Raw genomic sequence first — 72,089 nt, 5'->3', positions numbered from 1 at the left:
AAAAATAAGATACAACAAACTAACCGAGCATGAATTTCTCAGCCCTATAGTGAGGCGCTGTCAGGGTATATTCAGGAGTTGCAAATCTGGCGTCCAAGTGTGACTGCTCCAATTCTTTTGGTTTTAGAGAAATTGCATTTTTTGTGATTTTTTAGTTTTTTTTCCAAAAAATTTAGATGTAAAAAAACTAAGCGAACTTGAATTTCCCCACCCTATATTGGGATGCTATGAGGGTACATTCAAGGATTGCAAATCTGGCGTCCAAGTGTGACTGCTCAAATCCTTTTATTTTTCGAGATATGGCGTTTTTATATTTTTTTAGTTTTTTTTCAAAAAACGTAGATATTAAAAGACTAACCGATTTTGAATTTCTCAACACAATAGTGAGGTGCTGTCAGGGTAGATTCAGGGGTTGCAAATCTGGCATCCAAGTATGACTGCTCAAATCTTTTTGGTTTTCGAGAAATTGCGTTTTTTATGATTTTTTCTTTTTTTTTCAAAAAAACTTAAATATAAAAAAAATTAACCGAACTTCAATTTCTCAACCCTATAGTGGGTCGCTGTCAGGGTATATTCAGAAGTTGCAAATCTTGAGTCCAACTATGACTGCTCAAATACTTTTGATTTTCGAGATATGGAGTTTTTTATGATTTTTCATGTTTTTTTATTCAAAAAAATTTAGATATAAAAAAATAAGATACAACAAACTAACCGAGCTTGAATTTCTCAGCCCTATAGTGAGGCGCTGTCAGGGTATATTCAGGAGTTGCAAATCTGGCGTCCAAGTGTGACTGCTCCAATTTTTTTGGTTTTAGAGAAATTGCATTTTTTGTGATTTTTTAGTTTTTTTTTTCCAAAAAATTTAGATGTAAAAAAATTAACCAAACTTGAATTTCCCCACCCTATATTGGAATGCTCTCAGGGTACATTCAGGGATTGCAAATCTGGCGTCCAAGTGTGACTGCTCAACTCCTTTTATTTTTCGAGATATGGCGTTTTTATATTTTTTAAGTTTTTTTTTCAAAAAACTTAGATATTAAAAAACTAACCGATTTTGAATTTCTCAACACAATAGTGAGGTGCTCTCAGGGTAGATTCAGGGGTTGCAAATCTGGCGTCCAAGTATGACTGCTCAAATCTTTTTGGTTTTCGATAAATTGCGTTTTTTATGATTTTTTCTTTTTTTTTCAAAAAAACTTAAATATAAAAAAAATTAACCGAACTTCAATTTCTCAACCCCATAGTGGGGTGCTGTCAGGGTACATTCAGAAGTTGCAAATCTGGAGTCCAACTATGACTGCTCAAATCCTTTTGATTTTCGAGATATGGAGTTTTTTATGATTTTTCATGTTTTTTTATTCAAAAAAATTTAGATATAAAAAAATAAGATACAAAATAACCGAGCATGAATTTCTCAGCCCTATAGTGAGGCGCTGTCAGGGTATATTCAGGAGTTGCAAATCTGGCGTCCAAGTGTGACTGCTCCAATTTTTTTGGTTTTAGAGAAATTGCATTTTTTGTGATTTTTTAGTTTTTTTTCCAAAAAATTTAGATGTAAAAAAATTAACCGAACTTGAATTTCCCCACCCTATATTGGGATGCTATCAGGGTACATTCAGGGATTGCAAATCTGGCGTACAAGTGTGACTGCTCAAATCCTTTTATTTTTCGAGATATGGCGTTTTTATATTTTTTTAGTTTTTTTTTTCAAAAAACTTAGATATTAAAAAACTAACCGATTTTGAATTTCTCAACACAATAGTGAGGTGCTCTCAGGGTAGATTCAGGGGTTGCAAATCTGGCGTCCAAGTATGACTGCTCAAATCTTTTTGGTTTTCGATAAATTGCGTTTTTTATGATTTTTTCTTTTTTTTTCAAAAAAACTTAAATATAAAAAAAATTAACCGAACTTCAATTTCTCAACCCCATAGTGGGGTGCTGTCAGGGTACATTCAGAAGTTGCAAATCTGGAGTCCAACTATGACTGCTCAAATCCTTTTGATTTTCGAGATATGGAGTTTTTTATGATTTTTCATGTTTTTTTATTCAAAAAAATTTAGATATAAAAAAATAAGATACAAAATAACCGAGCATGAATTTCTCAGCCCTATAGTGAGGCGCTGTCAGGGTATATTCAGGAGTTGCAAATCTGGCGTCCAAGTGTGACTGCTCCAATTTTTTTGGTTTTAGAGAAATTGCATTTTTTGTGATTTTTTAGTTTTTTTTCCAAAAAATTTAGATGTAAAAAAATTAACCGAACTTGAATTTCCCCACCCTATATTGGGATGCTATCAGGGTACATTCAGGGATTGCAAATCTGGCGTACAAGTGTGACTGCTCAAATCCTTTTATTTTTCGAGATATGGCGTTTTTATATTTTTTTAGTTTTTTTTTTCAAAAAACTTAGATATTAAAAAACTAACCGATTTTGAATTTCTCAACACAATAGTGAGGTGCTGTCAGGGTAGATTCAGGGGTTGCAAATCTGGCGTCCAAGTATGACTGCTCAAATCTTTTTGGTTTTCGATAAATTGCGTTTTTTATGATTTTTTCTTTTTTTTTCAAAAAAACTTAAATATAAAAAAAATTAACCGAACTTCAATTTCTCAACCCCATAGTGGGGTGCTGTCAGGGTACATTCAGAAGTTGCAAATCTGGAGTCCAACTATGACTGCTCAAATCCTTTTGATTTTCGAGATACGGAGTTTTTTATGATTTTTCATGTTTTTTTATTCAAAAAAATTTAGATATAAAAAAATAAGATACAAAATAACCGAGCATGAATTTCTCAGCCCTATAGTGAGGCGCTGTCAGGGTATATTCAGGAGTTGCAAATCTGGCGTCCAAGTGTGACTGCTCCAATTTTTTTGGTTTTAGAGAAATTGCATTTTTTGTGATTTTTTAGTTTTTTTTCCAAAAAATTTAGATGTAAAAAAATTAACCGAACTTGAATTTCCCCACCCTATATTGGGATGCTATCAGGGTACATTCAGGGATTGCAAATCTGGCGTACAAGTGTGACTGCTCAAATCCTTTTATTTTTCGAGATATGGCGTTTTTATATTTTTTTAGTTTTTTTTTTCAAAAAACTTAGATATTAAAAAACTAACCGATTTTGAATTTCTCAACACAATAGTGAGGTGCTGTCAGGGTAGATTCAGGGGTTGCAAATCTGGCGTCCAAGTATGACTGCTCAAATCTTTTTGGTTTTCGATAAATTGCGTTTTTTATGATTTTTTCATTTTTTTTTTCAAAAAAATTTAAATATAAAAAAAAATAACCGAACTTCAAATTCTCAACCCTATAGTGAGGCGCTGTCAGGGTATATTCAGGAGTTGCAAATCTGGCGTCCAAGTGTGACTGCTCCAATTTTTTTGGTTTTAGAGAAATTGCATTTTTTGTGATTTTTTAGTTTTTTTTCCAAAAAATTTAGATGTAAAAAAATTAACCGAACTTGAATTTCCCCACCCTATATTGGGATGCTATCAGGGTACATTCAGGGATTGCAAATCTGGCGTACAAGTGTGACTGCTCAAATCCTTTTATTTTTCGAGATATGGCGTTTTTATATTTTTTTAGTTTTTTTTTTCAAAAAACTTAGATATTAAAAAACTAACCGATTTTGAATTTCTCAACACAATAGTGAGGTGCTCTCAGGGTAGATTCAGGGGTTGCAAATCTGGCGTCCAAGTATGACTGCTCAAATCTTTTTGGTTTTCGATAAATTGCGTTTTTTATGATTTTTTCTTTTTTTTTCAAAAAAACTTAAATATAAAAAAAATTAACCGAACTTCAATTTCTCAACCCCATAGTGGGGTGCTGTCAGGGTACATTCAGAAGTTGCAAATCTGGAGTCCAACTATGACTGCTCAAATCCTTTTGATTTTCGAGATATGGAGTTTTTTATGATTTTTCATGTTTTTTTATTCAAAAAAATTTAGATATAAAAAAATAAGATACAAAATAACCGAGCATGAATTTCTCAGCCCTATAGTGAGGCGCTGTCAGGGTATATTCAGGAGTTGCAAATCTGGCGTCCAAGTTTGACTGCTCCAATTTTTTTGGTTTTAGAGAAATTGCATTTTTTGTGATTTTTTAGTTTTTTTTCCAAAAAATTTAGATGTAAAAAAATTAACCGAACTTGAATTTCCCCACCCTATATTGGGATGCTATCAGGGTACATTCAGGGATTGCAAATCTGGCGTACAAGTGTGACTGCTCAAATCCTTTTATTTTTCGAGATATGGCGTTTTTATATTTTTTTAGTTTTTTTTTTCAAAAAACTTAGATATTAAAAAACTAACCGATTTTGAATTTCTCAACACAATAGTGAGGTGCTGTCAGGGTAGATTCAGGGGTTGCAAATCTGGCGTCCAAGTATGACTGCTCAAATCTTTTTGGTTTTCGATAAATTGCGTTTTTTATGATTTTTTCTTTTTTTTTCAAAAAAACTTAAATATAAAAAAAATTAACCGAACTTCAATTTCTCAACCCCATAGTGGGGTGCTGTCAGGGTACATTCAGAAGTTGCAAATCTGGAGTCCAACTATGACTGCTCAAATCCTTTTGATTTTCGAGATATGGAGTTTTTTATGATTTTTCATGTTTTTTTATTCAAAAAAATTTAGATATAAAAAAATAAGATACAAAATAACCGAGCATGAATTTCTCAGCCCTATAGTGAGGCGCTGTCAGGGTATATTCAGGAGTTGCAAATCTGGCGTCCAAGTGTGACTGCTCCAATTTTTTTGGTTTTAGAGAAATTGCATTTTTTGTGATTTTTTAGTTTTTTTTCCAAAAAATTTAGATGTAAAAAAATTAACCGAACTTGAATTTCCCCACCCTATATTGGGATGCTATCAGGGTACATTCAGGGATTGCAAATCTGGCGTACAAGTGTGACTGCTCAAATCCTTTTATTTTTCGAGATATGGCGTTTTTATATTTTTTTAGTTTTTTTTTTTCAAAAAACTTAGATATTAAAAAACTAACCGATTTTGAATTTCTCAACACAATAGTGAGGTGCTGTCAGGGTAGATTCAGGGGTTGCAAATCTGGCGTCCAAGTATGACTGCTCAAATCTTTTTGGTTTTCGATAAATTGCGTTTTTTATGATTTTTTCATTTTTTTTTTCAAAAAAATTTAAATATAAAAAAAAATAACCGAACTTCAAATTCTCAACCCTATAGTGGGGTGCTGTCAGGGTACATTCAGAAGTTGCAAATCTGGAGTCCAACTATGACTGCTCAAATCCTTTTGATTTTCGAGATATGGAGTTTTTTATGATTTTTCATGTTTATTCAAAAAAATTTAGATAAAAAATAAGATACAACGAACTAACCGAGCTTGAATTTCTCAGCCCTATAGTGAGGCGCTGTCAGGATATATTCAGGAGTTGCAAATCTGTTGTCCAAGTGTGACTGCTCCAATTCTTTTGGTTTTAGAGAAATTGCATTTTTTGTGATTTTTTTTTCCAAAAAATTTAGATGTAAAAAAACTAACCGAACTTGAATTTCCCCACCCTATATTGGAATGCTATCAGGGTACATTCAGGGATTGCAAATCTGGCATCCAAGTGTGATTGCTCAAATCCTTTTATTTTTCGAGATATGGCGTTTTTATGTTTTTTTAGTTTTTTTTTTTCAAAAAACTTAGATTTTAAAAAACTAACCGATTTTGAATTTCTCAACACAATAGTGAGGTGCTCTCAGGGTAGATTCAGGGGTTGCAAATCTGGCGTCCAAGTATGACTGCTCAAATCTTTTTGGTTTTCGATAAATTGCGTTTTTTATGATTTTTTCTTTTTTTTTCAAAAAAACTTAAATATAAAAAAAATTAACCGAACTTCAATTTCTCAACCCCATAGTGGGGTGCTGTCAGGGTAGATTCAGGAGTTGCAAATCTGGCGTCCAAGTATGACTGCTCAAATCTTTTTGGTTTTCGAGAAATTGCGTTTTTTATGATTTTTTCTTTTTTTTTCAAAAAAACTTAAATTTAAAAAAAATTAACCGAACTTCAATTTCTCAACCCTATAGTGGGATGCTGTCAGGGTACATTCAGAAGTTGCAAATCCGGCCGGAGTCCAACTATGACTGCTCAAATCCTTTTGGTTTTGGAGATATGGAGTTTTTTATGATTTTTCATGTTTTTTTATTCAAAAAAATTTAGATATAAAAAAGCAAGATACAACAAACTAACCGAGCTTGAATTTCTCAGCCCTATAGTGAGGCGCTGTCAGGGTATATTCAGGAGTTGCGAATCTGGCGTCCAAGTGTGACTGCTCAAATTCTTTTGGTTTTAGAGAAATTGCATTTTTTGTGATTTTTTAGTTTTTTTTCCAAAAAATTTAAATGTAAAAAAAACTAACCGAACTTGTATTTCCCCACCCTATATTGGGATGCTATCAGGGTACATTCAAGGATTGCAAATCTAGCGTCCAAGTATGACTGCTCAAATCCTTTTGATTTTCGAGAAATTGCGTTTTTTATGATTTTTTCATTTTTTTTCAAAAAAACTTGAATGTAAAAAAAAATTAACCGAACTTCAATTTCTCAACCCTATAGTGGGGTGCTGTCAGGGTACATTCAGAAGTTGCAAATCTGGAGTCCAACTATGACTGCTCAAATCCTTTTGAGTTTCGAGATATGGAGTTTTTTATGATTTTTCATGTTTTTTTATTCAAAAAAATTTAGATATAAAAAAATAAGATACAACGAACTAACCGAGCTTGAATTTCTCAGCCCTATAGTGAGGCGCTGTCAGGGTATATTCAGGAGTTGCAAATCTGGCGTCCAAGTGTGACTGCTCCAATTCTTTTGGTTTTAGAGAAATTGCATTTTTTGTGATTTTTTATTTTTTTTCCAAAAAATTTAGATGTAAAAAAACTAACCGAACTTGACTTTTTCCCCACCCTATATTGGAATGCTATCAGGGTACATTCAAGGATTGCAAATCTGGCATCCAAGTGTGATTGCTCAAATCCTTTTGTTTTTCGAGATATGGCGTTTTTATGTTTTTTTAGTTTTTTTTTTTCAAAAAACTTAGATATTAAAAAACTAACCGATTTTGAATTTCTCAACACAATAGTGAGGTGCTGTCAGGGTAGATTCAGGAGTTGCAAATCTGGCGTCCAAGTATGACTGCTCAAATCTTTTTGTTTTTCGAGAAATTGCGTTTTTTATGATTTTTTCTTTTTTTTTCAAAAAAACTTAAATATAAAAAAAATTAACCGAACTTCAATTTCTCAACCCTATAGTGGGATGCTGTCAGGGTACATTCAGAAGTTGCAAATCCGGAGTCCAACTATGATGCTCAAATCCTTCTGGTTTTGGAGATATGGAGTTTTTTATGATTTTTCATGTTTTTTTATTCAAAAAAATTTAGATATAAAAAAATAAGATACAACAAACTAACCGAGCTTGAATTTCTCAGCCCTATAGTGAGGCGCTGTCAGGGTATATTCAGGAGTTGCGAATCTGGCGTCCAAGTGTGACTGCTCAAATTCTTTTAGTTTTAGAGAAATTGCATTTTTTGTGATTTTTTAGTTTTTTTTCCAAAAAATTTAAATGTAAAAAAAACTAACCGAACTTGAATTTCCCCACCCTATATTGGGATGCTATCAGGGTACATTCAGGGATTGCAAATCTAGCGTCCAAGTATGACTGCTCAAATCCTTTTGGTTTTCGAGAAATTGCGTTTTTTATGATTTTTTCATTTTTTTTTAAAAAAAACTTGAATGTAAAAAAAAATTAACCGAACTTCAATTTCTCAACCCTGACTGTATGACTGCTCAAACTCTTTTCGTTTTCGAGAAATGGCGTTTTTTATGATTTTTTCATGTTTTTTTTTCAAAAAAAAATAGATATAGAAAAAACTAGATAAAAAACACTCCGAACTTCAATTTATCAACCTTATAATGGGTTGCTGTCAGGGTACATTCAGGTGTGACAAATGTGGTGTCCAAGAATGACTGCTCAAATCCTTCTGGTTTTCGAGACATGGCGTTTTAATGATTTTTTTTTTCATTTTTTTTGTCAAAAAATTAAGATATAAAAAAACATACCGATTTTGAATTTCTCAACCCTATAGTGGGGGTTTGTCAGGGTTCATTTAGGGGTTGCAAATCTGGCGTCCCTAAATGTTGAGCGTCCCTAAAAAATTCTGGCGTCCCTAAAAAATTCTAGAAAAATAAAAGGATTTGAGCAGTCAAATTTGACTGCTCAAATCCTTTTATTTTTCTAGAATTTTGGTTTGTCTGTTTTCTGAAGACTTGGTTTTGTAGCACCGGAGGTGCGATTGACGCGCTAGTTAGTATTATTTTATGGGGACTATTAGGTGTAAAATAATACATGGTGACAGATTTTTAGATGGTGACCATTGGTTGTCATATAATGCAGGGTGACTATTTTGATCTATACCTAATGGTCATCTATGGATGACAACCTCCCCCACCCCCCTCGGATCCTAGTGTACTTGCTCGTTCCGTGTTTACGATTTATGGGCTTAATCAAATTCAGTTCCTGGACATATCTCATGTGGCATACGCCACAAATGAAAGCTTTTGCCGGGCTTGGAAGTGAAGCAACCAAGGTTCCGTTTCGTTGACGTCTTTTCATAATTTCTGAAAGCGAACGGAAGAATATTTTCAACTCAGATATGGCAATTTTATCAATGTTCTGACCATTGAAAATGGGGAACAACTTTGTATTCGGGTATTTTTTTTTCTTTTTTAACTTTTTAGTGTTTTCCACACAAAATCAAGTATCACAATTTTTACCAATTTTACCAATTTTTACCAAGTACCAATTTTTACTTGAGTTCTACAAAGTCTCGATTGTGCCATGTGTCTCAATTTCAATTCAACTTTTAATGGTCCGAAATAAATAATTGGGACATTGCTAGAAAGCCAGTCAGCAGAAGAGTGAATAAAAGCTGCTAAACAGCCTGAAAAGTTGGTTTATCGTTCTAACTGAAGAAGGCCTCGAATTGAGAAGAACCAAAAATTACAGAAAACTACAACCAAAAAATGAGATTGTCTGAAAGTACGCTTTAGGTTTTCCAAACTGAGCACAGAGAAATTAAGACAGAAGTGTGTGAAAAAAAAATTGTAAAAAAATTACTCATATTATGGTACGAGTGTTCCTTATGGACAAATTATGATGTTGCGTAGAATTTTTAAATAATTTTTTTTACTGCTGCTCATCATCAATGAGTTTCTAGTTACTTTATAAACATCTATTTTGCTATCTTTTAATCTTGTGAGATCTTATATTCTTTTTGACTGGAGACAGTTTTAGGGTGAGAATGATTAGGTATTTCCAAATTGTTGGCATTTTTGATAACATGGGGTAAATTCGACATTCAATAGGCATCAAGTTAAGGTATTGAAAAATGTTCCTTTATTACAGCTAATTCTACTTAAGTATAGATAAAAATGAGGTTAAAAGTGAATTAATCTCAAAGTTAAAACATTAAAAAGTGAAAGAGAATTCTCTCCGCTGGAGAGAATGAACGTATCAAGGTCATAACTAAGTACCAGTCATGATGACTAACAAATTGATTATAAAAAACGATTAAGATAATGCAGTTCACAACATTCCTCTTAATAGGAAAAAAAATTAAACTAAATTGAAGGCAACTGACTCTTTTCTTCCTCTAAAGGAAGCTAACGAAGTTTTAATAATACCGCAAAAATAATACAGTAAAAATTAATACTCCGTAGGATCGACTTTTTGATATAAAGGCAGTTAAACTAATTAATAATAAACTTAATAAGGTCAAATCAGCATGATAAGCATGTTTAATCCGGCTGAATACGTCCCAAAAGAAAGAAAAATACGTTAACTGTTAAAAATAACTAATTCTAACTGCACCAGATTTGGTTACTGGCACTGAATGATTTTAAAATTAAAGCACGATAATAGCACTAGGAGTTACACTGGATACTACATTCGGTAATCACGATTTGAGTTTTAAAAAAAAAGTTTTCAGTCCACAATTAGTCTTCTTCAATGAATTTTTCTAATTCTGCATTAAAGAGTTCGCTATCGAGATCAACAAGCTCATTAAAACTGTTTTTAGCCTCTCTTAATGACTGGTCGATGGAAGAAAAAGAAATTGTGTTCGATGATAAGGAATCTGATGCACTTGCTGTAGTTTCCGCCGAATGAATGCTGAAGATCGTAGTTTTCTTATCCGAAGGAATTTGTGTAGTGGTAGTTGTGGTATTGCCGTCTAGTGAGATTGGGCTTAGGGCTGATCCAGGTTGGTTGTCTCTGTCGTCTATAATATCTATATAGAACCTTTTTCCATAGAATTGAGGAGGTCCTACGTTACGACTCGAGCGTCTTAGTTTAAGATCATTACCGGTGGTACTGATTTCCTCCGGACGTGTTCCCTGAATGGTAGCGTTGTCGTCTGAAGAATCCACAATCTCATAGATTGGGAAGTCAACCGATTTGTCCCCCTCCACTTTCTTCCACGGCTCCCTTGGAGTGTTTGAGGGTTTGGTCTCTAAGTCGGAAGGGAAGTGAGTGGTTTGATGATATTGAGTTGAGCTCTGTCCTGCAGGGGTTATACTAATCGGGCAGCCCAGATCAAGCTAAATCGTCATGCTATCACGAGAGTTATTGACTTTTGGGAATTAATTATGAAAACAAAAATTGTTGACAATGAATAATTCACATCAAAACAATTTAATCTTTATCATATGATGTGTGAGTCAACCTTAACAAGCTACATCTTCATGTTATCTGGAAACTATTCAATTTTGGGACTTATTTTCAAAGACATAAGTTGTTCTAAAAGAATAAAAAAAACAACCTTTAAAACTTCCTAATTGTCACAATAGAGTGTATCATTTGGGATTTTGGCTTCTGGGATTTTGGGAATTAACTATGAAGACTGATATTGTTGAAAATCAATAATTCTCAAAAAAATTTAATCTTACTTGTTTGGTTCTTTTTGTATTTATTTTGCACATTTGTTTTTTAGTATAATTTTCAATAGTGATGCTTCTGATTTTTTATACATTGTTGAGGATGTTTTGAAACGTTTCTTGAATCATATGTTTTCTCATTAATTAATTTTTATATGGTTTAATTTTATATAGATTTCAATTTATAAATTATTGTCTCCTAGTTAGTTTTTGTGTTCAATTTTTGTGTTAGATAGGAAGTAAAAGTTGAAAAAGTGCAGAGAGCGCAACGCTTATTAAGCCAAACTGCATGGTGACTCTTTTGATCTATACCTAATGGTCATCCATGGATGACAACCCCCCCTCACCCCCGGATCATAGTGTACCATATTTTTACTACTACTATGCTTTCACTACTTTTTTTGCTCTTTCTTGTCATCAAATTTTTTTGCTTCCAATTTTTACTTGAGTTCTACAAAGTCCCAAACCCTTCTATATAAAACACTCTCGAGGTACGTCGGCAGCCGACAGTAAATGGTCTTTTTTACGCAATTGTAAAAACACCATATGCGATTTGAAAATTCTGTTTAGTCGCTAAGTCCAAAAACAATCTTTGAACTAGTAGTCATTCTCAGGAAATTTTCGAATAAAATACCGTTATTCTATCAGAAGATTGAATCAATGACTTTTGTCCAGGCCATTTTAGTTTTAGTTTAATTTCAGTTTGGGAGCAACGTAGCTTATTTTTAGCTTACTATGTTGAGCAACAAATTATCTTCGAGCAACGGTTTGGAAACTATAAATAGTGAGATCAACCTTTTGCAGATTGATATCAATTATCACAGGCACAAACATATAAGAAGGCAACTAAGAAGGTTAATTCTATGATCACATGTTAACCCGTGGACTCAAACTTTATACTGAAGGCTGTGAACACGGTAATAAAAAGTTTTATTCAACCTGTTAAACTAGGACAGAATTAAAGTTAAACCGAGCTAACAGATTAACTCCCATTTAGACAGAGCAGTAAACGTTATACCTTTGTGTTTTTATTACTTCAGCTTCAAATGGAAGATAATTCTAAAGCTATGTCAAAACCTTAAATCTATGTGGCTGAAAACACAATTTCATGAAATATTGCATTTCGACGCTGTGGAGCGAGATTTCAGATTTAAAGAAAACATGGTTTTTCGAAAGCTGAAAATGATTCATAAACTAAGTGATTGTTTCATAATTTAACAAAAACCTGAAGATTGAGTTCTTAAATAAGGCTGCTGATTTTTCGATTTTAAAATAAACGTGTTTTTATCGATGTCTTTGATAAATGCTGAAAATGTACTAAGTTTTGCCCATAACCAAGACGGTTAGTAAGAAAAAATGCAATTTGGTTATACACAATTTATGAAATACTTGAACATTTTCATTTGACAAGCTATATGATCAAGTTAGCTCAAAAAAACTTTTGACTTTTTAGACATACTTGCGAAGAAAAATGACTTAGAATTAATTTTTTTTGGTTGTCTATCTTTATCATAAGATGGAGTCATCCAGAACAGGCTACTACATCCTCAGATTTTTGCAAAAGTTATTTAATTCTGTAGATACTCATTGAAAAAATCGGTTTGAATTGAAATTTAACCTTGAAAATTTGATCAGTTTTCATCATAAGATTTACGAGTCATCCATTGAATATAGATTCTCACTTTATCTCAAAAACCGTTCTATTTCTGGACATACTTATGAAGTTCAAAGTGCTTTGAGTCGAAAAACAACATTGAATCTTCATCATATGATGTATGAGTCATCCTGAACAAGCTACATCTTCATGTTATCTGGAAAATTTTCAATTTTGGGACTTCATTTTAAAGACAAAAGTTGTTCAAAAAAATCCAAAAACAACCTTTAAAACTTCCTAATTTGCACAATAGAGTGCATGATTCATCCAGATCAAGCTAAATCGTCATGTTATCACGAGAATTATTGACTTCTGGGAGTTAACTATGAAGGCAAAATTTGTTGAAAATCAATCGTTCTCATCAAAAGAATTTAATCTACCTTGTGTGGTTCTTTTTGTATTTTGTTTGCACATTTGATTTTTAGTACGATTTTCAATAGTGATGCTTCTGATTTTGTATACATTATTGATGATGTTTTGAAACGTTTCTTGACTCATATGTTTTCTCATTAAATAGTTCCTAGGTAGAAAAATTGCAGAGAGTGCAACGCATATTAAGCCAAACTGCAGTGATAACTGTAATTTTTTTACACTATGGTCTTTAAGTTAAAATCATAAATTACTGGGTGACATTTGCAAATAGAGACCATTGCAGATAACATGGGGACTATGAGTTAAAACTTAGTGCATGGTGACAATTAGTATTGTTACATTGGGACTATTAGGTGTAAAATAATACATGGTGACAGTTAGGATTATTACATGGTGACCATTGGTTGTCATATAATGCATGGTGACTATTTTGATCTATACCTAATGGTCATCAATGGATGACAACCTCCGCCCCCGGGATCATAATGTACTATATGCATACATCTACTATGCTTTCACTACTTTTTTTACTCTTTCTTATCAAAACTTTTTGCTACCAATTTTTACTTGAGTTCTACAAAGTCCCAAACCCTTATATATAATACACTCTCGAGGTACGTCGGTAGTCGACAGTAAATGGTCTTTTTCTGCAATTGTAAATGGTCTTTTTTATTAGAGTTCTACAAAGTCTCGAATGTGCTATTTGTCTCAACTTCAATTCAACTTGTAATGGTCCAAAATAATTAATTTGAACATCGCTAGAAAGCCAGTCAGCAGAAGAGTGAATAAAAGCTTTTAAACAGCCTGAAAAGTTGGTTTATCGTTCTAACTGAAGAAGGCCTCGAATTGAGAAGAACCAAAAATTACAGAAAACTACAACCAAAAAATGAGATTGTCTGAAAGTACGCTATAGGTATTCCAAACTGAGCACAGAGAAATTAAGACAGAAATGTGTGAAAAAAAAATTGTAAAAAAATTACTCATATTATGATACAAGTGTTCCATAAGGACAAATTATGATGTTGCGTAGAATTTTTAAATAATTCTTTTTACTGCTGCTCATCATCAATGAGTTTCTAGTTACTTTATAAACATCTATTTTGCTATCTTTTAATCTTGTGAGATCTTATATTCTTTTTGACTGGAGACAGTTTTAGGGTGAGAATGTTTATGTATTTCCAAATTGTTGGCATTTTTGATAACATGGGGTGAATTCGATATTCAATAGGCTTTAAGTTAAGGTATTTTAAATTAAAAAGATTTCTTACGAATTGATCTTACGTATTAAAATAATTGAAAAATTGGTTTTCGACGACAAAGTTACCAGTTTTAGGTTAATTATTTTTGTTCAGCTTTGAAACTTTGTTAACGTTTTGATTGGTTGTAAGTTTTCTGTCATTCACGAGATTAACCACCACTTAAGGTATTAGCCCAACACATCCTACGCATCTTGAGTGGTGAAAATAGCTGTTTCTGGTGTCTTTATATTCCAAGCTAGTTTTATTATGCCTGTGCTATTGTCGTTTGGTAATTGTATGTGCATTGAATTTGTTATATTTTTCATACGAATCCAATTTATCTATTTGTACAGTGGGATAAATCAAACTCCTGAGAGTTGCAATTTATTTTAAACTTAATTCAAATCTTTAAATTTACATTTTTTGTCGAGCAGCGGGAAGAGCAGATGTCTTTTCGGTTATACCCCCACGACATGATTAAAAAAAGGTTTTTTTTGTAACAAAATTAGATCAATTTAATAAGAAATGCATATGAATAATCCATGTATGCGTTGATTCAACGCATACATCCCGAGCGTTGAATCAACTTTAAAACGTGCAGAAAAGTGAATTAAACGACAATTAAGAACCCTTTTGTTTTTTGGCTCATTTATGAAATTTATGTAGAGAAAACGCCAAAAATTAGTGGAAAGAACCTGCTTAAGGCTTATTTAAGTGAAATGCTTCGTTTTGACCACTCTCATATATGCTTCGTTTTGACCACTCTCATTTTCTGAATAATATCTAGCCCAATCCATTGTAAATAAATTTCGTTTTTCATCATTAAATCATTAAGGAGGGGGGGAGGGGGGGGGGGGTTTGGTGTGAGGTTGAGGGTGAGGGTATAGCCAAAAAAACTTTATTAGATCCGACACATTAAAAAGCCTAAACGTTAGCTCAGGAATGACGCTATGGAAAGTAGTTTGTTGACCAGCATAAAATTTGTAACAAGATTTTCCACACAAACATTTTCTGAAGGTAACTTTAGTGGATCAAGTCAGTTGATGACATGGTGTATCAAGAAGAACGTTGTGAAACTGTTTCTTCTGTGAATTTGGAGAAGCAATATAGAATGGTTCAAAAGTGAAGCTGACCGAAAACATTTTTCCATGAGCGGCGTGTCTCTAGAATTAAGCGCGTCTAGATTTAAAATGGATTTTTCTTCAGACTTTCGATGAAAGTGAGGAATATATATGCTTGGGGTAGTTTTTTTTCTCAAACCAAATTTCAAAAGAGTTCTCTTGGAGGATCGATCCCTGGATCTTCGTGGCCCCGCCGAGAGCACTCCACGGTATTAATCTGACACTAGTCTAACTAAACTGCTTGTTTTATATTTTGATGCCGAAAGTTCAACGCCCATTATTTACGCGTGGCGAGTTATTACGCGCTACAAAATCGTTCAAGTTGAATTGAAGCAAGCTAATTGGTCTTATTAATTCGATGCACGACTCACATTTTAAAACATAAAATTTAAAATTATCAGCTTAAAATTCATAGTTTGTCAAGATGTAATTGACCAAAAACTATTCAAGGTCGGTTTTCACACTTGCGACAGCAATTGTCTTGTAGTCAGGAAATAGAATTTTTTCCCGTAAACAACTTTTCGTACACATTTATAATTGAAATTGATGTTGCCTTATTACCGATTCGTAGAAATTTTAAGATGCCCTTTTTCTTAGCCTGGAAGTAGTGTGGATGTATTTTCACCCTATAGTTTGGGTTTTGAGTCCCAGTCGGATCTTATTGAGTCCCAGTGTCTGAAATTGACTTGTTTTTTCGGGAAAAATTGATTAGTCGGACTAAAGATTGTCGGCTTGTCTTGTCGGTTTAATTAGCACACCACGATTTGGGCTTAGGTGCACTGTACGCAGTGTTCATGGCTATCTCAACTGTCGTTAATAAGTCGTATAGTTTTTTTTATTTGCTATCCCTGACGGGTAATTTTGTCCTTTTTTTGCTTAGAAAATTTATCTATACAATATTTAACTAGCATTTGTAACAAATGTAAGTCCCTATGTTAACATCTTTAATAAAATTCCATAGTTTGCAACGCTCAATATGTTTTTTATCGAATTCAACATTTCAATTTTTGAAGGTCATCTATTATTTTAAATAAACATCTCTTGAAGCGTGAATATTTTAACAACAGTTTTTTCTTTATTTCGCAATGCAAACTTTTAAAGGTTTTCGTTTCAGTATTTATTTGACAAAAACGAAATTCTCAAAATTATAGTGGTGTGCTAACAGGGTACTTTTATGGAGTTGCAACTCTGCCCTCCAAATATGATTGCTCAAATCGCAATGCAATTTGCAATCAAATCGCAATGCAAAAATTTTTTTTTTAGTTTTTCAAATTTTTTTTTGAAAAAAATTAGATTTAGTACATATATTCAGCTTGAAAGTCTCAACCCTATGGTGGGGTGCTCTCTGATACATTATGGGCTCGCATTTTTTTCCTCCGAATGTGACTGCTCAAATCCTTTCGGTTCTCGAGATATGGCGTTTTTAAGTTCAATTTTTATTCGAAAATTTGATATACAAAAAGCTAACCTAACTTGAAAATCTCAACCCTTTAGTTGGGTGCTGATAGTGTATAATCAGGGGTTGCAAATCTGCCCGCCAAATGCTGCTGCTCAAATTTTAGTTTTTGGTTTTTGAGATTGGCGTTTTAATTAATTTTTCAAATTTTTTTTTCAAAAAAAATTTTGATTTGAAAAACATTAAAAAAACGCAAATCTCATCCCTATGAAGAGTGCTGTCAAGGTTTTCTCAAAGGTTGTAAATTTGGTTTCCAAATATTACTGCTCAAATCTTTCTGGTTTTCGAGATATGGCGCTTAGCCTTGCGATAAGCAAGGTTATTGCAACTGGGTACTAGACTTTTTTTTCCCGTAAACAACTTCGTCAACAGGATCATTTCTAGAGGGTCTCTAGAGGCTCTTCACTTCCTAAGTAAGATCTTCAGTTTCTCACTTCTTTCAATTGAGCAGTAATTGGTTCAAGTCCTTTTCAGGTTGTAATTCTACTTTTTTTCGGGTTCTTGGTTTCGGTCCTATTTTCTGTCAGTTCATTTTCCATTTTTTTAAACGTCATTTTATCTGGTTGGGTTTTATTGGTTTAATTTGTAAAGCATGTTTTTTTTCGAATTCAAACAGCTCTTACTATAACTGAAACTTCACAAATTTGTAAATATACCAGTCTGATTTTGGGCTTTTTCGTTAGTTTTTTTTTTAAATATTCAAACAGTTTGTTATTTTGACTTAGTCAATTTATTTTGCGTAATTTGGAGGGCAAAATATTTCATTTCGGATTACATGTTCCATCTTGGATGGGTCGTAAAACTTTTAAATTTTATGAAACTTATTTTGACATCAGATTTAATTTTGGCTCAACAGGTTTCGACCCAATTTTTGTCGCTGGGTAAATGATTGTCATTTTTATTGGCTGTTTATGAATTTCATCCCATGCAAATATGAAGTTTTTGTAGCTGGAATGTTACAACATTTGTCAAGTTATTTTTTGAAGTAATTTTTTCTAACATAATCTTAGATTGAAAAATACTAAAACAACTTAAAACTCAAAATGCTTAAACAACTCAAAACCTTTCAAGAGCGGGGATATGGCGTATTTAATGCTTTTTAATTCTTTTCTTCAAAAACTATAGATATTAAAAATTTATAATTATTTTCAACCTTGTATTGTGGTGCTCTCAAGGATTTCCTAATGGTTGCAAGTTTAGCTTCAAATTGAACTTCTCCCTTAAAGTTTCTTCAAGTCTCGGATTAGGTTATGTTTTAAGTTATTTTTTCAAATTTTAAGTGAACTAAAGAGTTTTTTTTCAATAAAAATCATATTGATGTCAGAAGTTTTGACCTTTTCTTAACAAATAACGTATGAAAGGAGCATGTGTATGTTCGGCTTTTAGGGTCCTTTTTTGAGTTTAAAGTTTCACAAATCTGATTAAACTCCGTAGTTCTCGAGAAATGACCATTTGGGTAAATAATAACCTGTAAGATAACTTGATAAATTGTTCGGTTAATGAAATGGAAAACCCTGATCGATGGGCCCGATTCAAGTTAAGCGTTGAATTAGAAGTCGTTTTATTTTGCCCGTTTAACAATCTAATTGAAGTACCGTAGGTGGAATTTATGCGCTAGTTGTGAATAATTTTGGCTCCTGAATAATTTCGGATAATGTTTTGTGAGTTAGTGAAATTAATTTGCATCGATTTAAGGATAAAAATTGATTATTCTTGTTTTGAACATATCAAACCGGCTGTAACATAAAAGTACAAATTCACACAACTTAATCGCTCAAATTTTATAAGGCAACAATTTTTTTGGCATTTTTTGTTTCGGGATCAGTTTTCGTCTAATCACGTGTTGTCGGCTCAGTTGATACTGGTGGGAAAATGGTAAAAAATTGTTTAGTGCTAGTGGTTTTGTTTCTTGTCTGTTTTTTTTTGAGATTGAGTTTTTATTACAACTTCCTGTGGCGTTTTTTGTGTTCGGATCAAATGGCATCTAATCACGTAGTGAATGGTTGGGAAATACTAAAAGCTTATTTAATCAAGTCTGTTTTTCTAAGATTGAATTTTTCTTATTCCCCAAAAAAGTTGATTTTATCAAGCTTCTGTTCGATTTTGTTAATTCCATCTCAGTCTATATGCGTTTTCGTTGTATCGCAACTGATGCGAACCTCCGCTTCGCCTCTGTGTTTAATTGGTATGTTTTATCGATATAGTTGACATCCATGTAGGAATCGATTTGTAAAATTGATCGATTGTTGAAAAGATTATAGGGTTAATTATCAATTTTTAGAGTTAACCTTTTTGAATTAAACTTTGTATCGTCATCGAAAAGTATTGTGATTTCTTAAACCTTAAAATTAGTCAAACACATCGCAAATGTCAAACACATCGTCAAACATTCGCTTGAGTTACGTAACACTTTCCAATTATCTGCGGACAATTTTTTTATATTTTTTTGGTAGAGCTGAAAATCTTAACTCTTTTCGGTGGTTTCTAAGTGCTTCAGTTATTCATAGCAGTATTATTATTTTTGTACCATTATTTTCTGAGATGAATTGATATATTGCTTTTTTCAAGTAGTTTTTCTACATGAATTGAATTTGTAACAATGATTTTGCCCAAAATTCTGACTGGTTGTTTTGCTGGATCAAGTCAGTCGATTATTTTATTTATGAACAAGAACCATGTGAATCAATTACTTCAGTAAGTTTGGCATAACAGAATAGCTTTAAGCTCGACTAGTATAAATATGAATTTTTAGGAGAGTTTTTTCGACCAGCATAAATTGTCAAATATCAACTAGAGTCAAATATCAAGCACCAGCGGTATTGGCAAGTAGCAACCGCTTGCAAAGCTGCGCTTTTCTATTAAGCGGGTATTAAGTGGGATTATTAAGTGCAAAATTGTGTACCTGTATCTTCGTAGCCGAATCGATATATTGCCTCTTACAAGAATTTTTAAAAAGAATTTGTAACAATGTTTTTGCCCAAAATTTTCTAGGTAGTTGTGATGGATCACGTCTGTTGATGACTTGGTTTTTTGAAGAAGAACCATGTCAATCTGCTTTTTCAGTGAGTTTTGGGTAGCGTTAACCTGGTCTGCTTCGAGACGCAAAATAGACTGTTTGTACACTAACCAGCGTTTAGTATGACTCCAACCTTTTTCCAACCTTCCGCGCAAATAAAAGTGCTAATTTGGCGGCTTTTTCCTATAATCACGATCTGTAGCATTGGAATTTTCATAGCATCTGTTCTCTGCTTTGTTTGTGGCTAGTGTTTGATGATCGTGAAGTGTTCGTGTTTGAGAGGGAAGCTCGTGAGACTCCAAAACTCGAGGTAGCAGGTTTGAGTCCCACATGTAGCAAAAAATTTATTAATCCGAGGATTTTAGTATAGAGCCGCTTTTTGTCGTTTTGTCGCTAGTGCTTGGGAAGCGCAGCTTTGCTTCCGTGTGAAAGTTGAGCTGGCGCAAAAATATTTCTTAGGGTAGTGTATCTTCCGACTAGTATACTATTTTTTTGATCTTTCAGCACAAAAATCAATCAAACATCTTTGTACAGTCGTGTTTTGCAACTATTCGGTTATTAATAGCAGTTTTGTTGCTCCTGTATCTTTCAAGCCGCATCCGATATATTACATCTTTCAAATAATTTTTTTGTCAATTCAATTTAGGTTTTGATTGAGTTCTGATGGATTGATCACTCTTGGTCCTTTAGTGCGAAACTAGATTCGTAAACAACTTACTGTAGAAATTTCAAAACCCTATTTTCAACATTCTAATCTTCGTCTTATAGAGAGATCGTCTGTTTTTTGTTGGTTTTGGTTTTTCTTTAAGTTACCAGGTTGTCGATGTTATGCGTTATTGGTAAGACGTGTACTTGGATCATTTGCCTGGGCAAACAACCTCCGTAATGATCGCCACATTATCGACTGTCCATTTTTCTTTCGAAAATTTGAAACATTTACAATAAAATCTCTATTGGACGGAGTAAATGTCAATACTTTTTCCAAGTAGATCTGTCACTGCAATCTTTGTCATTGTCATAATCTATGAAACAAGCTTTCTGTTCGTTTCCTAATTGTTTTAATCCAGGTGAGCAAAGTATTTTGATCAATTCGTTGAGAAAACTACTGGGGGTTTTGTAATTTTTTTGACAAAGTGCTCTACGTTTCACTTTGATTAGAGTCTTCGTTTATGTTTTTCATGACACGAAAACTTTCAGTGAACTGAGACTGTTGGTGGTGTTCAATTCTTAGATAGGAAAAGAAAAACTGCTTCTGAACCCTTCAATAGAAATATATATTTTAAAATTTTGAATGATAAAAACTGAATTCTTCTTGGATAAATATTTTAATGGATGGAAACGCAGGATTCAGTGAAATATCGACAGTTGGACGAACTTGCTGAGTTGAAGTTTCAGCGAGATTTTGTATGCTGGAGGAAGAGGCAGGTTCAATTGATAAATTGAGTTGGAGATTTAGAAATAGCTGGAAATGAAAGAAATTTTCTATAATTCTAAGTTTCTGAAAGGATTGTATACTTTCATTTTTTGGAGAGAAGATTTTTGAAAACTTTGACTTGAAACTTTGATTACACAAGCAAAGCTTGTGTGATAGTATGAACTCTCTTCTTTTCCAACCTAAGTCGTAAATATTATTGCGCGCTAATGTTGTTGCGACAAAATGTGTTCAATTCGGAAGTGTTGATTTTGATCAATAAGCAACTATCAAGTATAGCTACTAAGGATATTAACGCAGACTATTATGTTACAAATATCACGTTAGCTTCAACGTATCATGGATCTATAGCGTAGAGGTAGGGAAGGAGACCCGCAATAAAATGAGAGGGTTCGAACCAGGGAATGGTCCGATGTTGTTAATGAACTTTTTTGTATACTAGTTAAAATGCGTCCGCTCTATAAATTGAGGCATGTTAGTTGGTAAATTTCTTCTTTTTCTACTTGACTGGTACTGCAAATGCCCCACGATTCATTTGCGTCACTTAGCAATTATGTAGACTCATAATTGGCGTGCGTCATTAAGGAAGTTTTGTAAAACTCAAAGTTTTACTCATTCAGTTTTTCCCAGTCAGTAGCGTTATCGGTCATATTTTGCTTGTGTATCCGAAGTGCAACTTCGCCACTGTGTTAAGAAATTGCTAGAATGTATGTTAAGTTTCATAGTTGGTTTGGTTAAGATGTCAGTGTAAGTAACTAATGGGGATAACCAAAAAATTTGAAAGGGAATAAATATACTCAAATTTACATTAAATTTAAGCAATATCACACAAAAATGATTGTGAGAAGTTCAAATTTTGAGATAAATTATTTCAAGTAAACTTTTAGGAAATGCTATAAAAGTAACACCGAGAGACTAGGAAAACATTGAATCTGGAACATTTAAATTATCATTTCAAATGTTTAATCAAGGATAACTTTCACAAACTTAAGGGATTAATCGTAGATTGAAAACCATCACCCCGGAAAAAAATAGATACAGCTACTTCAAAAGTTTTCTTAATAAGCTGATAATCTTCAGCGAGACCCAACTCAATAACGATTAAATACTTCAAATGAAAAATTAATCTGATAAGATTTTATTCCCCCTTAGCGATGTCATAACATAATTCCTTTAATTAACAATTGGACGAATTTTCCGATTGAGTCCGAGTTAAAAGTTAGATTAGGCTAGAGTACATTTCCACGTGACATTCTTAGGCTGACCTCTCTCCGAAAATAGGCGTGACCTCTAGCTGCGCTATACTATTAACTTTGTAGTCGGCTTTTCACTGAAAATATTTATTCAGTCTTCCGGGAAAACCGCTGTTGCGTCGCTGGTTAAAAATTGTTTTTTTTTTGTGGTCTCGGTCATATTGCCTCAAGGACAGATTATGGTGTGCTTCGATTTTTTCATTAATATGCGAAGACGTATGCTTTTCACTACCGCTTTCTCAGTTATGTTTTACCTTATTTACCACAATTATACCTTTTTGTACATTTATGTCCTTCAAGATCTATCGGTATTCCCGTCCCTCATTTAGAGGTTATATTTCTGCTGAGTTGCTTTCGACTCCTATCCGCTGATTATTTGCCATTGATATAAACAGATTTATAGAAAAGGTAGAGAGTATCATGGAATAGTTTTCTAGCATCAGTTTGGTGACTAACAGGAAGATATTCAGCATCATAAACTTCAGTCAAAAGCTTTTTTTCTCAAGCTTTTGAGTTCTTCTTTTCTTTTGTTTTCTGACACTAAATGAGCTTTTTTTCTGAGCGTCTTCACCTCGAAAATAATTCTTGTTGGTTAATGCGGTTCTTGATTTTTTTTTGCGATTTTAATGGTTCCATTTTGGCATTCTTGATAGTTTTGTTTCAGTTCTTTTGTTCTTAAATTATCTTGAAGCATATCTGTACGTTTTGTTACCAACCAATTCATAGCGTAATAACAACTTTTTTGTTATGTTAAATTGCCGAAATTAATAGCTTATATTATGTTTTATGCTGAGTTTAGATTCGAGTATTCAGTTGAATTTTAAGCTTTAATTCGAGATTTGACAGCGTTTGTAAGGCATTCCGTGAGTTATTAATAATAATTGTGGTTTCTGCGATTCGCAGAGGATATGAAAGGATATCCAGCCTGTCTAAGCATAGTCCGTGTGTCTTATTCCCCACATTCAAGAATGGTTTTTTTTTGTTGTTCAACGCTTTTTTGCGACTCAAGGTCGTTTTTTTTTGCGTTTAGAACTTTCACGTGGCAACAAAATTGCAGCTGTAATCTGTCAGGCTGTGGTAGACTTGAAGCTAGAGGTCAAGTGAGAACTCGTACTCACACACTGTCTTTGCCATGGCAATCTCGAAGTGAACGCCTTACCATTATGCTAAAGCATCGTTTTTTTCCGCTTTCAAAAGCTTCTTACTTATAAGTTCCTGTTTGATAAAAGAAGGTTTTGTGATAGCATTTTTTTGCTTTCGAAACCTGATCGATAAAAACAGCAGGTTATACAAATTCCTATTTCATGCAAACAGATATTATGAAACTATGGGATATTGTTTTTTTATTTTTTTTTGAAACGCTTTAGAAGATTTTTCATTTTTTGCAAAAAATTTGGTTTTCCTCAAAACTACTATACCAATTTCAAAAATTGTGAATAATATGAATAGCGGCCACTCCCATCTGACTGCATAATTGTCTCGTGTTTTATATGGTATTTTATTGGTATTTGATAAGGTAATTTGGTATTTCAAATTTTTTGGCCATCGTTCTAATATCCAAGCTTTTGGAGGTTTTACCCTTTGTAAACTTTGCTGCGCTTTGATCAAAATAACCAAGTAGTTTTTGGTTACCTAATTGAGCTAAAAACCCACTTTGGATTGAAATTTTTATTCCGTTTTGCGAAATAATGCTCGCCAATCTCTGGCGAACTTCTTAATAAACTTCAGTTCTGATCATTTTTTGTCTAATGCGATCTTATGCCGAAAGGCTTAAAAGCGGCTAAAATTTATCAATTTGTGGTGAAATTTTTGAGTTCGATTTGCGAAATAAACAACACCATTTTCTGGTAAAACTAAATAAATTTAGTTCTGATCATTTTTTCTCTTAAGTTAACCCAATTTGAAATAAAGGCATTTGAGATAAACAATATGACTTTCAGCTGCTTTTTTTGCTGTGTTTTGTGGAGGAACTTTGTTTTGAAAATAGGGAGGAGTTTTGTTTCGGGTGTGTTTAAATTTTTTTTATGTTTTCACGCCAAATCAGGCACCATAAATAATCATCGCAAAGGAAGAGTAATTTATCATATTAAGCCATTTCAGTCGTGATTCGAAGGACATTTAAACATTTTGCAAATTTTTTCTGTGTTGAGAAAAACTTGTTTGAAAATTTTTTAGCTTCAGTAGAATTTTGAGCGTTAAAGCGATCGAGTAACATTCATTGAAAATTGGTTGTTTAGGCTGAGAAAACTTGAGTTTAGTAGAAGGAAAACTAGTTTTGGAAGCTTCACTTAGCGCTCTCTTGGCAATAAAATTTTTATGAAAAAATGTTCGATTAGGCGTAATTCACTAATTTTCAGCGTTTGTATATATAGTTTTCTCATCACATCATGCACAACAACACTAAATTATTGATAAAGAAAATTTTTTTTTGTAGTTTTTCCATGGAACGTCGGAACGTTCTTGCAAATCAACCAGCTATCCTTGTTTTGAAGTGTAGCATTGTCTATGTAAACAAGTATTGCTTATAGAATATGAAAAATGCATTTAAGAGATGAAAGTTAAATGCATAAAATCTATGCCCATCAATCGAGTTCGATTCTTCAACTTTGTTTGTTATCAATTGGTTTTAGCTTCGACGGTTTTTGACCAAAATTGATATTCTGAAAAGTCATTGGCACAACACCTAAGTCACAAAAGCAAATTCCTTTTCAAAAACCAAAAAGAGAATCTTAAATATCGTATAGGTTATTTGCAAAGTATTTAAACCCCTATTGACAACTGAACCTCACAGCTTCTCTGAAAACTATTTTATCGAAAACTTTTAATTAATAATTTCTTGAATATTTAAGTTATTGTTTAGTTTAAATAGCTGCATAATTAAGATTCCCATGCTTAAGAGCGAGAATTGCACAAATCTTGTGGTAAATTTAGCGCAGATTTTTTTTTGAAAATAACTGCGAAGTATTGGTACAAAGACTGATGTTAAATCGTATGTTGGAAGAATTCCTAGCGCAAAGCTTTTTCTATGCAATTACCTGTTGGTATGTTTTGGTAATTAATAGAAATACGAGGTTAATTAAGGGCGAGTGTACTTTTGGAATTTTGTTGAATTTGAATTGCATAATTCTATCTAAGAAAATAAAAAGCTCCATAAATTTGCAGTTTTTCATCAGCTATGATAAGCGGCGTTAAGTCTTTGATCGTTTAAATTGGGTGTTTCTTCATTTTATCAGCTCTCTGAAACAAACAAACATGGATTAATTTTTTTTTCTTTATTCGAATGTCACATATGAGTTGATAGTTGAACTTTTCTTAGATCCATGTTGCGATTTTGTTAATTCAGCTTGAACATTCTAAGTCTGTTTAGACGTCAAATGAAGTAAACTTAATTTATGCGAATGGACGTTTTGAAAATTGAAGTCCTTCTTATATATTTTTAATTTAATTTTGAATCACTTATTTTTTCTCTGTGCTTTTTTTAATGTTAACTACATGGTGCTTACTTTGTTAGCCTGACCAGTCCTTTAACTGTGTGCTTCTTTCTGTTCAACCAGCCTCCCTCTTGAACTTGACCTGCAATATAAGGATATTGGTCGGGGTGGGCAAAGGTCACACCCTGCGGGGTCTGACTCTTCATCAACCTCTCTCGACCTATGTGCTCCAAATTGGACCCGTCACTTTTGCTTCTCCCCAAATTCACTGTTCTTCTTGGTTGCTGTTTAAACTGCATAACATCGTTAAACTGCTGACCTTGATGTTGCGAGGTTTCATTGTTAACTAATTGTTGCGTCATAATTTGTTCATTCTGAGCATCTGTCAGCTGAATGGGGTCGAAAAAATACAGCTTCTCTTCCGAAAGAGTCCCGTCTGGTTGGACTTGCTGGATGATCTGCGTTGATGACTTTTTGTTCGGTGGTGGAAGCGTTCGGCTGTATGTGTACTGGAAGATTCGGTTACTGTCCGGATATATAACCTGGATTTTATTCTCTGGCATGGTTCTGTAGTAGCATGGTGTGGCGCAGATTTTGCTTCCTAGACCCTGGTTTCCGGGGTTACTTCCTGCGGATGTATTGACTCCGGCGGCTGCGGAAAGTGAACCCATGCTACTCGCCCCGGAGTGCCGTGGGGACGCTTGTGCGTCCAGCTTGTTGTTCCCGGAAATTGAAGACGACGGTGACAAAACAGAATCAGATGGCGAGAGAATCTGTTGCGGGGACGAACACGAAGGATCCCCGTTCGGGAGTTGCAAGTTTGCATTTTGGTTGGAGTTCGATTGAGAAACTTGAGACGTCATTTGAATTCCAGGTTGCGAAGTTGCAATAACTGCGTTGATATTTTGAGCAGTTAATTGTTGCTGCTGTTGATGCATCTGTTGTTGGACCACTGGGCTCTGAACTATGCTTCGGTTATTCTGGTCAATCATAAAAACCTGCGTAGGTGAAACCATTTGCTGTTGAGTTCTGGAAATGGAGACATTCTGAGCGTTGATCAAGGGCTGTTGTGTGTGTGCGTACACAAACTGAGCTGGGGCTCCATGTTGCTGTTGCGATGTCGACATTTGAGCGAACCCGATGTTACTCGGCAGGACTTGCGGTTGTCCGCCAGGAGTGGTGGGTCGTTGTTGTCTCCTTGAGTCGTAGAACTCTGCAAGCATGGGTGTCATCTGAGTTGTGTTCATAATTTGTGGAGGTGCATAGCCTTGTTGAATTAACTGTTGCTGTTGCTGGGGCGACATCGCGTTCAACTGTGCTTGCATTTGCATGGCGTTTGCCCTGTTTGCATCCTAAAAAATCAAGCGCCATTTTGCACTTCCCCTAAGACAACATTTACCACATCAAAAATTGTCCGCTAGATTGGCGGAGTTTTTAGATCGTCTAATTTTTCGGAGTTAGAAGCAATTTTCAACTTTAAAGCTAGAAAACACTTCCACGTAGTATGCATTGAGCGTATGTTGCCAGTTAATTGGCGCTTAGCAGCAATAGAAGTAAGCATGCTTGCTAATGGGTCCATTATGTTCCGGCTGGACGCAAATTTCATCAAGAGTTAGTTCAAAGTTGCAATCTAAACGAGGAAGGTGAGTTTCTGGAAAAGTTTATTTTTCGTTTTGATAGTTTTTTTTTCAATTTTTGTTTTTAATTAAAAAATATTGAAATGGTTTTAAAGGAAGTTGAATATACAGGGTTTCGCTCTGCTCTGAACAATCGTATATGGAAGTATTTCGATTGTGTGTAAATATGTGAACACATAATTGCAAAAAGTTCATCAGTAAGTCGATTTCTGTTCATGGTCTGATAAGACTCCGCCCATAGGCTCATAATGGGATCAACTAGCATGTGTTTTAATAAAAGTAACGGTTGTATTGTAAATTTTCATTTCAGATTTTTAGAATTTCTGTTGACATTTTGCAGTATTTGTGAAGTTCTCGAGGGAATTTGCTAAGCTGAGAACTATCCGTAACCAATATCCAAAACTACCCCTCTTAAATTATACTCAGGGTATTTTGGGAAGGTAAATTAGGATAGTTTTCCCTTAGAGTCAAATTGAAAGGGACAGTTTTTAGTGTAGCCATTCGCCCTAAGTAGCTCGCCCGTACTCAATTTTGAACAGTAGTTGTTTGCAAAAGACAAAACAAATTAACCGGCTTTTCTATTCAGCTTGTTATTCACAATATAATTTTCAACAAATTTTCATGTAGCATTTTATTGTACTGATAGCAATAACACCATAGTTTGGGCTTTAACATTTACCCGTGAAAAAATTTTGACTTTGTTAATTTCTTTGATTTTGTTCAATTTGTCTATCTGTAGCTCGAACGCGTTAAAATTTGATTTATAGGATAATTTCAAAGGGAATAATTTTTCAAATTAGTTCATTTTAATGGTACAATAAACGAATGAAGGTCAATTGAAGACAGCAGGCTGAAATATAGCATTCAGCTAGCCGAAAATAACACCGCTTATTAACTTGATTTGTAGTTCGGTCAGCAAGTATTTTTGCGTTAATGTTCAATCTACTTTTCCTTCTCTGGTAATGTTATTTTAAGCGACGGTTAACAACTTACTGCTATTTCTGGAAGTAAATGAGCCTCGAGGTCTTTAGTGAATTTGTGCAGTTTGTTCTTGAACGCGTGACCAGCTCCTGTCAGGCCTTTCTTCTTTTTCTGAAACAAATCGAGTTAAGAACCGACCGGGTCTGAAAACAAACCTATTTTAACCTCGAGTTCAGCAGAGCATGTGATCTGCACGTTTCTGTTAACTTTTGAAGGACTGGGCAGGAATCTAAATTTAGTTTTAAGGCAGACATTCTGCATAAAAGCAGAATCTGGAGTGTTTGTAGCCATTATGTGCAATGAGTTTCTTAGCTTTTCAGAGTTTCCAGTAAATGCCATCAAAAACTGCTTTACTAACAAATGCATGTAACACCACGCACGGTACACTGTCTTGTGCTGAAGTTGCTTTATTGGCCAACCTTTAATTGCTTCGAGGATTTTATTAGATTGTTAAAACTGGAATATCAGTTCCAACATTTTAGCTGTAAAATTTTCTCCTGCTGGTCACGTTTGGGACATATTACCTAGAAGGAGTAATTTAACCATTTATCCATTTGTACTCGTTTTTATGCGACCATATTTTGCGTGACTGGTGACTTAAAAATAATTAAAATCAAGTTTACTGTCTCGCAAATCTATCTATCTATACGTTTTTTAATTGGCGTTTCACTTGCCATATGTTTAAGAAGGGCCTATGTTGACATGTTTAAGGCTTTTACAACGTATTGTTTTATGCACCTTTGGCGAAAGAATTTTTGCACGTTTAAGCTATATCGTATACTGTAATGCTTAAGAAATATCACTTGACAATTCTTTAAGAGGTCGCTATGCTGGTCTGTTAAAAGGCCAAAACATTGCAAAGGGTAAATATTTTTTCAAGTCGACGTTTATAAATCTGTTGGAGCGCGAATGCTGTAACTCTACATTTTTCTTATATTCGCAACGTAAAACTCACAAAAAAATGTTTCACAATTTATTTAACTAAGTTTCATATTCCTAACTCTCTACTGGGGTGCTGTCAGGGTACATTCAGTGGTTGCAAATCTGGCGTCTTAGTATGACTGCGTTTTTCGAGATATAGCGTTTTTAATGATTTTTACAATTGTTTTTTCAAAAAATTTAGATGAAAAAATAACCGAGCTTGAAATTCTCAATCCCAAGGTGGGGTGCTGTCAGGGTACATTCAGGGGTGCAAATCTGGCGTCCCAGTATAATTGCTCAAATCTTGATTTTCGAGATACCACGTTTTTTATGATTTTTTTAAAATTTAGATATAAAAAACCTAACCAAATTTTAAATTCTTATCCCAATAGTGGGTTGCTGTCACGATACAATCAGTGGTTTCAAAGCTGGCGTCCAAAATTGACTGCTCATATCTTTTTGCTTTCGTGATTTTGCGTTTTTATGTTTTTTTTTCAAAAAAAAAACTAGATTTATAAAACTAACCAAAGTGGAAATTCTCAACCCTGTAGTGGGTTGCTGTCAGGGTACACTCAGCTGTTGCAAATCTGGCGACCAAGTTTGACTGCTCAAACATTTTTGGTTCTCGAGCTATGGCGTTTTTATGATTTTTTATTCATTTGAAAAAAAAGCTTAGGGATAAAACTAACCCAACTTGAAATTCTCAACCCTATAGTGGGGTGCTGTCAGGGTGCACTCAGGGTTTGCATTTTTCCCTCGAATTGTCACTGATCGATTTTTTTTTAATTTCCAAGATGGGGCGTTTTTTTCCATTTTTTCCGAAAAATTTAGAGATAAAAAACTAACAGAATTTCAAAGTTTCAACCCTTAGGCGGGGTCCTGTCAGTTACATATTGGCGTTGCAAATCTGTCCTCTAAATATGACTGATCAAATCCTTTTGGCTTATCGAGATGTGGTGATTTTAATGATTTTTTTTTTTCAAAAAACTTAAGTTGAGGAAATTTTACCGATTTTGAAATTCCCACCCTAATGGTGGGCTTTTATCAGAGTACATTCAAGGGGTACTGTCAGGGTACACATCTAGACTCTAACTTATACTGCTCAAATCATTCTGGTTTTCGAGTCATGGCGTTTTTTATGAAAGAGAAAACCCTGATAGATGTTTTAGGAAACTTTTTTTTTAACGGTCAACGATCTAGTTGAAGCACCGTAGGCGCGAGTCATGCGCTAGTTAATTTTTAAAAACGATATTGTAAACTTCGATTAAGATCTGGGTGCCTGTCAGTTTGATCATTATGCAGAGTTTAATTACATAATATCAGCGCTAGTTCTGGTTTACAAAATTGAAAGTCAAATGAAAGGGGTGTGTGGTGCGTGCGGTGGACTAAAGTTTCTCAAAAACTGTTTTAAGCGAACATCGGAGCGGTTTTGCACCTGTTTATGTGGAGTCATAGTCTGCATTGGCTGTTGTGAGATCTGAACCGGTATCCCCCCTACAGTGTACTGGGGAACTGCCTGAACTTGGTAGAAATGGGTCGGAGTCTTCTGAGCTTTGCTCAAGGCAACCAATTCAGAATCGCTCTTAGTACCCGGACCGTCTGTGTCCATGATCCCGCTGTCGCTCATTCCGTCGTAGCTCTGCTGCTGAGGAATGGGGAACTGGCCCGATGGAGCAGGCGTGGGTTTCACACGTGTTTCGCGTCGCCTGTCATTGCCTGAAAATCATTCACATACCGTCAGTTATTTCTATATAATGACAAAAGTGCTGATTTCGAGTAAACTGGTTAAGCAACATTAATAAATATGTCATTTATTGTGAATAGGGCTCAAAACCTCAGTTTTTGTAGTATCTTCGATGAATGCGGAATTTTCGATGATAGTGGAATCATTTAACGAAATAAGGCAGTCAAGCTGAACAATATCGCATTTGGTACCCACCTTGCAAATCATTCAGAGGAGGTTTAATCCTGTATACGCCTCCACTCTTTGTCGAGAAAATGTTTCCTCCGTCCAGAAAAATGGGCGTCGCCCGAGGATTTGTATCCGTACCCTGCGACCGTTTCTGCGCAAGTGGCGACTGCGGCATCTGCTGCGGCAATCTGGGCGGGACCGAAAATAAAGAGTCTCGTGACTCGCTGGACTGCATGCGTCCTCCTCTTAACATGCTGTACTGAGACACCGCATTGGGGCCATTGAGTGTTTGCTCGAGTAGGTTTACAGTTTTGGGCGAACTCTCTATGAACGAAGTCTCGTGCAACTTAGCAGGATGAGCAGGCAACGACATTGTTGAGCGGCTGCGATGTGTTTTGGACATCCGAACTGGTTCAGATTCCTGTCGCTCGAAAGAATTTTTGTCGGTTTGGACTTCTGCTTCGTCATGAGACGTTGCTTGGTTCATTCTCCGACGTTCCGGTGCCTCAACACTTTTCGCTCGTTCGAGGACAACCAGACCTTGAGGCTGCTCTTTTACTTTGGACGTTTGAGGAACCATTGTATAGGACCTTCCCCTTTGGTCAAAATTGATGACATGCTGAGGGTGGTACATGGTCGCATATGGCTGTCCTGCTACTACAAATTGTTGATGTTGAGGCGAAAAGACCTGGTTTGGGTAATAATGTTGCTGAGCATACTGATGCTGCTGTGGTGCATTTGCAATAGTCTGATTGCGATACAATTTGCGATCGCCAGTGTAAAAATGAGAACCTCTCGCAAGATCATTGTCTGTCCATTGCTCGTTTGGAAACTGGTTGTCCAGAAATTGTGACTGGGTTTTACTGGATCTCAAATGACTGATCGATGAAATGTTTTGAGTGGTTTTGTGTACTGTTTGCTGTATGTTTGTTGGGTCGTATGTTTGCTGGCTCTGCATGTGAGGATCTTCTGCAATTGGTTGACTTTTCTTGGACTCTTCAATACCGAAACTGTTGGAATCAGACTCCTCTTTGCGACCAGTGATCTAAAAAGATGCATTTTTTGTTCAATTGACAAATCGTTTTTCTTATCGTGTAAATGATTTCACTTTAAAACTCTCCAGACTGTGTGATGATGATTATACTTTATTGGATTCGATGAACCATCAAAATCTCGAGGTGATGTTTCCTACCTTGCGAATTTCCTGAACAAAATAAATGAATGATTAGATCTATTGCAATAATTGTTGTATTGTAAGTATTTAGTTTTTTTTCCGATTGGAACCTTTGAAATATTTGGAAGTCTTAGGACATGCATTAGAAATTGCTTTTTTCGTGCAATCGGGAGCATCAGATCTGTTAACATGTTTTGTTATTTGGCGTAATGGGCAACTAGCTACCTTAGTTATTTCGGACTCAGTGCTAGACTGTCGTATAACATGGCCCTTGGTTCCCTTTTTATATCCGCTAGCTGGTAGTGCTAAATTTTGATTGGTTCCCTGTGGTTTGCCAACAACTGCAACCTGATTGGTCCGTTTCCAAATTTCGTCGCCACTCGTCTCTGCTTCCTGGAATATCATGCACTTAAATGTTATTTGATTGAAAAATTCAAGAAATTAACAAGGTTAGCCGGTTGCTGTGTAAGTAGCATAGAATGTTCTTATCATATTCTTAAAAAAATAGGAAGTTTTTTTACATTTTCTTCAAATTAGTCTCGTTTTTAGTGATAGAGGTGATTGTAGAACTATTTAATCGCGTAGAAAATTGGCATGTTAGGCATCATCGACAGCAATTGTCTTCAAAAAATGAGTTTAAAAAAATGAAAAAAAAAATAATTTTTTAACTTTTTGCACAAAAAATTTAAAAAATTTTCAAGAAAACAGTTTTTTTGTCAAAAAAGCGCTAAATCAAATATCACTAACTAGTTTTGTTCACAGTCAAATCAAGTTATTCTCCTAAAAATCTAAAAAACAGTAAATTTCCAGATAAAGAGCAGATAAGAAAAGGAAAATTTTTGGAGCGAAATAGGATTTTATTGGATGATGATTCGTGAAGCTTATTTTGAAGGTGAAAATTAGTTCTAAGTGGTACTAGCTACCATAAATCCTAAAATATATTTCGAGGCAGGGTCGGATTTAGAGGGAAGAGGCAGACGCTCCCTCCCCCTCAGGGGGGATTCGACCACCTGACTACCCAAAGGGTCCCCCTTTAGTAGTATTTTAATACTTCCATTTTTGTCTGACCGACCCTCAAATTTTTCTAAAGGCGTCTTTGGCGCTCGTATATATAATAATTTTGAAGGGGGAGCGCGCCACAAAACGCGTTTTTTTTTCGTCAAATTTTTTTTGAAAAATGCTTAAAAATGCGTTTTTTGTCTGTTTTTTTTTTAAATTTGCCTGTGGCCCAAAAAAATTGGCCAAAATAAGGTATTTTGGTTCTTTTTTCTTTTCCCGCACGTGCGAATTTTTACAAGTAAAGTTATTGTTCGCAATATCCGATTGTTCGCAATATCCATATTTGGTCTTAATACTTAACTTTGTAAACTTACTCGTTATACCATAAAATTGACGAACATGTGTGGGAGGAAAGGAAAAAAGAGCCGGTCTTTTTAGTGCTCTGAAGAGCTCTGAAAACCAATTTGGTCGGCCTAAAAAGGATTGACAAAGTTTTTGAAAATGCTCCTCCCCCTCGAGAAAACCTAGATCCGCCCCTGTTTCGAGGGTCTTTTTAGACGGAAAAGGTGGTATTTTAAAAAAATTTTTTTCTCGTTTTCGAAAAGACCTTGACAAATTGATAAGAAAGCACCATCTTGCAAATTGATATGATAGTTGGTGCCGGTGCTTCTGGCATATCCCAAAGGACCCAGAAAGGCTTTCCAGAGATGTTTTACTGGAAAGCAAGAATGAAAGAACTTGGTTCTCCCAAAAATTAGGGATGTAATTTAGTTATTTTTCTGAGCAAATATCAAAAGAGGAGCAAAGCTGCAGTTCGAAATGTACTATGGAGCTGACCTTGATGCTCCTCGGATTAGTGCCCCCACTTGCACTTCGGTCACTTCTCTCCACCCACACACTCTGCTCCCCCGCGCCCCCGCTTGCCCCTCCCCCGCCAGCCGAGTTACTCCCAGAGTTATTCTGGTCACACGAGGCATTAGACACGTGCGTGTTGTTGCCACCGCCTCTTCGCTTGTGATGTGATCCGCGAGGGTTTCCGGAAGCAGTGGTCTTGCGTCGTCTGTCACTTCCACTCGAAGCTGTTATCGAGGCTCCTAGAAAATATTAGACTCCAATTCTAACTGGTCAATCTTATTATGGAAAAACAATGTAGTACACTTTTTCGATGCTACTAATTTTGTAACAGAATCCCAATTTTTGCTGAAGTTGTTTTAAGAGCTCTAAAAGTTACATTGGCATCCCTAATATTCGTTTCGGCCTTTCGAAACAAGTTGATCTGATAGCGAAAAAAAACGTGCTTGTTCAAAATGTTTTCTGTGAGCAGTACTTGCCTTTCTGTTGAAGAATAGACCTGAGTCTGTTGTGTCTAGTCAGCGCAATGCGCACTAGAGTACAGGTGTTCTCGCTCTCGACAGCCAACATATCCAACTCCGATTTCATGGCGTCCCATCGCGAGAACCAAGTCCCACTAGCCGACGAGTCTCCATGCCTAATGTTGTTGTTTTCCTCTGTTGGATCCGGTGTGTTTGTCTGGGTGGCGTTTACCGAGGTGGAAGAAGAGGAGACATGGGGTTCGGCGGCTGTGCTGCACTCCAAAAGCCACAGGTGCCAGTTGCCCAACTGAACAGGAAAATATATTTTTTCTTATTGCGGTCCTCATTGGGTATTGGGGTTTTATTTCTCGAAGATCGATGGGGTCACATAAATGTTTCATTTTTTCACGTTGAGTTTTGGGAAATCAACTTTCGAGCAAAGCTCAAAACATTGCCATTACATTCTAACAAAAACCACATGAACGAAGTGCCCAAATTCAGTCGATATTATCCAGTATTTGAGTGTGATTCAGGCCTTTTGTTTTTGTATATGATTTTGTCATTTTATTTATCAGTTGAATCAGCATCCGTGATTACAAGTCGAAGTCTCATTGTATTTTGGGTGTGTAAGGAATTTGGTATATCTGGTACAGAAAAGGTTTCGGTATTGTTGAATTAGCGGGTTTAATGATGAAACTATAATACGCTCTCGATTCTTCAGCTAAAGCTACAAAATAATTGTAAACTCTTTAGCTTTTCAGAGGAGAATGGTTCGAACAAAAGCACAAATTTCTAAGGAGGATCAATCTCCTAAGCTCACACGCTCAGGCAAAAATGCAGTCAACAAAAAGAAAAACACATCTTCTTCCAAATCAAAGACTTATGACGAAGATGTTCAGAAAACAGTCGCAGATTCGAAGCCTCAATTTTTCGACCACTGGCTAATGAAATCAGAACCGGACAGTAGGTTTGAAAAGGGAGTTGACATGAAGTTTTCGATTGATGATTTGGTTAAAGAGGCTAACTCGACTGCTTGCTGGGACGGGGTGAGGAACTATGAAGCACGGAATTTGTTGCGTGATCAAATGAAAAAGAACCAAAAGGCGTTTTTCTATCACAGTAATTGCAAACAACCGGGTTAGTTCTGATGAATACAGGTTACTTTGTTTCAAATTAAACATTCTGGAAATGTTGAAAATTATGGCTATCAGGCCAAAGCTATGAGGTCTTTTCATAGTTCAATTTAAAGAATTAGATTTAAAATAGTTTCCCAGGCGTTAAATCCGTGCTAATTGTTAAAATCATTTTTTGTGATGATTTCAAAATTTGGCGTGTTTTTATGAAATTTTGGTAAATCTCGTGTTTCAGGAATTGTTGGAATTGTCAAAATTATCAAAGAAGGTTATCCTGATTATACCCAGTTCGACAGAACAGATGCGCATTTTGATGCCAGCAGCAATCTGGATGCTCCCAAATGGTACATGGTTGACGTTAAATTCGTCCGCAAGACCAAACGCCTGATTGGTTTACAAGAGCTGAAGAAACTCCACTTGGACCATGCAAAAAGTTCTCCCAAAGGAGTGTTGCATAATTTGTCTTTGTTCACGCGGTCTCGGCTTTCTGTTCAGCCTTTGACAAAAGAGCAGTTTGAGTTCATTTTGAAGCTGGAAGACCAGGACAAAGAAAACAACTGAAGAACTGCTTGGAGCTTAAAATTGGAGCTCAAGAAAAGACTAGAAAATTTTTAGACTTGAACCACAGTGACAATTGATATGTTTGCATGATATTAGTCATGAATGTGAATTTTTGTTTTTCTTGCATACTTAGAGAAAAGTTTGGGTTTTAATTTTTATGGCTGAGTTTGAGCAAATTAGTTGCAATCAATTCATAAATTAATGTTTGTTTCCTTTACTAAAGCAGTTTTCCAAACAGAAACGGACCGATTTTACACAATAAACAAATCTTTGGTTGGTTCATTAAGGTTCATTTATTTAAATCTAAACGTAATTTATGTGGGGTTAGGTTTTCTCTCGTGGTAATTGGTTTTTAATGCCGTTGGCTTGGGCTAAATTCGTGTAATTCGCCGAGTTAATTAACAGCATCGTTTTACCCCCATTTTTGTGATTCATTCGGTCAGTTTGTCAGCGCAATATGATTACTATTTCAGGGGCTTCTGTTGGAGTTCACGTCTTACTAATTGAACTAATCAGGCAAGACATATGAGTCTCTTCCTGCGCCCCTTCGGGATGTGAACTCTTTTAAGACAAAAAGGCGGATCAATTTTCATTCACAATTGAGTCAAAGTGGTTAATGGGTCAATGCTGAAGAGAGCGTTTTTGCTCGGCAAAAGAACGTATTATGCTAAAATTATGTAAAATGCGGACATTCGCATTTGTCATTTAATGCAGAGCCAAAAAATGATTTGATGATTTTATCGTATCAGCTCTTAATTGCAGTATCTTTAATTTATTACACTTGCGATCAGCTTATTGTGTTATTACGAACCTTCTTTTTTTAACCTAACTCGCAAATAAAAGTGTTAATTGAAAGTGTTCACTTAATTGGAAATATCACTGTAGCATTGGAAGTTGCATAGCATCTGTTCCCTGCTTAGTTTGTGATAAGTGTTTGGTAACTATGAAGCTGCCGTGGCTGAGTAAGTAGTGTGTGAGTCTATTATTCTCCAGGTCGCAGTTTCGAATCTCCGAGGTTGCCGAATTTTTTTACTAATTCGAAGCTTATTTCTAATTTTTTATTGACTTTATAGAGCTGCTTTTTGTCGTGTTCTCGCAAGTGTTTGCGAAAAGAAGCTTTATTTCTGTGTTCGAAAATTGAAAACGCATAATTTGAAATAGTTAATAGGCGGCTAAAAGTTGAAACCGATGTAGGTTTCTTCTGCAGAAGCCAATACTGACTGACTTTTCATGGAAAATGACTTTTTCCTGGTTAGATTTTATAGAATATTTTAGTTCAATGAAGCGGGTCAAAACAGGAGAAAAAGCCGCGAATACTGGCTTTTAATTAGCTAAAACGCTGAATCATTTGTAGTTTTTAATTCATTTTGTGTGGTTATAATACAACAAGTGGTGTATACCACATGGCTCGTGGTTCGTCCCTATGTGGTTTTATCTATACATCGCTTGTTGTATTATGATCACAAAATCAATTCAAAATTACACTGGTTTTAGCTTTTTGGCTGAAATAAACGTCAGCATTTGCGGCTCTTTCCAGTTGTGACCCGCTTCGTTGAACTTCAAAAATAAATTGTGTACAAGTTGTGCAAACTGCAGTTTTTATGTATTTTTCCTAAACTTGTTCACGTTGGCCTTTTTTGGCATAATTTGGAATGGCTAATTTCGTTTATCGTTGTTCTTACGCTTGCAATTAGCAATCTTTATCAAATCCGAATATAAACTTTTTTCAGCTTAACAGCTTGTTAAATTATTCGATGCTTGATTTCTTATAAAATTTAATTTTCTTGTCGTTGCTGACACACTTAGTCTAGATATAACAACAACTAAGCATGGGACGGCCAAGGTCCTAGATTTGAATCCGGCGTAGATATTTTTTTACACAGAAAATTTTCCGTGTCAGATAAAATGTCGGCTTCGTTCGTCTCATGATGTTTTGCCCGCTCAGTTGTCGCATCACTGAATTTTCTGGTTCTGTAAGCAATTTTCATTATAGTAGCAAGTGATGGTATAAATACAAAATTCAAAACGATAAAAAATCAAATTGATGAACGGGGAAAAAGCCGCGTCCGATCTTGTTACGCTTGCAATTAGCATGAATTATCGGAACCTGTTTTGATTTATTCCTGTAATTTCAATTTTGTGAATTGTTTTTTCTTACTTTGAAGCTTTATTTGGTCTGAATGGTTTCATTTTATGCGTTATCGGCTCAATGATCTAATTTTGCGTTGTTGAAGGGAGTTATAAAATTTATGCACCCTCTCCGGAAACACATAAAACGATAAAATCTTTGATAGGTCAAGTTTTTCATGGCAACAAATTTGTTTTGCGCTCACCGGGAATTTATTCAAGTATTGTCGGCTTATCTGAAATTCGATAAATGTTCCTGAATCTTCATTTCACGCTCGCGTTTGTTTTACTGAATGTGTTGTCTTTAATTTCAACATCATTCAACTATCTAATTATGTTTTTTTTTTCGACATTTTTCGAACTGGTGGTTTTGGTTTCATGTTTTGGCTGCTAGCGTGCAAGGCTATGTTGTGTGGTTTCGTAAGTAGTGCGAAGATGTGCTTCGCCTTTGTGCGTGTAAATTCAATTTCAGCAAAAATCAAAACGATGAAGTGGAACATGTTACGCCTGCAATTAGAATGGAAATTCGAAACCGAAAATTGGCCTGTGTCTGCATTAAGTTTGTTCGACAATGTTTTTCAGAAAAACATTGAGAGTCCAATAACGTAGTTTAGAGTCTAATGTGGGTCGTAATGATTTATGTTTTCCGTTTTTTCAGGAAAAGTCTCAAAATGCTCGTATAGCTACAGAAAGTTCATTCATACATATTGATGCATTCATGAATGCCCTAAGGCACATGTGCAGTTTTTGTGTTTAATTTGTTCTGCAATTACGTCAGAAAAAATGGCGAAAAAAAACATGACAGGTTTCTTATATAGGTCGTAATGATTTTTGTTTTTCGTTTTTTTTCAGGAAAAGTCTCAAAATACATGTATAACTACAGAAAGTTCATTCATACATATTGATGCATTCGTGAATGCCCACTTAGGTAAATTTGCAGTTTTTCAGTTCAATTTTCTCTGCAATTACGAAAGAGGAAATGGCGCGAAAAACATGCTCAATTTTTAGTTTTGAAAGTGGAACTTTTTTCAGATTTTTTAAATTTTTATCAAGAAGCACTAGTCATAAATTGTTTGGAATTTTAAAGAGCTGTAAGGTCATGTTTTTTGTTCTTTGAAATTTGAAGTTTTTTCAAACAAAAGTTAGTTTTTTTTCCGTTTCCTTGACTCTTTTCCAACTTTGTGTTGGCTATGTTTTGCTTTTGAAATTTAGATCAATTGAAACTTTTGAAGCATTGGTTTTTGTTCGAGATGGGCTTTTTGTGAACATTTGTTTTTTTGTACCACGTTTATGCGTACCTCCTTTCAGCGTATCGGGAATATAGTTTGATCTCTGGCTTTGACCTACCCTCTGTTCCAACTCCATCACTTTCTGCTGGTGGAGATCCAGCTCCTCAGCCAGCAACAGCAGATCTTCCTCCTCTAGAAATGTCTGAGAGACTGATGTTCCATGTACACTCCCTCCACTGCCCCCATTTGCGTCTCCTGATGAGTGTTTCTTCGCATGGTGACTGTGGTAGTAATGGTAGTATTGCTCTAGAGTAAGAAACAAATTTTATTGCTTATTTTAAGAAAATAATGAGTGTTTTTTAGCTGTCGCCCTTTGTTGTTTTTGATTTATATGAACTTTTTTGAATAACATTTATCAGTGTTTTTTCTCGCTTGTTTTGAAAAAACATTGGGTCGTAATTTCATTCTATTGCATTATATTCCAATTCGGGGCGAAAACTTTAGGACTATTTTTTGTATGACTGCAAGTTAGCCGTAAAGATGCAACACTCACTTCTGTTGATTTTGTCCTTGAGCAACTGAATGTTGAGCTGCCTCATCTTGTGGATGTACTCCAAGACCATCTTGGTGTAATTGTGTCTCTCTTTTCTCAGAACTGCACTGTTGTTCACACTTGCACTACTCGCACTGTTCCCAGACACCACCGAAGTCCTCTTTGGACCCTGGATGTCCTTCGGTGATGTCATCTTTTTATCACATATTGTTGCGTCATCGTTGGGTTTAGCATTCTGGCCGTTCAAATTATCGACGTTTCGCTCGGCTGAATGGTTTTCAGTGGGTCGTTTCTGTGTTTGTCTGTCATTTTCATTCTCATTGGTGGTGGAAGTTATTTTGGAGCTCGATGATTGAAGATGTTCGTCTTTGTTGTTAAGTTCGCCTTCAATCTGAAAAACAACCAATAGGTTAAATTTTTAACTTTAAATTTCTTTTTAAGAAGACTGAATTCGTTAAATTCTGGTCTCTGTTTCGACGGTATTCACAATGTAGATAATCGTTGTTAGCATTCCTCTTTTTTTGAAATGGTTTTTGCATTTTGCTGCAAGTTGGGAGTTTTTGGGTTCAACATTTTGATTGAAATAATGTCGGCGAATGGTCTCGGTCCCTTGTTCTTCTAACTTCACCTGGGTTTAGAATGTAAATCAGAGCTGATTCTTAAAACTTCATTTTATGAGTGCTCTTTTTCTGCTTAATCAAGAAAACTCCTGAGACTTCCAAATCTAATCGTTTCAAAATGAGGAGTGAGACTTCGGTCCCATAATGGTATTAAAGTTGACCGAATTACCAAGTGCTCAGATTAATTGAACGCGTGGGGGTGGGCCTAGAAGCGCAAAATGGGAAAATTCCCAATTCGATATGCAATTACCCGCTGGATTTTCCCAGTCAAGAGCCGGTCAATAAAATTTAAAAACATGCTTTGCCAACTCAATGTCAGTTGCGCCATTTAAATTCTAGACTGTTAAGCTGTTGGTTCGACAATACACTGCACTTGTAAATGACTGCTTGCAGTTTAGATAAGAGCTGTGCTTCGCCTGTTGATCCTAATGAGAGCTGTCATGAATAATGAATAGTATTTAAAATTCAGACAGCGCTTTCACTTAACTTAGTTTTCTCCCTCCCAACCCTTTTCCCCAGCCCATTTGCCGGACTTGTCTTCAATTCCCTCGCGAATCTACTCATAAATAAATGCTGAGCTTTATAATTTGAATTAACACATGTCAACCAGTCCCACTTCGGCTTCAAGTTTGAAGTGTAATCTTTGAATCAAAATTCATTAAAAGATAGAAGAAAAAAACAGAAATCTTGACTGTGAGCGTGTGACTAAATGATCTGTAGAGCATGAACAAAACTGCAGGACTTGGTCTCACGTCAATGCTATTATAAGCTTGAACTAATTCGACAGGAATTTACAGTCCTAAAATGGGATCTCAATTATTGAAGACTAGAATCGAACAACGAAACTGGTGAACTTTTTAAATTTCAGTTATCTGAATATATAGTTTTTTAGTCAATTGTTTCTGGTCACCCAAAGTAAATGTAAATTCAATGTGAAACGCATTTAAACCTCGTGGGCTGGACGCTTATTGACCGTTCTTTGAAAAAAAAAGGATTCTTACTTCGCAAGTTTGTCTTTGGTGTTCGGTCAGAACACGAAGAGTAATCTAGAATTTAGGAGAAGGATGAAACCTTTCCAATAATTTCATGTTTTAAGTGCCCTCTGCATTGCTTCGGAAACTACAACGTAAATTGAGTTTTTTCGGTTGATGAATACCTGAGTAAATTTGACTACCTTTTAATTTTGGTACCAAAAAGGAGTTCTTTCTGTGGTTCAAGTTGCCGTGTCGAGAAAAAATTTCAAGTTAGCCGTGTCGAGAAATAAATTTCCGTTTTTCTAGCTAACTTAATCTCAGCAGTTCATTTCTACTACAATTTGTTCGTTAATTTACCTTTAATCACCTCTTCTTACAGTTTTTCAACTATTTAATCGCCCTCCGCTAAAAACAGGAAATTTAGAAAAAAAATGAAACATTAGATAAAAACAAAATGTATTTCGAGTCTGCTTTTTCATTTTTTTCTTGAAACTATTTTTTTAGGGAGGAACATTCGGTGCTACTAGCTGCAATCCGTGTTTTCTTCATAATTTATTTGCTGATCTTTGTACTAGTGTCTGAATACTTTTTACTTCACATGTGCTATTCTCGGTGTGCCTATTTGACAAAGGTAGTCATCGATTTTTTCTAACTTTTTTGTCACTTTCAAGTGTCCTCGACTTGTAACTTCTCGCCCTGAAAATCCTTCTTTTATGTTTCTGTTCGTTGTTGCAGTTGCAAGAGATTCGTCAACTAATCTCGTGTTGTGGAGACCACTAAAGTAATCAAGGGAGCTTTGATGAGGGAAACTTGAAAAATGACTTCCCTCTCGCCCCCGTTTTATTGTGCCATTTCCTTGGGACCATTTGTGTCTGCGGTATGTTATTAACATTACCACATATGTGACCGACTGTGAGACTAAACCTCAGATCAATTGGTGCCTTTGATAGCTAGATCTTTTTATTGACTGTTTTTGGAGCTCAGCTCGCCAGTTACATTTGCACGCAACACCTGATGTTATGCTCGATTTATCATCAGGTTCATATCGGGTAACTCATTTTGATGTCTTTATGAAAGTTTGATTGAAATTGATCTATCTTCTGGCTGTGGTCGCAGCTCTCTTTAACAAAAACATAGAAAATATATTCTTTTTAAAATAAAATATCCCCGAAAATATCGTTTCTCCATTTGAATTGAGCAATTACGGAAAAATCCACTTTGTAAACGTCTTTTTTTTCTGCAAGCATAAACTAACGGACTGATAATTAAAAAAATGAACTGAAGCATCAACTTTATGCTGTATAGACAATAAATTGATTTTCAGACCAGGGAGGATTTATGCAGACGCCCAGGTCGACCTCGCCACTCAAAGCTTCCACGCCTGTGATACTGTTTTATGGCATTTATTTTTGGCCAACCAATCCTAAAATTGTTCTTCAGGCATCTTTAGTGCCATAGTATGTTAATTCTGAGAGAGAAGCGTGCACCAAAAAACCTGATTAGTGGTTAAACTCTTCTAAAAGTGATCGAAAACGGAGTTAGTTGGTTTTAAAAAGTTGCCGAAGTTTTCGAAAGTTTTTTTTGAAAAATTTTCACATCCCACAGTAATCATTTTTCTATCTTCACTAATGACCCTTTACATTAATATTTAACGCTAATTACTTATCGTCTCCGAATACGGCACTAAAGCAGAATATGCATTTTTGGGTTCAATTACTTCGTCAGTTTGTTGCAGTATATGCACATAACCAGTGCTAACGTACAATTGATGCTAAGCATAAAATACAGGCTATTGCAATTTTTAGAAAAAAGTGACAGAAGTTATTGTGCTTCAGTTACTTTTGATTTTTGTGGCTCTAGCTGAATTTTTTTTCATCCATACTAAAAGATCTCTTAAGCGAACTAATCCAGCTTGTAAATTATTCAGAACTTAATTTAAGGCGAGCTATTTAGTATTGTCGATACGTTAGTAGACGAGAAAAGTATGACTTGTGCTTTCTGAAATTACACAGTGACCCAATTTCTGCTACAACCCGGTCACTGCCTTTTTTTTGGTCGATGGAGTAGTGTTCACTTCAAACTAATGAATAGACTAAATGGCACGCCTCTATTTATTTTGGAACAATTTCTAAGTCAGATTAGCTTACGCTTACGCGTTAAAGACACGAAAAATATTGCGCGTTAATTTTCCCAAATTGGCAATCTTTGAATCCCCATAACTTAACAAAAAAATATCACAGGTAAAATGACTTTTTATATTTGTGCTCAGAACAACAATATTTTACGAATGATACAAAAAAAAATCAGTCAAAAATTGCTATTTAAATTGTGGAAGTTTGTCTGAAGAAACCCACCCCGATCAGAATTATTCCGATTTTTTTTTCGAAAATAGTTCAAAGATTGCCATGTTGGCCAATTCGGGACTATTAACGCGCGATATATTTCGCGCTATTAACGCGTAAGCGGAGATTTAATCCGTCCCAGAAATCCTTCCCAATTGGTTGCGGGAAGCTTATTTGCCACAATTGATTTGTTAATTGGAGCGAAATCTATCACTTCGTACTTAATATGGCGTGTGGTGGGAGGATTTTCACAAAAAAACTGAAATAAAAAAAAATTGTTTTATTTTATTAAATTTTATTTTTTTCAGGTTATGACTGCTCCATAGACCTTAAAAGGCAGTCAGAACATTCAGAGCTACCCCTTGATACGAGAAGCCTTGTTTGTTTTTGATTTCTACTTGCAACACTTTTTCAATGGAATATTCAACGTACAGCATGCTTTTTCTTTTAGTTCCGACCTCTCTCAAGGGTAATAGCCTGAGATGTTTTTTTTCTGTTTTTCCTTTACCTCAAAGAACGGGCGCTCATAAATAACCGAGTTTAGTATCATATTCAGCACTCTCAGTCTTGATTCGAATTTCAACAAATAATATGTAAAAAAAAAAAAAAATGTTCTGTTATTCTCGTTTTTTTAAAAAGTAATATAGCCAAGAGAGGACATGAAATTGAGTATTTTGTTTTTCATTCTTCAAGTATAGCTTAGCATACCACAGCTTGTTCTAGATTGAAACACTTAAATGTTGGGTTTAATATTACAGTTGCCTTCAAATCAAATGCCTATTTTTGTCAATTACTATCAATTTAATTAGAGAAATTTTTAGTGGCTTTTAATCGAACAGAAAACGGTTTCGTTTTCCACGCCACAATGCTCATGGTGTTTTCGTGTTGTCACGGTCTATAAGTAAAAGTAAAAACATCAATGCGAACTGTTTTTAATTTGATCATTTCACTCTTTCGTTTATAAAGCTTAAGAAGGCTATGGTCGTAAAAGCCATTAGCCCGCGATGCTTCAAAGACCCAGTGGTTAGGAAAGGAGCATTTGAACGTGTAACTAGGGACATATTTATGTGAGGCTCTATCCCTCTTAAAATTGATTACAGTTTCCTGCTTTATAGCATCCTAAATCCACATAGAACATTTTACTGCTTTGTTTTTACCCTTTTAAGTGAGAAGCCTCATGCGAAATAGACACAAAAACTGCACTAGGTATATTTTTAATCTGCTTTCAGCTATATGTTCATTTGTTTAGCAGGGAGCTTATTTCAGTCCTGAAATTAGAATTTTGCAAATTTGGGTCTCTTAGGAGGAACATTAGATAAGCCCATGAATACAAATAAAAGCATCGGGAAGAATTCGAAATCTGCAAAACCCTGTGTGATAAAAGGAAAAGGAAGGCAAATCTATTTTTGAATCTCTTCAAATGCTCTTTGACACCCATCAAGGTTCGGCTTTGATAAAAACAAAAGATCTTAACCAAATTATTTTCGAGAGCTGTCGTTCTAGTCATGTGTAATTTTGTTTGCGAGGCGATTTTTGACAAATTTCAATTGGATTACGAAAATAGTGGTATAAATTCTTCAAGGCCAAAGTTATTTAAGGTAAAGGCGTTATGAGATTTATGGACAACTTAAGTAATGCTTTTAAAGAATTAACTTGTGCTTGTTAGAAAGAATAGTGAGAGATTTGAATAGAGATTATGAAATCAACTGGGACCAGAGTTTCACGAAAAACGATCTTCATTCGTTAAGATAGTTTGTCTGAATCCGATTTTTTTTGGATTAAAAGGTGTCTGAAAAGTCTGTTTGGTTCATTATATATTTTGTGAAATTCTGTAGAAACGGTAACTAGGGAACAAAACAAGAACCTGTCATTGCAACAGGTTTAATCGAAATTACCATTGCAAATTTTTCTTCTTTCCAAGTTGAAAATTACCGGTTGCCCGATTTAACTAATGATGCCACATATCACATTTTTTATGGCAGGCTGCTGATGTCACGGTACACAAAGGTTGCAATTTTTTGATTTCAACAAGCAAATGATTGAATTTTTACTTCAATTGTTTGTCGTTTTCTAGGCAACTATTTAAGATATAGGTTCGAAGTTTTGACAAATCGAGAAATTTTGACTTTAAATCTATGTGAAGTAGCTAGTCGGATCAAAATTTGAGAAACTTATTTCGAAAGCGTAAAAAGCCTGAATATCAAAACTAGTTTCAGAGATGTTCTTGCAAACAACACAAGAGTTTTTCATTTTTTGGCTCAAATTGGTTCCTTGGGAAGCTCATGGGCTTGACCTGCTCTTCATGCCGCAAAAAAACGTCAGACAAAAATTCAAAGAGACTTTATTCGGTGCCAAAAAATGCTCGTATTGGTAAGAGGTTACCGGCATTATAACGTCTTGAACGCTTATACCAGATAGCAGTAGCGGATTTGGGGATTCGACCTCAGGGATTCGACCTCCGGGATTCGACTTCCTGCCGACCCAAAGGGTCCCCCCTTTGTACTATTTGAGATATCCATTTTTGGCTGACTGACCCTAAAAATTTTCTAAAGGCGCCTTTGGCGCCAATATATACTAATTTTGAGGGGGGAGCGCGAGCCGAAAAAATTTTTTTTGGTTAATATTTTCCAAAAAGTGCTTGAAAAAGCCTTTCTTGGCCTGTTTTTTTTTTTGACAAATTTGCCTGCGGTGCAGAAAAGTTGGTTGAAATGGGGTCTTTATAGTGATTTGGGAGAGCTCAGAAAATCAATTTGGTCGACCTAAAAAAAAGGTCGACAAAATGTTCAATTTTTTTTTGAAAGTCCGCCCCCTAGAGAAAATTTTAGATCCGCGCCTGCCAGATAGTTAGACAAAATTTAGGCAAAAAAACAGCGTATGATAATCCTGTAAATGGACCAGAGTAGTTGTTTTTGGAGTTTTGCTGGAACAGTTCGTTTGTTGACAATTTTCGATAGTTAGCGCAAAATTACTCATAACTATTTAGCCGTTTTTTAACACCGAACCAAGTTATTTGGTCTTTTTTTTCTCCGTCGGTTTTTCCGCGGGTCAAAAAGTAAGTCAAGCTCATTATCTTCCAAAATATCAATCTAATGCCATAATATCAAAAACCTTGTCTTGTCTGCGAGGATGTTTCCTCAATAAGAATACCCCTTAAGCTAGTTAAATTATGCTAGCTATTTGAAGCCTCCAAAACAAGCCTAGATTTATCAATTTTGATTCGGCCAAGTTCCTTCCTCCGTTCTGAACATATTCCGAAAAATGTTCCTGTTTTTGGTTAAATAAAATAGCCTTGGAACACAAAGCATTGCTGCTCGCCTCACAAAACATTCGTGCTAAAATCATGGGAGCAAACTTATTAGTTGCACAAAGTTGAACTGTTTAAGGATAAAGAACTGATAACTTAAAAAGCAAGCGTTTCGAAAAAAAAACTGTATTTTATAAAAAAAAATTATAACATCCAAAATATTATGACAAATTTGACTAAGGTTTTGTGATAGCATTTAGTTTAAAATGGCATACACGATTCAGAATCGAAGGCTGATCAAATTTGTTTTGTTTAATTTAAACTAACGAGCGAATTTTTTAGTTTTTTATTATCAAAGTTTGAAAGTGACGTTTATTTTTCGGACTTCAAAAAAATCAAAATATGATTTTAAAGAGCCGCTAGTTTATTGTTAAGGTGGTCATTTTTCCTAAACATGACCAAAAGTTCGAATCTTTTTTATCTATAGAAATATTCAAACTATGCAAAATACGCGTTACATACTTATCTAAAGGCATATTTCGAAAAGTATTCAAATATATTGAAAAAACTTGCATTGAAAAGTAACTTTTTTGTATTTTTTAACGCTCGGTAAACTTGAGACATTTGTTGCTTTAAGTAAACAAGACTGCTTGTATCAGGCAAAACCCTTAATGTTCCGACTGCCTCTTAATAATAATAACATGAATAATAACATGAAAAATAAATGTATTAAAATAAAATTAAAGTTTTCTTAAAAAACTTTGAGATTTTTTGTAAAAACATCCCCCCACACGCCATTTTAAAAACAAAGTGAGAGGTTTTGCTCCTATTAACAACTCAATTATGGCATATAGGCTTCCTTAAACCAATTCGGAACGATTTCTAAGACGGATTAAATCTCTGCTTACGCGTTAATAGCGCGAAATATATCGCGCGTTAATTGTCCCAAATTGGTCAAAATGGCAATCTTTAAACCCCCATAACTTAACAAAAAATGATCTCAGGTGAAATATCTTTTCAAATTTAAGCTCAAGGAAATAATACCTTTCGAATGATTAAAAAAATTCCAAATGTTTAGTTAAAAAGTTGAAATTTGTCTGAAGAAAAACGCACCCCGAGCACAAATATTCCGTTACTTTCGTATCGAAAGTCGGAACAAAAAAAATTGGTTAGTTAATCACTCCGCCTTAATAGTTTAAAATTACTCTGCACAATGCTTAAGAACGCGTCTGGGATATTATTCCCAAGTGACATGAATTTTGGTTGAACTATTTTTCTTAGGCATTCGCCTAATACAGTTAGGTTCATTCTATTGTAAAAACAGGGAAGATATTGTTTTGTTTTAGACTGCTCTTTTGCGGAGGTACATGTGTTCCTATGACTGCACAGTAGCCGGCTGTGTTTGCTCTTTAAAAGTTATTTGAGTAGGCCTTCAAAACTCAGCAGTCTGAAAATTTGCAAATCCTAGTGTTTGTTTAAAATCTATGAGAAACATCTTTGACGCACTTAATTGAATATGATGTCATAATTAAGCCTAGTTAACATTTGACCGCTAAAAATAATGTTTTTTTTTCTGGATGTGAAAGAAAATTAAATAGGATGTGATTTTTTTAAGTTCAAAGTTAGTTAAATCAAAAAACGATGCGTTAATTTTTGTAGGTGTATTCAAAGTCAGTGCAGCAGTTTGATTCAAAGTGATTTGTTTTTTAATTAGCTTATCTCGTAGATATGTCTTGTGGCGTTTGAAGCCAGACCAACTGTTATCGTCTGTAAATAGCCTAATAAGTCCGCCATCAAATGTACCCCATGTTCAGACATGGCGACATGCTGCGATACGGCTGTTATTCAATTAGGTAATAAACCTGCGTTTTAGCCCCGGAGACAGTGGGCCACTGAGAAAGGAGGGCAACTTTGCAGTGGGCCACTGAGAAAGGAGGGCAACTTTGGAATCTGATTTAAGTGACAGGTTTATACTTAGAGTATTTTTAGCTTTGTTAGATTATCATTAAATACACAATTATATGACAGTCACTTGCAGCTTATTTTGGATTTAATTCTGGGACCAGTCCAATCGAAAACTACTAATGTCCAAATTGCTTACCAATGACCTTGACAACGACAAAGCGTTCCATGTTTTACTAAGCTGAAAGTTTTCACCCATTTTGGACTGACCTTTAGTTTTGCAGAAAAAGCTATCAAATGACTCATTTATGTATGCATGTTTAGATATTTTAATAGTAACGAATTTTTTCGAGTTTTTTTACTTTTTTTTTCTTCAAAAATACGCTAAATTACTCACCTCTTTTGAGACTGACTGTCGGTTATTATTATTGTTGTTTCTTTTGCCCTTGCTGTTGTTTGTGTCGATGTTGTTGGCGCTGTTGTTTTCTGGGAGAGAGAGCGGAGCCCTGGGTAGTGGTTTCGGGGGAGCGGAGGCAGACACGTGTGAGGGGGAGGAGCAATGTGAAATCATCTCCTCTAGACACTTCAGCTGTTTCTGCACTTCTGTGATCTTGCTTCGATATGCTTTTTTGTTGGCATGTTCTAAAAATAACATATTAGGCCGTTTGAACGTAGACGACATTTGATTATTTTGCGGTCATGTTTTCACATCAAAAACTGTCAGCAGAGCGAAAAATAATGACAAAACAGACCAAAAAATTTCGACAAGACTCGCTTAAGTTAGCCATAAAACTGCCCAAACACCGTCGCAATTACCCAAATCCTAGCGTAAAGTTTCATTGAAAAAAAAACACATTAGAAATTCAAAATCCTTTCATAAGTTCATTTGAAAAGTTGTGCATCAAACATGGTATGGAATTCTCACCAGGAGTATAATTAACTAATTTCTGCATTTTTGATCTGAGCACATATATCTCTGATTTGAGACTCTCGACGTCACTAGCTGAATCACCGCCGCTGCTGCCGACCGCGTTGTCGTCCCCAGTAGTCGTAGTCTGCGACTCGAGCTTCTGAAGCCGTCTATCATCCACAGGATCCAAGGAAACACAATCATTCGGCAGCGTTCGGCTATTCTCGCCGAGATTTGTCTGAGCTACCGATTGTAGTGTTTTATCGACAACTTTTTCATCGTTATTGACATCAATTGTTAAGTTATCCAACGGCTCATTTTGATGCATTTCGGAGAATTTGAGAAATCGTTGCATCAATGCAGAAACATCAGACGAAGCTTCCTGAACAAGATCGTCGTTTCTCGGATCGCCGAAGACTTCCTGATAGTCGTCTGTCATTTGAACCGAACTTGGAGCGTCGGTAGTCTCAGAGATGTCCAGACTTTTACTCAGATCCGATACTCCAAAATATGGCGTCAGTTCTTCCAATGCAGTTGCGTCATCTAGACTTTCTTCTGATGATTCACTGCTGACTGTTATGAGCTGACCTTCTTTAAAAACTTTCGTGTCTAAATACGATGACATGTTGGGAAAGAAAAAAGGTGCACCCGTTCGTCCTAAGTAGTCAAGAGGGTCGTGGTAAATTGGACCAGGGCTGAATTGAAAAGCCGGTGCTGCTTTGGGCTGAAGTGGGATGCTGGAACCCTCGAATCCAGGAGGCAAAGCGGACATAGTGGATGACCTGGATTTGCTACTCATTCCAGGACTTGAAAGTGCACTTCTGGAGTCGTGAGGAAGCGTTGAACTTTTATTTGTCCCAGTGACTTTCTGATCGGAGTTGTGATTAGATACACTCTGGGGTCCATCGTTTAGCATAGATTCCGTTTCTTGTTGAACTTCTTTTAGAAGAGTTTTTCTTGCGCGAATTGAAGCTAACTGTTGTTCGCATTTCGCTTCCATATCCTCCGTGTAACCAATTTCAGACGAAAGTTCTTGGTATCTGTTCATTAAGCTGGACCACTTTAGACTAACAGATGGGGGATTATCATGAAGTTCTGGATTGTCACCGGGCGCAGATTGACTAAAATCAGTGGATGAGCTTCTAGGTGCAACGAAAATTTGCAAGGAATCCACTGAAAAATCGGGATTGTTTAAGGACTGAGTGGCCGAGATTCTTGCCGATGTTTGGGATTCTGATGTCGAGGCGTTGCAAGAATTGATTTGAGTGTTCTGATTGACAACCAAGGATGCCGTGCGTGTTTCAAGTGGAGTCGAGACCTGGATCTGGGTACTGGAAGCGGTTTCGGTGATAATAACGGACGCCGCCTGTGGCGATAAACTGCCCCCAGTTGAGAAATCGTGCTCTACAGAAGCTGTGTATTCGTTACTCGAGTGGGCACCCCCGCTACTGCTGGCCATCAACAAATAAAGGACGACAAAACGAAAATAAACAACAGCTATAAAAGTCTAGCGTCTTCTCGTAAAATCACTGGATAAATTTTGCAGTTCCATCGCAGATTTAAACCAACAGTTCACTTGTATGAATGCAAACTATCCGTTGTGACTCCAGGCAAGCTCTGAAACAATGTTAGTTTTAAATGGTGCAAACAATTATAATAACAAAAATGGTTGAAAATGAAATGTATACGCAATAGCGAATATATATAAATATATCTTTTAAAATGAAAGTTTTTATACCAATTGCAAGGATTAAAAACGGTACTCTATTTTTGTTGCTTTTTTGTGAAATAAAAAATTGCTTTCAATATCAGTGCCATATAAGATGGAAATTTTTTGAGGTCGAAAAAAAATCTTCTTAATATTGGAAAATTCTAAAAATCTATAAATATTGGATGCTTATTTGTTGAATTTCGACGCAAAATACTCAGAAATACTTAGGTAGAACTTGATAAAAGGTAAATGTCGGACTCTTTATTCCAAGGGAGCTCTAAAACAAGCCGTAACAGTATTTGGCGGATAAGTAAAGTTGGTAATTTTGCTGGCAGCTAAATTTCAGGAACATTGCTTGGTAAAGTAGATCGAATTTCGTTCATGCTTCTACTTGGTAAGAGGCTATGTGCAGATTAGAGATTGAATCTCAGCCCTCTCTCTTTCTCTCGCTTGCACTAATTTTAAGTGCGGTCCAATGCTCTTTACATTTAGAAGTGAAGCACTGCTAAGAACGGTTAGTACTTAGGTGCCTTTTTGTGACACGGCCTGTGAAACAATATTAAAACAGTAGAGAATGAAAAAACAGGGAAAAGTTGGGAATGGGATAGTTGCCCAAATGAAAAGCAGTCGCCGCCTGTGCTAGTTTTGATGTTGTTCTCTGCTAGTTGAAAAAAAGAGAAACTGCGCGTGTTATATTACTCAGGGGGAAAATGCAATTGGATCAAATGTTCCAACCTATCGGAAAAATCTTTAACTGGTTACAAAAAATAGATTATCTTCCGATGTTAAACGTGTTTTTCGATATAACTAGGAATAAATTCCAGCCTAAAAACAGGATGTAACCAAACGTTTCTGAAAAAAAGTGTTTTTTTCTTAAATAAAATTTTGGTCTGAATTTCAGAATTTCAGAATGATGCAGTAGCATCATAAGCAGATTTCGACTTGATTGGCGTCTGTTTATGGGTCTGCCAATTTGTCCGTTTGGTTTGTTTGGGCCATGATTAGTGTTGGGTTAGGTGGAATTTTGGTATATATAGTCCTATGCGTAAGATGGAGAGGAAATTTGTGATTAGAATAGCTCTTCATCTAGACATTCCTGTCACGATAGAGACACTGGCTTATCTCTAATTTCAAGGTATCAGCTCGACAAACCGAAAACCTAGCTAGCCTAAATAGAACAAATTTCAATTCAAAAATCGGATTTTAAGTTTCATTTGATGATAGAATCAAGAAATAACTTCATCTTCTTGTGTGGAGTAACTACTACATTGTTATAGGATGTAACATTCGGCTTAGAGACTTACAGGTCTAAAGAAACGTAGGCTAATTTCATTCTTGTCAAGAGAAAATACTTGGGTACTGATTTGAATTGGAGGCAGAGACGCGAGGTGGTAGGTTGGGGATAGGAATTTGTACTGGGAAGGGGTTCGCAATTCGCTTAGTGGGGGAGAAATGACTGCGGAACGGCATTCAAGTGCTGCAACAGCCAAATGCACACACAATCAAGTGTGTTCCACACTTCTTCTGCTAGTATACAGTTTTTACTCCCTTTGGAACAACCCAAAAAAAAAGATAAATCATTTAGCCTTTTTATCTTAATGTCAAGCGCGAACTATAGATTACTGGAGATTAGAGAAGGGAGACATTTCGTTGCAATTAGAACTATGCTGCTCGTATCAGGACAAGGACAAAGTCCCAAATGTTAGGGCTGCCGTTTGATTTTTCTGATGCAGCCTTTGGTGAAATCAAAAAAGCAAAAAAAAACATTGAAACTTTTGATATATTTATTTTAAAGTTTTCCCCTAACACGCAATAAATTTTTCCCCTAACACGCAATGTCAATTACAAAGTGACAAGTTTTGAGTCTGTAAATACAAAACTTAGGTTTTTTTAGCTAGCTAGCTTAAATAAAGTTACCAGCGAGTTTCATTTAGGCATTGTGGATGATTTTTTTGCTAAAAATTAGATACTGCAACTAAAAAATGCTATTGATTTTTTAGTTGTGACTTGATAAGTAATGAAAGTTTGAAAAACGATATCAAGACGAGAAAAACTGCATTGAAGTTTTATTAGTTTAAATGGTGACTTGCGGTTTCTAGGGAGCAATGCTAGGTCATCTTAAGTGTTGAGAGTATGTAATTTCAAACCTCTGCAATCGGGTACAAGGGCATTGCAATCGGGTACTAGAATTCCTTTTAAAAGTTTTGTTCACAGAATGGTCAATTTTGTAGGAATGCTAAATTTCAAGACATGCTCAATTTATTGAACCTTGAAACAAAACTACCTCATCTAGAACTTAATAGGTGGAGTAAGTTTCGCGTAGTAAATTTTTTTCGAATTCGTGATTTTCAGCCTAGTTTCCGACAGTTATTTTCCGTGTTTTTTTTGTGTTATGTGGTACGAAATTTTAATGGCCTGCTTTGTAAAGCATGGATTTTATTGTTCCGATCATTGAAAATTGTAGTAAAAAAATTATAATAATTTTTTTTTCTGTGCATTTTTTTTTGGTATTTTTTTCAAACACTGTTGCGAAGTTTTCTTATTTTTTATAATTGTCAAATATTCCTATTTTTAGTTTTTTTCAGAAGTTTTAGTTTTTTTTGTTCAGATCTTTTTATCACACCACGTAGAAAAACGACTCTAGTAAAAAAAAGTGTGTGCTTTTCAAGACTATGTTCAGAACATTCTGTGCTTCTTGCACAGTAACCGGCTATCCTTGTTTCGATTCTATTTGTTTACTACATTTGAAACTTCTGTAAAGCTGTCATTTTACCAAGTGTGATTTTGAACATTTCTTATGAGTTTTTTTTCGATTAAATGCTTTTGACTGATCTTGCATTGGTTGAATAAATTTATTTTGTGTAATTTAGACGGCCAAAAAATTCCTGCTTGACAAAATCAGGCATAATGAAAAAAGATGGAATGAGTTTGTTATTTTTTTTATGACAAGCTTTCGAATGTTTTCAAAATCTTTTGCAAAAACTTTAGCAAAAACTACTCAACGAAACTTCATGAAGTTGTAAATATGGAAAAACCGCATTCTTTTCTTAGACTCGTTTTACTTTACCCTACTGGCTACAGCCTTCGAACAAGTCAATGGTGGGAATATTTTACTCATGTTTTTTTTTCATTTTTTGTTTTCTCAAAAACTAATCTCAAATGTGAAATTTTGTGGTCAATGGAGAGAACATGCCAAAAACAATTCCTCTGCAGAAGCTGCCACGCCCAGCTGCTATTTGTCCACATGGAAAGTTATGGCCCTCGGAGTTGTCAAAGGTTCGATTGTTTTTTTATCATTTTTTTTCAATTTTTTTTCAAAAATACCAGCCTGCATCTGAGATTTTAGGTTCAATCAATAGAACGATTTGAAGAAAGTTTTTTGCATGAGCCTATAATAATTGTTTATTACCGTTTTTCGAAATTTTTAATGTATTTTTTTGAAAATTACCCACCGAAATCTGAGATTTTAAGTTCAATTGAAGCAATGCGTCGTGGGAATTTCCCCTGCATAAATGATTACCCCATCGTTTTATTACATAAAAATTATGGCCCTCGGAAAAGTCAATAATTGGTTCTTCTACCGCTTTTTGATACTATTTGATACTATTTGATTCAAAAACTACCCTCCCAAATCTTGAGTTTTTTGTCAATCGAAACAACAGTTTGTGCGAATGTTTTCTTCAGAAATGGGTACGCTCAAATATTTTTATAGAAAAAACTATGATTCGCAAAAAGTCAAAATTTTGATTTATTGACCGTTTTTTGGAAATTTTTCGACTTTTCTCGAAAACTACCCTGCCAGTTCTAACGTTAAAACTACTGGACAATTTCCTTGGTTGTAATCAATCGAGAAACCCGGTTTTAAGAATTTTGTCTGTTGAGAGACCACAACCAGCTTTTTGCAGAAAAATGTCAAGGGTTTTGGAAAGTCTTTCGACCACTTTTTAAAACTTTTGACCGTTTTTTAGAAGCTTGTTGAATTTTCCTCAAATCAGATGAAAAACTCAATTGAAAGAACCTGTTGTAATAATTGATCCTACAGAAGTGGCAAACATTTTTACTCCTTTTATTTATTTTAGTAGAAAAAAAAACAAGGTTTTGGACAAAGTACAACTTTTGAAATCACCCATTTACTTCCTAATTGGTATACAAAATCCACAAATATCTTTTTTCTTGCTCAAGTTTTAGCTGAGCCCCTGGTTATGTTATATCGCGACATAGATTTTTTTCAACAAAGTTCTTTTTGTTCGATTTCTAATATTTTTGTCTATGTTGTTTTGCAAGTGGTGCGAAGCTCCGCTTCAGCTCTGTGAATGAATACTTAATTGCTTTATTTTTGGAATTTTTTGACAATCACCTTTAAAGGAAAAAAAAGAGTCATATAAATTTCAGATTAGTTAAAAACAGTTCCTTTTTATCCATTTGTGTTTTATATGAGTGGCAATTACAATTATGACCGGAATATTTGTTGCTTATTGCAAAGCAACAAGTAAGTTACGTCAAAAATGGTCTTCAAATGTCAAACTAGTAAAAAGCAACATAAAGTTTTTTCAACTGTAATTTTATTAAGCATTTAATAACTTTTCTGCAAGCAATTTTTTTTACCTGTTCTCTGATCTTAAGAGAACCAGAGTGAAAAAATTTTTTAGTATCAAATCATTTTGCTGCGATTCATTGGACATAATTAAATTATCGAAAAATTGGTCCCACTTTTACTTTTACTTTTAGGTTGTAGGATTAAAAAAGTGGTGGTGAAATGGTTTCGTCTCCGCCTCTCAATCGAAAGATTGCATTTTCGAGGCCAGCCATGACACGCGCTCGTTGCTTGAGGGTGATACAACATCACCAACCCAAAAAAATTGTCAAAATTGCATATAGCTCTTAAGAAGGGGCACAAAAGCGGTTCTTAGAAGAGAAAAGCCGGTTCACAACTCTTCTGTTGGTCATTTTCCTTGCGGGTGAACGTCCAAGAAGTGAAGGATATGCTTATTATGATATACAAAAAAATTCGATGTGATCTAATTTTTTGGCTCAGACTTTTTACCTAAAAAGGCTTTGAGCTGTTTGTACTTCTTTAAGCATCTGAAAAACAATCAATTAATTCTGAATTGCAAGCTTAAATTAAAAATGAGTTGACGATGAACTTATGAGTCGGTACTAATGATCTGTAAATTTCAATTTTAGCGGCGGTACCTTTTTTGTAACCCTAAGAACATAAACTGAAAAATGTTTTTTTTTTCAGATTTTCTGGAAAACACAGTCGTGATCAATGTTGCTGTTACAGTGATATGTTTTCTATTTTTTCATAAAAAACGGCCTTCTGCCCAAACTAAAAAACGAGTTATGAGAATACTTTATTTTTTCAACAAGATGTAGAAAGTTCATTTTCGTCTAAGTTTCGATTTGCTGGAAAAATGTCATTAAAAATTTTTACTTCTACAACTTTGTCAATCAGATTTATTATAAGTTAGCCTTGCATTGTAATAATTTAAAAATTGAATTAAAAACTAAACTGATTGTATATAGGGAAGAATCCCTGGAAGTTCCGATTGCATTTTGAGGCCAATTGTTTTTTTGATAAAAAGTTTGACAAAATATTTCAAAAAAAAACAAAAGAAACAAAATGTTTTGGTTTTAATATTTTTTCATCAATTTATTTTTCCACAAGCTAAGTGGAACTACAAAAAAAAGAATTTAGTGTCTGTTCTAATTAAAAAAATTAAATGGCTTGCCTCAATTTAATTTCGAACGCAGTAATTTCGCAGCTTACGCGTGTGATAAGAACGCAAAAAATCGCGCGTTAATTATTCAATATATGCCAAATAACAATTTTCAAACCCCCTTATTTTACAAAAAAAATGATCAAAAGTGAGTTTTTTTTGGGATTTCAGCACCGGATAACAATATTTTTTGGATAGCATACAAAAATTACGTCAAAACTGTTTAGTTAAAAAGGCAAAAATTGTAAAAACAAAACGGCCCAAGCATAAATATTCCATTCTGTTTGAAATTCGGATAAAAGAAAATTGCCGAAAGACTGGTTAGAGTTTCACTCTTGGGATCTGTGCGGCGACATCGGTAATGTGAACTACTTTTCCTTTCGTTATGTATGCAAAGTGCAACTTCGCCTCCGCCTCAAGACAGTGTTTTTGTTATGTTAACACCCTTTTTCTCTTGATTTTCTACATCGGTCGCAAAAAAGTCTCAATGGCCACAACATCAGTAACTTAACTTTTTCTTATCAGTTTCAAGTAAAATACCGAACGGCCGATTTTACTTTGATGCTTATATTTTGAACATTTTCATGAGAGCAACGAGCACACTGTAGAACTTGAGCGTATCCTAAATCTTATGCTACGCTTATTTTAGTTAGATTACCCAAGTGCTCATTAGTAACATTACTTTTAAACAGGGGGCTGATATAAGTTTTTCGCGAGATGAGGACAGATTTTTGATTTCTTTTCCAAAAAGTTTCGAATAAAAAGACAAAAGACCCAACTGTGCCAAAAATTGCGTTTCTTTGGTATTGCGTCTCTTCTTTAGAAATTTGAGTATCTAATCGAGTTCTGTTTAAGGTCTAAAAACCGACAAAAGCCGAAATAGTTGTTTGAGATCATTAAAACTGGACCTCAGTTACATATTCCACTCCATTTGTAAATAATGACCACTTCTATAATGCAACGGGTAGCAATATTGAAGCTTTTAAAGAATCGCCGTTTTGCAACAGGGCAGGTGTTCAATAAGTTGTTAATAAGCAGGGGTGGGTCTTGGATTTTCTCGGGGATTTCAAAATGTTTTTTTCTCGAAAATAATGTCAATTTTTTTTTTAAAAATCAACCAAACTCGGATGGAGGACGCCTTTTGAGTGGGGTTCAGGGCGTCGAATTTGTTGATTTTCTTTGTGCCAAGTCCTCCTATAATGCTTTGTCCCCCTCCCCATACCCGCCGTTCCTAAATCGCTACTGGAACAAATTACTGTACTTTGACCAAATACTCTCATTAAATTGTTTTCTCGCAAAAGCAATAAATCAGCAGTTGTTACTGGTGGTGTTCGAGACAACCTCGGTTCGAATCAGATATGAAAAGCGTGAAGCCAATATCGGCACACATATCTCCCATTTGAAATAAATCACTTCTTGTTTTCTCGTAAGGATCCGCCCATTCGATATATCCTACCTTTGCTGTCTCGACGGAGAGGAATACAAGTTCTAAGGGAGGCCTTACTTTTGGCCGAGGAAAAGATTTGGCCGAAGACTAACAAAAAACTTAGGAATGTTAAAAATAATACAACAGCTTATGATACATAATGAGTTGAATTCCGAAAAATGACTGCAAAAAACTCGATAAAATCTGTTTTCAGTACACCAACCGAATTGAAATAAACGAACAAAAAACTGTTTATTTGAATATGTTTTCATTATTTGAAAACGAAAACAGACTACCTCTTTTTGAATCATACGAAAGCATCCTTTCAATTTAACTTGGAACGGTTCGGTTTCTTTGCACTTCCAAATCGATTGCTCCCTAACATAAGCTCCAGTTTTTTGTTTTTTAATCTAGCATTCGACTTCAGGGAAAAGCCATGAGAGCATCTGCCTCGTTCTCTAATCAACCTTTTTGCAATGCAGCTACAGTTTTTTTCTTGAAAACTGGGCCGATATAATGAAATTACATTAAGCCTTTTTGTAAAGAGTGCTGTTCTCTTTTGTATGTTAACCCCGCTGAGAATTAAGCTGAATATGTTTGTTAATAAATATTTTAAATGTCCATGAATACTTAATCATCAGGATAGAGTGGTGAGTGTATGCCCAAAGGCTTTTTTGTAGGTGCAAAAAAATTTACAGTCGATGACTTCTTATTAAAACATTTTGTTGGTTATCTATCAATTTGCTTTCATTTTATGCGTTTTTATAGTTTTAAACTGAACTTTTTAAGGATCATTCAGTTTTTCAAACCAAAACTTGCTCAAGTATTTGAGTGGGCGGAGGATAATAGCAAGAGTACATGGTTGTCGTTTAAGTACCACGGATTGTACTAAAGCTAATATGTTATGCCGCTGTGTTTCTTATGTTTCCATCTTTGAATTTTCATCTAACAGAATAAGACACACACATTTTTTGAAAACAAACTCTTCAGTAAGCTGAAAAAATTGTTTAGAGACCCGGTACCAGTTAGTTTTTTGGACCCAGTATTAGAGCAAAAAGCATGCTCTATTTAGAGTAAGTCGGTATCATATTGGAAATCTAGGAGGTTGAAAGACATCTCTGGTTCAGAGAGCAAGTTGAACTCTTATTGTCGACCACGTAGATCAGGTTAAAAAAGCAATGAGGTTGCAACCATAGAAAAGGGAGAGCCTCTCACTAGATCCCAAATGGTTTACTTCGATGATTGAAACTGATATAGTATCAACAGTAGAAAAAGTTCAATAGCTATAACAGATTTCTGGGCCCAGCTTAAAGCTAGAAAGTGAGGTCACACACGTGATGCCCATCCTTAAGGGGTGTGTTGGAGCATTAGGCAGACTTTTTTAAGTTACGTTGAGATCAAGTAAGAGATTTAAAAGATTTAAAAAAACATATCTAGTTAAGAGGGCAAATTTCTGACGCTCAATGTGAACCGGGAATTTCAATTAATATGCGCAATGGACTGCTATCATAAGAGGGCGAGATGACCGCTTACAAGGTCCCTAATACTGTTTAATGACCGCTTACAAGGTCCCTAAACAGTTAAGGTTTACATATTAAGGCTCACGTCAAAACTTCCTAATATTTTAAATAACTTTCGAATCGAGACTGAAAGGTCTTTAAAATGATAGATCACCCAAACCATTCCGATAATTATTTGTGGTACCTGAAGTTGCGTGGAAAACAAAAAATAGAAAGAATAAAGCACACGTGAAGACTAAGTTTCTCCCATTTTCAGTGCTCGGAACAAAAATGACCTCACTTAATTTAAGAGCAACCTGTGCAAATGTACGTTTTTTTGTTCAATTTGACAATATTTTCTCATATTACACCATCGAACTAAACGAAAAAAAAAATAAAAAACAAAGTTAAAAGATGCATCAGTTCTGTGATCTGTATAGAAGTCGTACTTTTTTCTTTTTTTTTAATTCTGTTTTGCGACGGTAACTGTTTTAAATTTTCCGTTCCGTTTGGAAAACAAAAGACTGTACTCTTGTTTGTTGGTTTGATGTGGTTTCAGGCTTCCGACTTATAATTGATAGTCAAACTTTTTTCAAGCTGGTGTATCTCAATATATATCTTATTACCTAGTTTATATAATTTTTTGTTGTTCTCGTCTAATGGTTTTATACTACCTGGTTGAATTACAATTGATGAATGCAAAATCGTAAACAATTTTGGAGTCTATTTTGAAAAATAATATCATATTGGTAAATAAAAACTCGACTGTCAAAAAATAGAAGAAATCGAAAATGTCTCCGAAAATCAAATCATACCTTAAACGTAATAATTTTCCCAAGAAAAGGATTTTTGTCAACGTTTGAATTCAAGAAAGTTGTCTGCAGAAACATAAATATAGACTGAGGTTTTATTTGAAATGTAAACTTAAGGACCAGAATGTGAACAAATTCCTTTTTATTTCAAATTCACGGTCCCTTTAACTCCGATATCTATTTTTATAATTTCCCAGTCAGTTGAAGGTCCCACGGTGTTTTAAGTTGTAACAGAACTAACTGTTTCAAGATTTTGATTCCCAGCTTAGTTCACCGGTCTTGTTTAGAAAAAACATTAACTGTGAAATTTATCCTACTTTGAAACAAGTCGAAATGGCGTTTAAACTCAAAAATAATTGAAAAAAAAAATAATAAATCCAGATTTGACCAATGAACTTCAATCTTATTCATTTGACAGTTTAAACAAATCATATATTTTGTCCGTTCTAGACTGTTAAAACTTTCTCTGTCTTTTGTTTGAATAAAATTTTTATTCAAGAAAAAAGTGAAAAAATATCAATGAATTTTCAAAAAATTGTTCTGAAACTTCTTCAAACCTGTTTAATAAGGTTTCTAACTAGTTAATCGGTTTTAAGAAATTGAAGGTTGGCTTGTGGAAACAGCAAACGGAATTTTTTATCCCTCGCACTTGAATGGTTAAATTTCAACAGCAGAGTGCTCCCTCTGAAAGGCAAAACAGAAGGTGTTGTTACAAAACAATTCCAAAATTTCGACAGTGGTCGCAATTACAAACAGGTGAAGATATATTCGGATCGGGACAGAGTCATAAATAGGAAAAAGCCCCGGGTTGGATTTGGGGCTGTTCATATGACAGAGGGTTCGGATGGCAGACATTTCTCTGAAAAAAGGGGTCTTTTCTGGTGCTCTCTCTGTTGCTTTGAAAAACTGACGAAAATTGAAATTGATTCCAGTGAAAAAATGTATATATAACAGTAGTCGCTTGTTCCCAGTTGTTCCCAGGGAAGCGGTGAAGAAGTGGTTACGTCTCCGCCTCTCAATTGAAAGTTTGGATGTTTCAGGCCCACACTGATCAGTGCTCGTCGTTGCTTGGGGCAACATTACCCAGCCCAGAAAAATAACCAAAAAAACTCTCAAGGGTTTAACTTGCAAGAAGGAGTTTATCACGGCATTACGTTCAGATTATATGATATAAATGAACGAGTTGATTGCTTTGAAAAACTGACAAAAATTGAAAATGATTCCAGTGAAAAAATTTATATATAACAGTAGTCGCTTGTTCCCAGTTGTTCCCAGGGAAGCGGGGGTGAAGTGGTTACGTCTCCGCCTCTCAATTGAAAGGTTGGATGTTTCAGGTCCACACTGATCAGCGCTCGTCGTTGCTTGGGGCAACATTACCCAGCCCAGAAAAATAACCAAAAAAAATTCTCAAGGGTTTAACTTGCAAGAAGGAGTTTATCACGACATTACGTTCAGATTATATGATATAAATGAACGAGTTGATTGCTTTGCAAAAATCATTTCGTTTTTCCGGCTGGACTCCATTTCTGATCATGAGAGGTTTCAAAGTTTTTGAATTTTCATCATGCTGAAAATTATGACAGTTTTCCAAAATACAATTTGCGTAATTAATTTTTTGAAATTTTTATCCGCTAAATTACGCTTTATGATTAAACCTGAAAAAAAGACTAGAACAGAATTTTCTAGCCGACGAACAGAGAGATATAGTACAACGTTCAAAACTAACAATATAGAATAGACATTCAACTTAGAGATGATTTTTTGTTATTTTGTTCTTCAATTCAATATCTTTTTCCTATTCTAATCGAAAACTTTGAATTTTTTGGTGTTTTCTGGGCGTTGTTTTTCTGTGTGTGCGTTGGTTGGCATTCCTATTTACGTTAGGACCCCAAGGAGAATGTGCTATTGCTCTGACTGGTTCTGCTAGACCTCCAGCGACGGAATTTTAGGGCTCTTTTGTGCAACTTCAGGAATTTTTTAGGTTTAACTGACCCCAGTTTTTGAGTTGGTAACTGCATCCTCTCTAGCCTTCCATGGGTGAGCGGCAGCCGGCTTTTCAAAACCTTTCTTGCTTTTTTTTTTAAAAAAGCTCTGATAGTTTGGGTACCCTCTGGTACAAACTAGTTGTTGTGTAGGTTAAGTTAGAAATTTTAAGACTTGGTGTAGTCGGTGGGCTTCTGGTGAGTAGTTCAATTGGTCGGTAATCTAGCCTTACAGTCCATATTTAGCTTCATCAATTTCTCGCGACAACTACAACTTTGCGACTTTCACATCAGAGATAAGCTAAAAAGTGTCCTTCAGTTTTTGAACGTGAAAGTTTCAAACCACAATTTTTTAAGGGTTCGCCAAGGCTCTATTCTCCACAAAATTAGCTTCCTTTCAATTTATAAAAAATTAGATTTGGTTTTATTTCTTTTTTGGCCTTCTCCACAATTTCAAAAGCACCTATGAAAAAAGTGGAAGGGTTAGGTGGAAAAAAAAACAAAATGACCTTTTAGTTCATGTTCGTTGTATTGGTGGGCAGAATAGGGGATGGGCTGTGGTTTCTCAACGTTATATTCGCTAGTGATAACGAGCTTCAAGCTAAAAGTGCTTGCACAAACCCTCCTCTAGAACGGGACTCCGAAAACTCAATAACGAATCAAGTTTCTGGTAAAAAGTTTCAAGCAGTAGAGAAAAAGTTTTTGCAAACAGTTTGCTTGAAAACTATGATTAGATGAGATTGAATTTACTACAAATTTCATCGGCACCTGCCATTTTCTTTGAAAAAATACTATAATTTCTTTACTGAATCAATCAATGAACTGATTGCTTTAAAGATAAATAAGGGGATTCAGACCCGTTTGCCTATATTCATTTGAGAAGCTTCCTTTTAAAGATTAATCGCGATGGCTGTGCCAGCATAAGCAAGCATTTGGCGAATGTTGTATCGAAATTGATCAACTTAAACTGATCTCAATGAAAATCAAAGAAAATATTGCACCTTCAATTAGTCTCCAAAATCATAGGTTGTCAAATGATAAGACTAGGTCGGCTACCGGTGAATCACGATCAGCAACTGCTTCAAATGTAAATCCAACACAAACTCAATGCAAAACTTTTTTTAATTTGAGTTCAGAACCTGACAACGTGCAACTTCAAGAATTTTGTAGGTTTACTTGACCCCAGTTTTTGGGTTGGTATCTGCATCCTCTTTAACCTTCCATGGGTGAGCGGCAGCCGGCTTTTCAAAACCTTTCTTGATTTTTTTTAAAAAAAGCTTTGATAGTTTGAGCCCTCTGAAACAAACTAGTTGTTGTGTAGGTTAAGTTAGAAATTTTAAGAATTGATGTAGTCGGTGGGCTTCTGGTGAGTAGTTCTTTTGGTCGATATTCTAGCCCTACAGTCCATATTTAGCTTCATCATTTTCGCGCGACAGCTACAAGTTTGCGTCTTTCACATCAGAGATAAGCTAAAAAGTGTCCTTCAGATTTTGAACGTGAAAGTTTCAAGCTACAATTTTTTTAAGGGTTCGCCAAGGCTCTATTCTCCACAAAATTAACTTTCTTTCAATTTGTGAAGAATTAGTTTTTGGTTTTATTTCTTTTTTGGCGTTCTCCACAATTTCAAAAGCACCTATTAAAAAGTGGGAGGGTTAGGTGGAAGAAAACAAAATGACCTTTAAGTTTATGTTCGTGTATTGGTGGCAGAATGGGGGATGGGTTGTGGTTTCTCAACGTTATATTCGCTAGTGATAACGAGCTTCAAGCTAAAAGTGCTTGCACAAACCCTCCTCTAGAACGGGACTCCGAAAACTCAATAACGAATCAAGTTTCTGGTAAAATGTCTCAAGCAGTAGAGAAAAAGTTTTTGCAAACAGTTTGCTTGAAAACTATGATTAGATGCGATTGAATTTACTACAAATTTCATCGGCACCTGCCATTTTCTTTGAAAAAATACTATAATTTTACTACTGAATCAATCAATGAACTGATTGCTTTTATAGATAAATAAGGGGATTCAGACTCGTTTGCCTAGATTCATTTGAGAAGCCTACGGCGAATGTTGTCTCGAAATTGATCAACTCCAACTGATCGCATTGAAAATCAAAGAAAACATTGCACCTTCAATTAGTTTCCTAAATCAAAGGATGTCAAATGATAAGACTAGGTCGGCTACCGGTGAATCACGATCTGCAACTGCTTCAAATGTAAATCCAACACAAACTCAATGCAAAACTTTTTTTCATTTGAGTTCAGAATCTGACAACGTCACTTCAAAGACCCACGAATCAGCGAAGACAACTTTCGCATTTTGTTCAATTTAATTTTTCTCATGCATCATATCAGAACAAACATTTATGCGCGCGTTTGAACAAAACATTGACAATTTAAATTGAAAATTACACTCAAATATCTTTTGATCCAACTGAACACTTTCTTCGATCCCCGTTTTAACACTATTAGAAACCATCGTTTTTCAACAACCCACAATAAAATATTCGAGCACGAAACTGAATTTCGCTAACATCTTAATGTCTCATTGCTCCAAAAAGTCATTGTCTAAGCTACAGTTTGCAACTTACGACAATGATTCTTAAAAGTGGCTACAATGCTTCACTGTACTCAGTTCATCATCAATCCATCATCGATGAAATTTACCAAAAACCGAATCACCTACAATCTCTACTAAGAAGCGAAACAGCGTAACTCAACAGTGTTTATGATGAAACCCACGAAGAAACAGCCGCTTTTGCGTTTTTTAACAAAGAAGCCCTTTTGCAAATTTTAGACCGCTAAAATCATTGAACATCTTCCTTGATAGACCAAACAGTTTCTGATTATCTAGTCTGAATCAACCGGAACATACGTGTTCTTTCACTACTGTAGACACCTCCAGGAAGCTGAATTTTGTTCATGGAATTTGCACTACAATAATTCTATTTTTGCTTCTGGATAAACTACCTAACGCAACGCAACACTGTTAGAATGATATAGATGCATTCTCGAAGCCAAAATAAATTCAAATTTTGAGCTTTTATCGGACTAAATGGGCATATACTCTCAAGTCTGCATGTAAGTTCCTTAATTTTTGATCGAACTCTACGAGAATAATTCTTGATGACAGCAAATTTTATTAATTCGCTTCCGAAAAAAAACGCATAAGAAAGTCGCTAGTGTTATGTCAACATGTCAATTTTGCTGTTCAAAACAGCAATATTTCAGAAAAAACTTCGAACAAACACATGTGACATTTCGCCCCATATTTGACGACTGCAACTAATTGAATTTTTGCTCTCTGAAGTACTTCACTATTTGAAAAAGCAATTGGTTTCTATTAATGTTAAATTGAGTCACACTATCTGGTTGACAATGACTAGTCTATCGATTTCAGTAATGTTAATTTTGCAAATCCAAGAACTGAATGAAAAAATTATCCAGGTCAAATTGACAGGCTACAATCGAACCGTTACCTCATTTAAAACTTTTGAGTTCAATTACGAGTAATGGTTTCAATTACTCTATTCGCATATAGAGACATCTCTAACCTTTGAATTTCAGAATCCTCAAGTTCTGGTATTAGGATACGCTCCTTATTTCCTTCACGGCGCAGTCAGCAAAGGAAAAAAGCCACTCGGATTCAACGCGTTCTGAGAAAAGCCTACAATTTAGTCCCTGGTGAAAGAGTAAGAATAGTAGGAACTCGTAACACTGGCTATCATTAGCAAAACGATTGACAATCCGAAAGTTCAGTTACCAAAAAAACCAATTAAAACTGTGCTTCCAGCTAAACCTATAGGAGAACCGGAACGCGTTCATCCAAAACAACAGTCTATTCGAGAACGATAGTTGCGAGTTTTCGCATTTCTCAAAACTTAGTAAATAGTAAAGCATAGTGAAGCAGAAGTAGATAGTATTGCGTAGTAAAGCACAAATCACTCACTTAAAGCCTATGACGATACTTAACATAGAGCTGCAAGCGGCTGGCTACAGAATTGGCTCAATTACTAGCAATTGGCTCAATTCATTATTGAAGAGTCAGATTTCAAAAAATTTGTAACGGGTATGTTTAGTCAGACATCACTATTTTCCTGTGTTGGTTGAGAACGCATCAAAATTCAAACAAAAGACTAACAAAAAATTCGAACAACTTCAAACCTCACGATTAAAAAACTTTTCATCAAAATGTTGTCGCTACGGATTATACAGTGGATCATTTGATAATTAAGACACGCTGGTTGCAGGAACCACCGTTTTGTCTCAAGAGGGAACAATATTTTTGGCCCCGACAAGTTCTACTTCAACTAAATCGAACCTTAGCCATCATCTGCTCTGCTAATATTTGTACTCTCGAATCGCTCATGCTTGTTAAAAGACCAGGTACATTTTGTGACTTTTTTGTCAACAAGTCTAGGAAGCGCATTTTTGACGTACAATTGGCTCATCATGTAAAAATGTACAGTTACCTGATAAGATTCTATCACAAATATGATTTCGTATTAGATCACACTGATTTAAACCACTAATTGTTATCCACTAAATAGACATTAAACATTTTCCCCTTTTATCGACAATATCGACCTCATTCGTGCTCGTGTTCGATTGTCTAAAGCACCACAAGTGATAACGTTAAATTTCATCATTTTAAGTGGATCAATCATGTCGTCAATTGCATGTGAAAGGAACTCACATAGAGAACAGCCTAGAAGTGCAGAAACACGTAGCGTTTTAAGGGAAAACTATGGGATCCTCCGCTGTCGTTTCACTATAAAGCAGGGGATACGAAATAAGGTATCTTGTCGTAGAAAACTGCAGAAAACTTCCTCTCCATTTTTGTCAGACCCCCCAAAGGACCAATTACCGACAACGAATCACTTTCCAATTACACTACTGGACTAGAATTTTTGGGACTTTTACCGATTAGCAGCAACAAAACTTATTTTTGAGATTTAGATTTCTCTATGCCTGTTTGGTTTTATGAGCGGTACACTTGGAACTCTTACCAAGTTTGTCTAAAGACAACGGATCAGACAACGGATCAGTGAACAAATTAGCCTAAAACACTGGTTTCAAAAACAAAGTACTGCTCATGGCAATAGATATGGATTAGTTTACCCAACCGCCAGCCGCCTGTCATTTTTATGGCAGCTGGGAGCGACCAGCTTGGTTCATCAAGTTGTCTCTCAACAAGTTTTGGTTCATAAACCTTGCTAGATAACCCGCTGAACTTCTTCGTTTGTGTAATGGAATCCAGAATGAACTCGCGTCTATGAGAAAATCATTCCTGGAGACATCAAGGAATTTTTGCCCTTCACCCAGAATCATTTCCTTCTCTGCAATCGCCGAGCAAAAAAACGGTCTATAACCACTTGGAAGCTTATGATCTTGTCTGGGTGCTAGAAGGTTGTACACCACAGTAGGATAGGTGGCAGTCCAGACTAGTCAGGGTTTGGAAATACGGCCACTAGTCAAATTGCCCAAAATTTTTCCCAAAGAGTGATTTCTCTGGCTTTTTTACTGCTTTGTACTCTTCTAAGCCCTCATAATTGTTTGTTTGTTATTACAAAAGCATATATTTGCCGCATTATTTTTTGATTGCTTCACCTAAGTTATATAAAATAACAGCTTTTCCTGACCTAATTTACCAATTTTTTCGTATTCACCCGAGTAAGCTAATATTTTTTTTCTTCACTTGCTATTTTTGGGAGTCTAAGTCATTGCTCTCCTTGTTAGCTTGATTTTTTTTGAAATTTCAAAAGATTTTCCTTCACACAAGCCTTAGACATTCTGACCTAAATGTAGACTTCTGCAAATGTTTTTGGTGAGCTCTACATCAAGACAAGAATCAACACATACGACACGAGAAAAAACCATAGAGTTTGAACAAATAGTAATTGAAGAATTACAAAAAGAAGAATAGAAGGTGAAACAGAAATCCAACGATGAAGAATTCAAAAAAAATGAATAAAAAGTTTGCAATTAGACAAACATGTTTACACTTGCAAAGCGAGTTTGTTAGTACGAACCTTCTTTTTTTCCGAACCTAAGTCGCAATTTTTGTTTCCGGTTTTTGGCACCTTTACAGGTTTTTAACAGCATGTGCTTTGACATTCGAATAGTAATAAGTTAACACAATTGAGGCTATTTTAGTTCATCAAATGAACCGAAAAAAATGATTTGTTTCGAACAACTTGAAAATTTTGAATGGTCGATTTCAGAAATTTTCTCATCCAAAATATCTAGCATTTTTTATGACATGCGTAGTTTAAACTTAATGTGGCCCTATGCTTTACGATTTGTTGCATGCAAACTTAGTGTTTATGTCTTCAGTTTGTTATATTCCCAATTATTATTTGCAAAATTAGGTCTCTTTGTATTTGAGGCTGAATCGCATTAGCAATTTGTAATCACATGTAGCTGCAATATTTGTGACTAGTGTTTAACGGTTGTTAAGCTTGTGTAGCTGAAAAGATAGTGCGTGAAACTCAAAATCTCTTGATTGCAGTAGGTCGCAGATACAAATCCTATACGTAGCCGAGTTTTTGCTAACTCGAAATTTATTTCTAATTTTCCTACTTCATTTGATGGAGCTGCATTTTGTTCGTGTTCTCGGAAATGTTTGTAATGCGCAGCTTCACCTCTGTGTATAACTTTGTTTGACAGTCACAAGGACCTTTTGGAGTAAAATGTTCCAAAAACAAAATGTTGTTTTTGAAGTTTATTGGAATCATGAACTTTTGTCTGATGTTGTTAACCAACGAGCTTCAAAGCGTTTTTATGGAGCTCAGTTTTACTTTTTTTCAGACTAACTTAGAGCGGAGGAGTGGATTAGAGAGATTAAAAAAGAAAAAGAAGAGGTTTGCCGTAATTTTCTTGCGTTGTTTAGGTTAGTAATATCTTGTTTGGCTAATTATATCCTGAGTTTAATCCCGCTAAAAGCTAAACGAAAAAAAAATGAAAAAAAAAAAATCAAAATTTTCGTACGTTAAATTTTTATGATTATTTTTAGTTTTTTTTCCGAAATGATCTCTTTCATCGGAGCTTCCCATGCTGCTCTTACAGCAACATGCTATTGTTGTTACATAGTATCACACCATTTTCTCAGAATATCAATATACGTCCATTTACCGTCGATAAATTTAAAACGAAGTTGAAAATGATTGATGTATTAGAAAACGGAAAACCAATACATTTCTAGCCTCCTGGTGAAAATGATTCCGAAGCAGTGGAAATATTTCGGAAATATTCAAAGTACTGATTCCGAAGCAGTGGAAATATTTCTTTTTTTAGAGCCCGAATTACAAAACTTAAAGAGCCAAAATCTAGAATATCATTCGGCGCCATCTGACGTTTCTTTGTGGAGGCCAAAGTTCCATTCCATCCGTTGGAGGTGTTTGGAACAATCTAACCGTAGCCAAACAGGAAGTGCTTAAGAACGCATGATTAACTTTTTGCTCCAACAACCTGCATCTGTAGTTCTAAGCGGAAATTAAACACATCAAAAATTTTCATCTAATTTTATTGTCTAATTTGTAAAGACATCAGATGGATGCTATTTGCGTCACCATAGATATCTTGCCAACCGCCTTTGCTGCCGGCTATCTGAAATGGGTCAGCTTGTCTCACCCAATCAATCATTGTACTGCTGAGGTTAATTTGGGGCGACACGCTATGCAGAATCCACGTCAAAAAGAGAACAAAAAGAAACACTGCGCACCACACAGCGAAGTTATATTTCTAATATGCTGACGTAAAGAGCCTTCGGGAATTTCAACAGATAATGATGATACGCCAGCAGTTACATGTAAACACCCTCAGTACGATCCAATTTTGAAAGACATGACAAAACCTTGAATGCTCCGTCAGTACTTTAAACTCTCAATGAAGGTTTTAATATAACTTCAAAACTTTTCACAAAAAAATCCCATAAAAGCAATGTAAAATTCTGACATGTTGTTTCAGATTGGTTAGTTTTGAGTATAAACATTCAAAAATTTGAAAATAGAGATGACTTTTTGCTTGGGCTGTCTTTTATATTCATACCTTTCGGCGATCAAACTAATATTTTTCAAAGAATTTTAGTAAAACATGGAACCTTTTCAAACTGCCAATTTGGCCCAACTTTTAGATTTAAAAATGCGCACAATTAACAAGCTGTTTGAGCAACAAGTTATTACCGCAACAAGTTATTTGAGCGCTGCTAATCATTCTGCACTCAAAACAAATCCACATTGAAACAAGACTGCTCGTATCAGGGCGAAGCCCTGAATGTTCCGACTGCCTTTTAGGGTTTATGAAGCAGTAATAACATTAAAAAAATTCAATGAAACAAAACAAAATGAAAAAAAATTATCCCCCCACACGCGATATAAAATACAAAAGGATAGATTTCGCTCCTTGTAACAAATCCATTATGGCAAATAAGCTTCTTTTAACCAATTTGGAACGATTTCTAAGACGGATTAACTCTCCGCTTACGCGTTAATAGCGCGAAATATATC

General features: G+C 35.3%; 2 protein-coding genes across 2 annotated transcripts; one reads left to right on the top strand and one right to left on the bottom strand.

The window, feature by feature from the left end:
* Window positions 1–25,319: 25,319 nt before the first annotated feature.
* LOC134839718 (uncharacterized) lies at window positions 25,320–61,727 on the bottom strand. The gene is made up of 13 exons (XM_063855340.1): window positions 61,613–61,727; window positions 50,457–52,058; window positions 49,929–50,173; window positions 40,450–40,840; window positions 40,015–40,202; window positions 34,865–35,153; window positions 34,371–34,627; window positions 32,760–32,927; window positions 31,388–32,405; window positions 30,884–31,164; window positions 28,540–28,638; window positions 25,982–27,261; window positions 25,320–25,715 (listed from the first exon to the last, which is right to left on the bottom strand). The coding sequence occupies exons 2-13, from the start codon at window positions 51,898–51,900 to the stop codon at window positions 25,700–25,702; spliced, it is 5,676 nt and encodes a 1,891-aa protein (XP_063711410.1). The 5' UTR covers window positions 51,901–52,058; window positions 61,613–61,727; the 3' UTR covers window positions 25,320–25,699.
* Window positions 35,448–36,696, top strand: LOC134840746 (thymocyte nuclear protein 1-like). The gene is made up of 2 exons (XM_063856765.1): window positions 35,448–35,983; window positions 36,215–36,696. The coding sequence occupies exons 1-2, from the start codon at window positions 35,614–35,616 to the stop codon at window positions 36,538–36,540; spliced, it is 696 nt and encodes a 231-aa protein (XP_063712835.1). The 5' UTR covers window positions 35,448–35,613; the 3' UTR covers window positions 36,541–36,696.
* Window positions 61,728–72,089: the final 10,362 nt, after the last annotated feature.

This window comes from Symsagittifera roscoffensis, chromosome 2 (genome assembly GCF_963678635.1).
Source record: "Symsagittifera roscoffensis chromosome 2, txSymRosc1.1, whole genome shotgun sequence".
In the NCBI taxonomy this organism is placed as follows: Eukaryota; Metazoa; Xenacoelomorpha; order Acoela; family Convolutidae; genus Symsagittifera; species Symsagittifera roscoffensis.
The sequence above is the reverse complement of the archived record's forward strand: the minus strand, read 5'-3'. Positions and strand labels throughout refer to the sequence as shown.

Excerpts from the sequence above, each read along its gene's own strand:
- LOC134839718 (XM_063855340.1), bottom strand. The coding sequence starts at position 51,900 with ATGGCCAGCAGTAGCGGGGGTGCCCACTCGAGTAACGAATACACAGCT. Across the intron at positions 40,841-49,928 it reads GACAGTCAGTCTCAAAAGAG|ATTGAAGGCGAACTTAACAA; the intron begins GTGAGTAATTTA and ends GTTGTTTTTCAG. Across the intron at positions 32,406-32,759 it reads CTGAGTCCGAAATAACTAAG|ATCACTGGTCGCAAAGAGGA; the intron begins GTAGCTAGTTGC and ends GCATCTTTTTAG.
- LOC134840746 (XM_063856765.1), top strand. The coding sequence starts at position 35,614 with ATGGTTCGAACAAAAGCACAAATTTCTAAGGAGGATCAATCTCCTAAG. Across the intron at positions 35,984-36,214 it reads CAGTAATTGCAAACAACCGG|GAATTGTTGGAATTGTCAAA; the intron begins GTTAGTTCTGAT and ends CTCGTGTTTCAG.